This window comes from Triticum urartu, chromosome 7A (assembly GCF_056163025.1).
Source record: "Triticum urartu cultivar PI428250 chromosome 7A, HENAU_Tu73, whole genome shotgun sequence".
NCBI classification, from domain to species: Eukaryota; Viridiplantae; Streptophyta; class Magnoliopsida; order Poales; family Poaceae; genus Triticum; species Triticum urartu.
This window is the reverse complement of record NC_141879.1, coordinates 112,422,413-112,494,501: the sequence shown is the minus strand read 5'-3', so window position 1 is coordinate 112,494,501 and position 72,089 is coordinate 112,422,413. Positions and strand designations below refer to the sequence as shown.

General features: G+C 45.3%; 3 protein-coding genes and 2 pseudogenes across 4 annotated transcripts; 2 read left to right on the top strand and 3 right to left on the bottom strand.

Moving 5' to 3' along the window:
• Nucleotides 1–29,608: 29,608 nt before the first annotated feature.
• On the top strand, nt 29,609–30,303 carry LOC147958390 (uncharacterized). The gene is made up of 2 exons (XM_087532113.1): nt 29,609–30,221; nt 30,299–30,303. The coding sequence occupies exons 1-2, from the start codon at nt 29,702–29,704 to the stop codon at nt 30,301–30,303; spliced, it is 525 nt and encodes a 174-aa protein (XP_087388239.1). The 5' UTR covers nt 29,609–29,701.
• Nucleotides 30,304–32,389: 2,086 nt separating this feature from the next.
• Nucleotides 32,390–35,829, bottom strand: LOC147958389 (exonuclease V-like protein). 2 transcript variants are annotated; one of them, XM_087535964.1, is made up of 7 exons: nt 35,519–35,826; nt 35,296–35,400; nt 34,607–34,728; nt 34,291–34,440; nt 33,316–33,469; nt 33,009–33,085; nt 32,390–32,856 (listed from the first exon to the last, which is right to left on the bottom strand). In XM_087535964.1, the coding sequence occupies exons 1-7, from the start codon at nt 35,765–35,767 to the stop codon at nt 32,649–32,651; spliced, it is 1,065 nt and encodes a 354-aa protein (XP_087392090.1). In that variant the 5' UTR covers nt 35,768–35,826; the 3' UTR covers nt 32,390–32,648. The 2 variants fall into 2 exon arrangements, with proteins under 2 accessions (XP_087392090.1, XP_087392091.1); XM_087535965.1 differs by having other exon boundaries at nt 32,724–32,856; nt 33,000–33,085; nt 35,519–35,829.
• Nucleotides 35,830–38,220: 2,391 nt separating this feature from the next.
• LOC147958388 (subtilisin-like protease SBT4.3) lies at nt 38,221–40,919 on the bottom strand. The gene is made up of 7 exons (XM_087535963.1): nt 40,798–40,919; nt 40,215–40,719; nt 40,060–40,121; nt 39,368–39,589; nt 39,180–39,291; nt 38,873–39,071; nt 38,221–38,768 (listed from the first exon to the last, which is right to left on the bottom strand). Exons 1-7 carry the CDS (start codon nt 40,902–40,904, stop codon nt 38,221–38,223), a joined length of 1,755 nt encoding a protein of 584 aa, XP_087392089.1. The 5' UTR covers nt 40,905–40,919.
• Nucleotides 40,920–42,791: 1,872 nt separating this feature from the next.
• LOC147958387 (uncharacterized) lies at nt 42,792–47,599 on the bottom strand (annotated as a pseudogene).
• A 938-nt stretch (nt 47,600–48,537) lies between these two features.
• Nucleotides 48,538–50,063, top strand: LOC147958386 (uncharacterized; annotated as a pseudogene).
• Nucleotides 50,064–72,089: the final 22,026 nt, after the last annotated feature.

Sequence of the window (72,089 nt, the reverse complement as noted above, 5' to 3'; positions counted from 1 at the left end):
CATGCATCTCATATCATGTCATCATGTGCATTTCATTTGCATACATGTTCGTCTCATGCATCCGAGCATTATCCCCGTTGTCCGTTTTGCAATCAGGCGCTCCTATGTCATCCGGTGCCCCTTTCTACCTCTTTTTGTGTGCGGGTGTTAAACGTTTTTGGATTGGACCGAGACTTGTCATGCGGCCTTGGTTTACTACCATTAGACCGCCTGTCAAGTTTCGTGCCATTTGGACTTCGTTTGATACTCCAACGGTTAACTGAGGGACCAAAAAGGCCTCGTGTGTGTTGCAGCCCAACACCTCTCCAAAGTGGCCCAAAACCCACCTAAACCTCTTCTATCATCTAGAGCGTTCGATCACGATTGCGTGGCCGAAAACCGCACCTCATTTGAACTCTCCTAACTCCCTCTACCTATACATATGTGATCCCCTCCGAAATTCGCGGTCTAACCCTAGCCTTCCTCTTCCTCGAGCCGTCGGACATGTCCGTCCGCGCCGGACGCGTCCGCCGGCCAATCCCGCTTCGCCACGTCAGCCGAGCCGCCGGCACGCCCAATCCCGTAGCGCCACTTGTCTTCCGCTGTCTCCCACCATCGCGCGGCCCGCGGGGCCCAGATTCGGCCCGCACGGGCCCGGTCGCCGTCGCCGCCCGCGGGTCGTTGTGCACCGCCCGCTCCACCGCGGCTCCACGCGCCGCCCGCCTCCTCGCGCAGCCGCGCACCTCGCCGGACCCGGCCGCGTCGGCGTCTCCCTCGCCAGGCTGGGCCGCGCCGCTGCCCGCCGGCCACCACCACCGCCTCGGTTTCACCGCCGCCGCCTAGCTTCACCGCCGCCGTGCGCCGCCTCGACTTCCGCGCTGCGCCACCGGAGCCGCCTCAACGCCTCCCCGCTCCTCTCCGGCCATCTCCCCCAACTCCGGCACCCCCAAGCGTCTCCGGCGAGCACTGTTCCGGCCGCCTCGGTTCGCGTGCCGCGAGGAACCCTAGATCTGGATCCAAATCTCGGTTGACTTTTTCCCCTCTCCAGTTATTTTTTTTGCATATTTCAATGCATCATAACTTCCTCATCGTTTCTCCGATTCGGGCGTGTAGCATATCAAAATGTTCATCTCGACGAGTGCATCATTTTCATTTGAGCTCATCTTGATGCCCCAAATGCAGTTGGAAGAGGGCTATGTGAGGAATATTTCAGATCTGTTTCAGCAAATGGCCTTTTGTCATTTTTGCCATGATTAATGTGTGCATGCTATGATCCTAAGCTCTACATGTGTTTTGTAGAATGCCATGTTATCTTTACAGTGGTGCTTGCCATGTATTTTTGTGATCTTCGTGGTGACTAGCACAAGCATGCAAAGTAGCTTACTCAATGATGTTGTTTTCAGGGACTTAGAATTTCACTAAGTCCTTGTCTTGTTATTGTTTTTATGTCATATGTTCATGTTGTTTACTAGTGATCCGTGCCTCTTTTGAGTATGATCAGTAAGGATGTTTTGTAGATATTGTGGTGCTCTATCCATCCATGTCTTTGTTTGCATTTATGGAGCACCCTAGCTTGAGTCAATCGAGCTCTACTTTTGCTGTAAAATGTTCCTAGCAGATTGTTAACATGTTTTGCAATTTTGCCAAGCTTGTTGTTGTTGATCCGTGCATTCTATGATGTTGTTCTTGCCATGTCTAGCTTCTATGCCATGTCTTCTTGATTGGTGTATGCTTAGTTTGTCATGCAATGCCTCGTAGTGAGTGCATCGAGCTCGTAAAACATGCCTACTTGTTATCTGTTTTGCATGCTCCAGTTTTTCACTAAGTCTGAATCTGTTTATGTTTTTGCTATGTTCACATGCTTGTAATTGTATTTTCTGATCCCTTTTAGCTCATGGTCACTAAGGGACTTTTGTTATGTGCTTAGAGTAGTTTCATGCCATGATTTGCTTTGCCATGATATATTCCTATAGCATGTAGTTATCGTGCTCTAAACATTGCTTCCTGATGATAAATTCCTGCCATGCTGTTTATTTCACTAAGTCTGAAACCTGGTATCATTTGCATTTTTGCCATGCTTGTTTGAACATGTTAATGAGTGATTTAGCCGTATCTCAGTGTCCATCTTTTGTCAAGCATCATGAGTGGATCCCTGCCATGTATTTTGTTGTCATGTTGGAGTGCTGTAGCATGTTGTTCTTGATGCATTTAGATGGTCTCGTGCTGATTATCGCATACCGGTGCCATATTTGTTTTGCTTTCCATTTCCAAACCGCGCATCCGATTCCGGTGATCTTTATATTGATTTAGACCGAAATCAACTCCTCTTTCCAGTGGCACTCTTGGATTTCCATGTTGAGGCCAGGTTCAATCATTCCTTTCCAAATCATGCATATGCACCGCATACCGCATCCCGCATATCATGCCATGTTCATGTGTTGGTTGTTTACTATGTTGTGTGCTTCTTTCCGGTGTTGCTTCTTCGGGTTGGTTCCGATAACGTCGCGTTTATGAGGACCCGTTCATCTATGTCCGTTTGTCTTCTTCATGGACTCGTTCTTCTTCCTTGCGGGATTTCAGGCAAGATGACCATACCCTCGAAATCACTTCTATCTTTGCTTGCTAGATGCTCGCTCTTTTGCTATGCCTATGCTGCGATACCTACCACATGCTTTATCATGCCTCCCATATTGCCATGTCAAGCCTCTAACCCACCTTGTCCTAGCAAACCATTGTTTGGCTATGTCACCGCTTTGCTCAGCCCCTCTTATAGCGTTGTTAGTTGCAGGTGAAGATTGGAGGTTGTTCCTTGTTGGAACATGGATATTTTGTTGGGATATCACAATACCTCTTATTTAATTAATGCATCTATATACTTGGTAAAGGGTGGAAGGCTCGGCTTATGCCTGGTGTTTTGTTCCACTCTTGCCGCCTTAGTTTCCGTCATATCGGTGTTATGTTCCCGGATTTTGCGTTCCTTACACGGTTGGGTTATAATGGGAACCCCTTGACAGTTCGCCTTGAATAAAACTCCTCCAGCAATGGCCAACCTTGGTTTTACCATTCGCCACCTAGCCTCTTTTTCCCTTGGGAGTCGCGCTCCTGAGGGTCATCATTATTTTAACCCCCCCCCCCGGGCCAGTGCTCCTCTGAGTGTTTGTCCAAACTAGAGCCCTGTGCAGTGCCCCCTCAGGGAAACTCGAGGTTTGGTTTTAGTTGTATGGAGCACTCATCTGAGTGTGCCCTGAGAACGAGATGTGTGCAGCTCCTATCGGGATTTGTTGGCACATTCGGGCGGTGTTGCTGGACTTGTTTTACCATTGTCGAGGATGTCTTGTAACAGGGATGCCGAGTCTGATCGGATTGTCTTGGGAGAAGGAATATCCTTCGTTGACCGTGAGAGCTTCTGATGGGCTAAGTTGGGACACCCCTGCAGGGATTTGAACTTTCGAAAGTCATGCCCGTGGTTATGGGCAGATGGGAATTTGTTAATGTCCGGTTGTAGAAAACCTGAAGTTGATCTTAATTAAAATACATCAACCGTGTGTGTAACCGTGATGGTCTCTTTATGGCGTAGTCCGGGAAGTGAACACGGTGTTGGAGTAATGCTTGATGTAGGTTGTGCTAGGATCACTTCTTGATCATAGTTGTTCGAACGTGCTTTTGCCTTCTCTTCTCGCTCCTATTTGCGTGTGTTAGCCACCAAATATGCTAGTCGCTTGCTGCAGCTCCACCTCATACCTTGTACCCTTCCTATAAGCTTAAATAGTCTTGATCGCGAGGGTGTGAGATTGTTGAGTCCCCGTGACTCACAGATACTTCCAAAACCAGCTTGCAGGTGCCGATGATATCGTGCAGGTGACGCAACCGAGCTCAAGGCGGAGCTCGATGAAGATCGTGTTCTTTATGTTGTTCCGTTTCCAGTTGATCAGTAGTGGAGCCCAGTTGGGACGATCAGGGATCTGTGTAGCATCTGGGGTAGTCCCTCTTTTATTTTGGTTCCATAGTCGGACCTTGATTGTATCTGGATCATGTAATGCTTTATTCATGTATTGTGTGAAGTGGCGATTGTAAGCCAACTATGTATCTTTTCCCTTATTGTATTACATGGGCTGTTTGCAAAGATTACCTCACTTGCGACATTGCATTCAATGCGGTTATGCCTCTAAGTCGTGCTTCAACACGTGGGAGATATAGCCGCATCGAGGGCGTTACATTACGTTTGTTCCTGAGGACATGGGAGAAGTCTTGCTATAAGTAGTCATGTGAATCTGGTATTCGTTCGATATTTTGATGAGATGTATGTTGTCATCCCTCTAGTGGTGTTATGTGAACGTTGACTACATGACACTTCACCATTGTTTGGGCCTAGAGGGAGGCATTGGGAAGTAATAAGTAGATGATGGGTTGCTAGAGTTACAGAAGCTTAAACCTTAGTTTATGCGTTGCTTCATAAGGGGCTAATTTGGATCCATATGTTTCATGCTATGGTTAGGTTTACCTTAATACTTCTGTTGTAGTTGCGGATGCTTGAAATGGGGGTTAATCATAAGTGGGATGCTTGTCCAAGGAAGGACAGTACCCAAGCACCGGTCCACCCACATATCAAATTATCAAAGTGTTGGAAATATGCCCTAGAGGCAATAATAAAAGCATTATTATTATATTTCCTTGTTCATGATAATTGTCTTTATTCATGCTATAATTGTGTTATCCGGAAATCGTAATACATGTGTGAATAACAGACACCAACATGTCCCTAGTAAGCCTCTAGTTGACTAGCTCGTCGATCAACAGATAGTCATGGTTTCCTGACTATGGACATTGGATGTCATTGATAACGAGATCACATCATTAGGAGAATGATGTGATGGACAAGACCCAATCCTAAACATAGCACAAGATCGTATAGTTCGTTTGCTAGAGTTTTTCCAATGTCAAGTATCTTTTCCTTTGACCATGAGATCGTGTAACTCCCGGATGCCATAGGAGTGTTTTGGGTGTACCAAACGTCACAACATAACTGGGTGACTATAAAGGTGCACTACGGGTATCTCCGAAAGTGTCTGTTGGGTTGACATGGATCAAGACTGGGATTTGTCACTCCGTATGACGGAGAGGTATCACTGGGCCCACTCGGTAATGCATCATCATAATGAGCTCAAAGTGACCAAGTGTCTGGTCACGGGATCATGCATTACGGTACGAGTAAAGTGACTTGCCGGTAACGAGATTGAACGAGGTATTGGGATACCGACGATCGAATCTCGGGCAAGTAACATATCGATTGACAAAGGGAATTGCATACGGGGTTAATTGAATCCTCGACATTGTGGAGCATGTGGGAGCCAACATGGGTATCCAGATCCCGCTGTTGGTTATTGACCGGAGAGTCGTCTCGGTCATGTCTGCTTGTCTCCCGAACCCGTAGGGTCTACACACTTAAGGTTCGGTGATGCTAGGGTTATGAAGATATGTATATGCAGTAACCCGAATGTTGTTCGGAGTCCCGGATGTCAGGAGGAGTTCCGGAATGGTCCGGAGGTAAAGAATTATATATAGGAAGTGTTGTTTCGGCCATCGGGACAAGTTTCGGGGTCACCGGTATTGTACCGGGACCACCGGAAGGGTCCCGGGGGTCCACCGGGTGGGGCCACCTATCCCGGGGGGCCCCATGGGCTGAAGTGGGAGGGGACCCAGCCCAAAGTGGGCTGGGGCGCCACCCCCCCAAGGGCCCATGCGCCTAGGGTTGGGGGAAACCCTAAAGGGGGCGCCCCTTGCTTGGGGGGCAAGCCCCCCACCCTTGGCCGCCGCCCTACTAGGGCCGGCGCCCCCCCTTGGCACCCCTATATATAGTGAGGGAGAGGAGGGAATTCATACCTCAGCCCCTGGCGCCTCCCTCTCTCCCCGTTACGTCTCTCTCTCGTAGTATAGGCGAAGCCCTGCTACTGTGACGCCCTGCATCCACCACCACGCCGTCGTGCTGCTGGATCTTCATCAACCTCTCCTTCCCCTTGCTGGATCAAGAAGGAGGAGACGTCTCCCGTCCCATACGTGTGTTGAACGCGGAGGTGCCGTCGGTTCGGCGCTTGGTCATCGGTGATTTGGATCACGTCGTGTTCGACTACATCATCACCGTTCTTTGAACGCTTCCGCACGCGATCTACAAAGGTATGTAGATGCATCCGATGACTCGTTGCTAGATGAACTCCTAGATGGATCTTGGTGAAACGAGTAGGAAAATTTTTGTTTTCTGCAACGTTCCCCAATAGTGGTATCAGAGCCAGGTTTATGCGTAGTTCTTCTTGCGCGAGTAGAACACAATTTGTTGTGGGCGTAGATTTGTCAACTTTCTTGCCGCTACTAGTCTTATCTTGCTTCAGCGGCATTGTGGGATGAAGCGGCCCGGACCAACCTTACACGTACGCTTACGTGAGACCGGTTCCACCGACTAACATGCACTAGTTGCATAAGGTGGCTGGCAGGTGTCTGTCTCTCCCACTTTAGTTGGAGCGGATTCGATGAACAGGGTCCTTATGAAGGGTAAATAGAAGTTGACAAATCACGTTGTGGCTTTAACGTAGGTAAGAAGACGTTCTTGCTAGAACCCTAATTCAGCCACGTAAAACTTGCAACAACAATTAGAGGACGTCTAACTTGTTTTTGCAGCAAGTGGTTTGTGATATGATATGGCCAAAGTTGTGATGAATGATGAATGATCTATATGTGATGTATGAGATGTTCATGCTATTGTAATAGGAATCACGACTTGCATGTCGATGAGTATGACAACCGGCAGGAGCCATAGGAGTTGTCTTTATTCTTTTATATGACCTGCGTGTCATTGAGAAACGCCATGTAAATTACTTTACTTTATTGCTAAACGCGTTAGCCATAGTAGTAGAAGTAATATTTGGCGAGCAACTTCATGGAGACACGATGATGGAGATCATGATGATGGAAATCATGGTGTCAAGCCGGTGACAAGATGATCATGGAGCCCCAAGATGGAGATCAAAGGAGCTATGTGATATTGGCCATATCATGTCACGTTTATTATTTGATTGCATGTGATGTTTATCATGTTTTTGCATCTTGTTTACTTAGAACGACGGTAGTAAATAAGATGATCCCTCATAACAATTTCAAGAAGTGTTCTCCCCTAACTGTGCACTGTTGCTAAAGTTCGTCGTTTCGAAGCACGCCGTGATGATCGGGTGTGATAGATCCTTATGTTCACATACAACGGGTGTAAGACAGTTTTACACATGCAAAACACTTAGGGTTAACTTGACGAGCCTAGCATGTACAGACATGGCCTCGGAACACAGAAGACCGAAAGTTCGAGCATGAGTCGTATAGAAGATACGATCAACATGAAGATGTTCACCGATGTTGACTAGTCCGTCTCACGTGATGATCGGACACGGTCTAGTTAACTCGGATCATGTAATACTTAGATGACTAGAGGGATGTCTAATCTAAGTGGGAGTTCATTAATAATTTGATTAGATGAACTTAATTATCATGAACTTAGTCTAAAATCTTTGCAATATGTCTTGTAGATCAAATGGCCCACGTAGTCCTCAACTTCAACGCGTTCCTAGAGAAAACCAAGCTGAAAGACGATGGCAGCAACTATACGGACTGGGTCCGGAACCTGAGGATCATCCTCATAGCTGCCAAGAAAGATTATGTCCTACAAGCACCGCTAGGTGAAGCTCCCGTCCCACAGAACCAAGACGTTATGAACGCTTGGCAGACACGTGTTGACGACTACTCCCTCGTTCAGTGCGGCATGCTTTACAGCTTAGAGCCGGGGCTCCAAAAGCGTTTTGAGAGACATGGAGCATATGAGATGTTCGAAGAGCTGAAAATGGTTTTTCAAGCTCATGCCCGGATCGAGAGATATGAAGTCTCCGATAAGTTCTTCAGCTGTAAGATGGAGGAAAATAGTTCTGTCAGTGAGCACATACTCACTATGTCTGGGTTACATAACCGCTTGTCTCAACTGGGATTTAATCTCCCGGATGATGCGGTCATTGACAGAATCCTCCAGTCGCTTCCACCAAGCTACAAGAGCTTTGTGATGAACTTCAACATGCAGGGGATGCAAAAGACCATTCCTGAGTTGTTCTCAATGCTGAAATCAGCGGAGGTAGAAGTCAAGAAGGAACATCAAGTGTTGATGGTCAATAAAACCACTAAGTTCAAGAAAGGCAAGGGTAAAAAGAACTTCAAGAAGGACGGCAAGGAGGTTGTCGCGCCCGGCAAGCAAGCTGCTGGGAAGAAGTCAAAGAATGGACCCAAGCCTGAGACAGAGTGCTTTTATTGCAAAGGGAAGGGTCACTGGAAGCGGAACTGCCCCAAATACTTAGCGGACAAGAAGGCCGGCAACACCAAAGGTATATTTGATATACATGTAATTGATGTGTACCTTACCAGTACTCGTAGTAACTCCTGGGTATTTGATAGCGGTGCTGTTGCTCACATTTGTAACTCACAGCAGGAGCTACGGAATAAGCGGAGACTGGCAAAGGACGAGGTGACGATGCGCGTTGGGAATGGTTCCAAGGTCGATGTGATCACCGTCGGCACGCTACCTCTACATTTACCTACGGGATTAGTTATAAACCTCAATAATTGTTATTTAGTGCCAAGTTTGAGCATGAACATTGTATCAGGATCTCGTTTAATACGAGATGGCTACTCATTTAAATCCGAGAATAATGGTTGTTCTATTTATATGAGAGATATGTTTTATGGTCATGCTCCGATGGTTAATGGTTTGTTTTTGATGAATCTCGAGCGTATAGCTACACATATTCATAGTGTGAGTACCAAAAGATGTAAGGTTGATAATGATAGTCCCACATACTTGTGGCACTGCCGCCTTGGTCACATAGGTGTCAAACGCATGAAGAAGCTCCATGCAGATGGACTTTTAGAGTCTCTTGATTATGAATCATTTGACACGTGCGAACCATGCCTCATGGGTAAAATGACCAAGACTCCGTTCTCAGGAACAATGGAGCGAGCAACCAACTTATTGGAAATCATACATACTGATGTGTGCGGTCCAATGAGTGTTGAGGCTCGCGGTGGCTATCGTTATGTTCTCACCCTCACTGATGACTTGAGTAGATATGGGTATGTCTACTTAATGAAACACAAGTCTGAAACCTTTGAAAAGTTCAAGGAATTTCAGAGTGAGGTTGAGAATCAACGTGACAGGAAAATCAAGTTTCTACGATCAGATCGTGGAGGAGAATACTTGAGTCACGAATTTGGCACACACTTAAGAAAATGTGGAATAGTTTCACAACTCACACCGCCTGGAACACCTCAACATAATGGTGTGTCCGAACGTCGTAATCGCACTCTATTAGATATGGTGCGATCTATGATGTCTCTTACCGATTTACCGTTATCTTTTTGGGGCTATGCTTTAGAGACTGCCGCATTCACTTTAAATAGGGCTCCGTCGAAATCCGTTGAGACGACACCGTATGAATTATGGTTTGGGAAGAAACCTAAGCTGTCGTTTCTAAAAGTTTGGGGATGCGATGCTTATGTCAAGAAACTTCAACCTGAGAAGCTCGAACCCAAGTCGAAAAAATGCGTCTTCATAGGATACCCTAAAGAAACTATTGGGTATACCTTCTACCTAAGATCCGAAGGAAAGATCTTTGTTGCCAAGAACGGACTCTTTCTGGAGAAAGAGTTTCTCTCGAAAGAAGTAAGTGGGAGGAAAGTAGAGCTTGATGAAGTATTACCTCTTGAACCGGCAAATGGCGCAACTCAAGAAAATGTTCCTGAGGTGCCTGCACCGACTAGAGAGGAAGTTAATGATAATGATCAAGATACTTCTGATCAAGCTCCTACTGAGATTCGAAGGTCCACAAGGAAACGTTCCGCACCAGAGTGTTACGGCAACCCTGTCTTGGAAATCATGTTGTTAGACAACGGTGAACCTTCGAACTATGAAGAAGCGATGGCGGGCCCGGATTCCGACAAATGGCTAGAAGCCATGAAATCCGAGATAGGATCCATGTATGAAAACGAAGTATGGACTTTGACTGACTTGCCCGTTGAACGGCGAGCCATAGAAAATAAATGGATCTTTAAGAAGAAGACAGACGCGGATGGTAATGTGACCATCTATAAAGCTCGGCTCGTCGCTAAGGGTTATCGACAAGTTCAAGGGATTGACTACGATGAGACTTTCTCACCGGTAGCGAAGCTAAAGTCCGTCCGAATCATGTTAGCAATTGCTGCGTTTTACGATTATGAGATATGGCAAATGGACGTCAAAACGGCATTCCTTAATGGTTTCCTTAAGGAAGAGTTGTATATGATGCAGCCGGAAGGTTTTGTCGATCCTAAGAATGCTTACAAGGTGTGCAAGCTCCAACGCTCGATTTATGGGCTGGTGCAAGCATCTCGGAGTTGGAACATTCGCTTTGATGAGATGATCAAAGCGTTTGGGTTTACGCAGACTTATGGAGAAGCCTGCGTTTACAAGAAAGTGAGTGGGAGCTCTGTAGCATTTCTCATATTATATTTAGATGACATACTTTTGATGGGAAATGATATAGAACTCTTGGACAGCATTAAGGCCTACTTGAATAAAAAATTTTCAATGAAGGATCTTGGAGAAGCTGCTTATATATTAGGCATCAAGATCTATAGAGATAGATCGAGACGCCTCATAGGTCTTTCACAAAGCACATACCTTGATAAGATATTGAAGAAGTTCAATATGGATCATTCTAAGAAGGGGTTCTTACCTGTGTTACAAGGTGTGAAATTGAGCTCAGCACAATGTCCGACCACGGCAGAAGATATAGAAGAGATGAGTGTCATCCCCTATGCCTCAGCCATAGGTTCTATTATGTATGCCATGCTGTGTACCAGACCTGATGTAAACCTTGCCGTAAGTTTGGTAGGAAGATACCAAAGTAATCCCGGCAAGGAACACTGGACAGCGGTCAAGAATATCCTGAAGTACCTGAAAAGGACTAAGGAAATGTTTCTCGTTTATGGAGGTGACGAAGAGCTCGTCGTAAATGGTTACGTCGATGCTAGCTTCAACACAGATCTGGATGACTCTAAGTCACAAACCGGATACGTGTATATTTTGAATGGTGGGGCAGTAAGCTGGTGCAGTTGCAAGCAAAGCGTCGTGGCGGGATCTACATGTGAAGCGGAGTACATGGCAGCCTCGGAGGCAGCACATGAAGCAATATGGGTGAAGGAGTTCATCACCGACCTAGGAGTCATACCCAATGCGTCGGGGCCGATCAAGCTCTTCTGTGACAACACTGGAGCTATTGCTCTTGCCAAGGAGCCCAGGTTTCACAAGAAGACAAGGCACATCAAGCGTCGCTTCAACTCCATTCGTGAAAATGTTCAAGATGGAGACATAGAGATTTGTAAAGTACATACGGACCTGAATGTAGCAGATCCGTTGACTAAACCTCTCCCTAGAGCAAAACATGATCAACACCAGAATTCCATGGGTGTTCGATTCATCACAATGTAACTAGATTATTGACTCTAGTGCAAGTGGGAGACTGTTGGAAATATGCCCTAGAGGCAATAATAAAAGCATTATTATTATATTTCCTTGTTCATGATAATTGTCTTTATTCATTCTATAATTGTGTTATCCGGAAATCGTAATACATGTGTGAATAACAGACACCAACATGTCCCTAGTAAGCCTCTAGTTGACTAGCTCGTCGATCAACAGATAGTCATGGTTTCCTGACTATGGACATTGGATGTCATTGATAACGAGATCACATCATTAGGAGAATGATGTGATGGACAAGACCCAATCCTAAACATAGCACAAGATCGTATAGTTCGTTTGCTAGAGTTTTTCCAATGTCAAGTATCTTTTCCTTTGACCATGAGATCGTGTAACTCCCGGATGTCGTAGGAGTGCTTTGGGTGTACCAAACGTCACAACGTAACTGGGTGACTATAAAGGTGCACTACGGGTATCTCCGAAAGTGTCTGTTGGGTTGACATGGATCAAGACTGGGATTTGTCACTCCGTATGACGGAGAGGTATCACTGGGCCCACTCGGTAATGCATCATCATAATGAGCTCAAAGTGACCAAGTGTCTGGTCACGGGATCATGCATTACGGTACGAGTAAAGTGACTTGCCGGTAACGAGATTGAACGAGGTATTGGGATACCGACGATCGAATCTCGGGCAAGTAACATATCGATTGACAAAGGGAATTGCATACGGGGTTAATTGAATCCTCGACATCGTGGTTCATCCGATGAGATCATCGTGGAGCATGTGGGAGCCAACATGGGTATCCATATCCCGCTGTTGGTTATTGACCGGAGAGTCGTCTCGGTCATGTCTGCTTGTCTCCCGAACCCGTAGGGTCTACACACTTAAGGTTCGGTGACGCTAGGGTTATGAAGATATGTATATGCAGTAACCCGAATGTTGTTCGGAGTCCCGGATGTCAGGAGGAGTTCCGGAATGGTCCGGAGGTAAAGAATTATATATAGGAAGTGTTGTTTCAGCCATCGGGACAAGTTTTGGGGTCACCGGTATTGTACCGGGACCACCGGAAGGGTCCCGGGGGTCCACCGGGTGGGGCCACCTATCCCGGGGGCCCCGTGGGCTGAAGTGGGAGGGGACCCAGCCCAAAGTTGGCTGGGGCGCTACCCCCCCAAGGGCCCATGCACCTAGGGTTGGGGGAAACCCTAAAGGGGGCGCCCCTTGCTTGGGGGGCAAGCCCCCCACCCTTGGCCGCCGCCCCCTTAGTAGATTCCATCTACTAGGGCCGGCGCCCCCCCTTGGCACCCCTATATATAGTGAGGGAGAGGAGGGACGTCATACCTCAGCCCCTGGCGCCTCCCTCTCTCCCCGTTACGTCTCTCTCTCATAGTATAGGCGAAGCCCTGCTACTGTGACGCCCTGCATCCACCACCACGCCGTCGTGCTGCTGGATCTTCATCAACCTCTCCTTCCCCTTGCTGGATCAAGAAGGAGGAGACGTCTCCCGTCCCGTACGTGTGTTGAACGCGGAGGTGCCGTCGGTTTGGCGCTTGGTCATCGGTGATTTGGATCACGTCGTGTTCGACTACATCATCACCGTTCTTTGAACGCTTCCGCACGCGATCTACAAAGGTATGTAGATGCATCCGATGACTCGTTGCTAGATGCACTCCTAGATGGATCTTGGTGAAACGAGTAGGAAAATTTTTGTTTTCTGCAACGTTCCCCAACACAAAGTACCGAACGCGAATCATATGAACGTGATGAAAACTAGCTTGACGATAATTCCCATGTGTCCTCGGGAGCGCTTTCCTTCATATAAAAGTTTGTCCAGGCTTGTCCTTTGCTACAAAAAGTATTGGGCCATCTTGCCGCACCTTATTTACTTTTATTGCTTGCTACTCGTTACAAATTACCTTATCACAAAACTATCTATTATCGATAATTTCAGTGCTTGCAGAGAATACCTTAATGAAAACTGGTTATCATTTCCTTCTGCTCCTCGTTGGGTTCGACACTCTTACTTATCGAAAAGGCTACGGTAGATCCCCTACACTTGTGGGTCATCACTCAGTCATAGGTTCTATAAAATATGCTATGTTGTGTACCAGACCTATTGTGTACCTCACCATAAGATTGGCAATAGGGTACAATAGTGATCCAGGAGTGGATCACTGGACATTGGTCAAAAATATCCTTAGTGGAATAAGGAAATGTTTCTCGATTATGGAGGTGACAAAGAGTTCGTCGTAAAGAGTTACGTCGATGCAAGCTTTGACACCGATCTGGATGACTCTAAGTCTCGATCTAGATACATATTAAAAGTGGGAGCAATTAGCTAGAGTAGCTCCATGCAAAGCATTGTAGACATAGAAAATTTGCAAAATACATACGGCTCTGAATGTGGCAGGCCCGTTGACTAACTTTCTCTCACAAGCAAAACTGATCACGCTTTGGGTGTTAATCACATAGTGATGTGAACTAGATTATCGGCTCTAGTAAACCCTTTGGGTGTTAGTCACATGGAGATGTGAACTAATCACATGAAGATGTGAACTATTCGTGTTAAATCACATGACGATGTGAACTAGATTATTGACTCTAGTGCAAGTGGGAGACTCAAGGAAATATGCCCTAGAGGCAATAATAAAGTTGTTATTTATATTTCCTTATATCATGATAAATGTTTATTATTCATGCTAGAATTGTATTAACCGGAAACTTAGTACATGTGTGAATACATAGACAAACAGAGTGTCACTAGTTTGCCTCTACTTGACTAGCTCGTTGAATCAATGATGATTATGTTTCCTAACCATATACATGAGTTGTCATTTGATTAACGGGATCGCATCATTAGAGAATGATGTGATTGACTTGAACCAACCATTAGCTTAGCATAATGATCGTTCAGTTTTATTGCTACTGCTTTCTTCATGACTTATACATGTTCCTCTGACTATGAGATTATGCAACTCCCGAATACCGGAGGAAGACCTTGTGTGCTATCAAACGTCACAACGTAACTGGGAGATTATAAAGATGCTCTACATGTGTCTCCAATGGTGTTTGTTGAGTTGGCATAGATCGAGATTAGGATTTGTCACTTCGTCTATCGGAGATGTATCCCTGGGCCCTCTCGGTAATGCACATCACTATAATCCTTGCAAGCAATGTGACTAATGAGTTAGTTGCAGGATGATGCATTAGGGAACGAGTAAAGAGACTTGTCGGTAACAAGATTGAACTAGGTATTGAGATACCGACGATCGAATCTCGGGCAAGTAACATACCGATGACAAAGGGAACACCGTATGTTGTTATGCGGTTTGACCGATAAAGATCTTCGTAGAATATGTAGGAACCAATATGAGCATCTAGGTTCTGCTATTGGTTATCGACCGGAGATGAGTCTCGGTCATGTCTACATAGTTCTCGAACCCATAGGATCCGCATGCTTAACATTCTGTGATGATTTGTATTATGAGTTATGTGATTTGATGACCGAAGTTTGTTCGGAGTCCCGGATGAGATCGGGGACATGACGAGGAGTCCCGAAATGGTCGAGACGTAAAGATTGATATATTGGAAGGCTGTATTCGGACATCGGAAAGGTTACGAGTGATTCGGATATTTTTCGGAGGATCACAGAGTTACGGGAATTCGTATTGGGCCTTAATGGGCCATACGGGAAAGGAGAGAAAGGCCTCAAGGGTGGCCACGCCACTTCCCCATGGACTGGTCCGAATTGGACTAAGCAAAGGGGGCGCCCCCTTCCTTCCTTCTCCTTCTCCCTTCCCTTTTTCCTATTCCATGTGGGAGGTGGAATCCTACTAGAACTAGGGAGTCCTAGTAGGACTCCACACTTTGGGTGCGCCCTATGAGGGCCGGCCTCCTCCTCCCTCCATCTATATACGTGGCTAGGGGGCATCCCATAGACACACAAGTTGACAATTGTCTTAGCCGTGTGCGGTGCCCCCTCCACCATAATCCACCTCGGTCATATCGTTGCAGTGCTTAGGCGAAGCCCTATTCTGGTAGCTTCACCATCACCCTCATCACGCCATCGTGATGACGAAACTCTCCCTCAACACTCAGCTGGATCTAGAGTTCGCGGGACGTCACCGAGTTGAACGTGTGCAGATCGCGAAGGTGTCGTACCTTTGGTGCTAGGATCGGTTGGATCGTGAAGACGTTCGACTACATCAACTGCTTTGTCATAACGCTTCCGCTTACGGTCTATGAGGGTATGTGGACAACACTCTTCCCCTCTCGTTGCTATGCATCACCATGATAGATCTTGCGTGTGCGTAGGATTTTTTTGAAATTACTGCATTCCCCAACAAAACTGTGGTTTACCAAGAAACCTAAGTTGTCATTTTTTAAAGTTTGGGGTGGTGATGCTTATGTGAAGAAGTTTCAGGCTGATAAGCTCAAACCCAAATCGGAGAAGTGCGTCTTCATAGGAAACCCAAAAGAAACTGTTGGGTACACCTTCTATCACAGATCCGAAGGCAAGATCTTTGTTGCTAAAAATGGATCCTTTCTAGAGAAGGAGTTTCTCTCGAAAGAAGTGAGTGGGAGGAAAGTAGACCTTGATGAGGTAATTGTACCTTCTCTCGAATTGGAAAGTAGCTCATCACTGAAATCAGTTCCAGTGATGCCAACACCAATTAGTGAGGAAGTTAATGATGATGATCATGAAACTTCAGATCAAGTTACTACCGAACCTCGTAGGTCAATCAGAGTACGTTCCGCACCAGAGTGGTACGGTAATCCTAGTCTGGAAGTCATGTTAATAGACCATGACAAACCTACGAACTATGAGGAAGCGATGATGAGCCCAAATTCTGCGAAATGACTTAAGGCCATGAAATCTGAGATGGGATCCAAGTATGAGAACAAAGTATGGACTTTGATTGACTTGCCCGTTGATCGGTGAACCATTCAGAATAAATGGATCTTCAAGAGGAAGACGGACGCTGATAGTAGTGTTACTATCTACAAAGCTCGAATTGTCGCAAAAGGTTTTCGACAAGTTCAAGGTGTTGACTACGATGAGATTTTCTCACTCGTATCGATGCTTAAAAGTCTGTCCAAATCATGTTAGCAAATTGCCGCATTTTATGAAATCTGGCAAATGGATATAAAAACTACATTCCTTAATGGATTTATTAAAGAAAAGTTGTATATGATGCAGCTACAAGGTTTTGTCAATCCTAAAGGTGCTAACAAAGTGTGAAAGCTCCACCGATCCATCTATGGACTAGTGCAAGCATCTCGGAGTTGGAATATATGCTTTGATGAGTTGATCAAAGCATATAGTTTTATACAGACTTTTGGAGAAGCCTGTATTTACAAGAAAGTGAGTGGAGCTCTATAGCATTTCTGATATTATATGTGGATGACATATTGTTGATCAGAAATGATACTAAATTTCTAGATAGCATAAAAGGATACTTGAATAAGAATTTTTCAATGAAAGACCTCGGTGAAGCTGCTTACATATTGGGCATCAAGATCTTTAGAGATAGATCAAGACGCTTGATAAATTTTTCAATAAGTACATACCTTGACATGTTTTTGAAGTAGTTCAAAATGGAACAGTCAAAGAAGGAGTTTTGCTTGTGTTGCAAGGTGTGAAGTTGAGTAAAGACTCAAAACCCGGCCACGACAGAAAATAGAAAGAGAATGAAAAGTGATTCCCTATGCCTCAGTCATAGGTTCTATAAAGTATGCTATGATGTGTACCAGACCTATTCTATACCTTAGCATGATTTTGGCAATGGAGTAAAATAGTGATCTAGGAGTAGATCACTGGACAACAGTCAAAATTATCCTCAAAGGACTAAGGAAATATTTCTCGGTTATGGAGGTGATAAAAGAGTTCGTCGTAAAGAGTTACGTCGATGCAATATTTTCACACCGATCTAGATGACTCTAAGTCTTGATCTAGATACATATTGAAAGTGGGAGCAATTAGCTAGAGTAGCTCCGTGTAGAGTATTGTAGACATAGAAATTTGCAAAATACATATGGATCTGAATGTTGCAGACCCGTAGACTAAACTTCTCTCACAAGAAAAACAAGATCACTCTTTGGGTGTTAATCACATAGAGTTGTGAACTAGATTATTGACTCTAGTAAACCCTTTGGGTATTATTCACATGAAGATGTGAACTAATCACATAAAGATGTGAACTATTGGTGTGAAATCACATGACGATGTGAACTAGATTATTGACTCTAGTGCAAGTGGGAGACTGAAGGAAATATGCCCTAGAGGCAATAATAAAGTTGTTATTTATATTTCCTTATATCATGATAAATTTTTATTATTCATGTTAGAATTGTATTAACCGGAAACTTAGTACATGTGTGAATACAAAGACAAACAGAGTGTCCCTAGTATGCCTCTACTTGACTAGCCCGTTAATCAAAGATGGTTAAGTTTCCTAGCCATGGACATGTGTTGTCATTTGATGAACGGGATCACATCATTAGAGAATGATGCGATGGACTAGACCCATCCGTTAGCTTAGCACTATGATCGTTTAGTTTATTGCTATTGTTTTCTTCATGACTTATACATGTTCCTATGACTATGAGATTATGCAACTCCTGAATACCGGAGGAACACTTAGTGTGCTATCAAACGTCACAACATAACTGGGTGATTATAAATATGCTCTACACGTGTCTTCGATGGTGTTTGTTGAGTTGGCATAGATCGAGATTAGGATTTGTCACTCCGATTGTCAGAGAGGTATCTATGGGCCCTCTCGGTAATGCACATCACAATAAGCCTTGCAGGCAATGTAACTAATGAGTTAGTTATGGGATGTAGCATTACAGAACGAGTAAAGAGACTTGCCGGTAACGAGATTGAACTAAGTATTAAGATACCGGCGATCGAATCTCGGGCAAGTAACATACCGATCACAAAGGGAACAATGTATGTTGTTATGCGGTTTGACCAATAAATATCTTTGTAGAATATGTAGGAACCAATATGAGCATCTAGGTTCCGCTATTGGTTATTGACCGGAGATGAGTCTCGGTCATGTCTACATAGTTCTCGAACCCATAGGGTCCGCACGTTTAACGTTCAGTGACGATCTGTATTATGAGTTTATGTGTTTTAATGTACCGAATATAGTTCGAAGTCCCGGATGTGATCACGGACATGACGAGGAGTCTCGAAATGGTCGAGACATAAAGATTGATATATTGGACGGCTATATTCGGACACCGGAAGTGTTCTGGGTGGTTTCAGATAAAACCGGAGTGTCGGAGGGTTACCGGAACCCCCCCCCCCCGGGGGGGGGGACTAATGGGCCTAGATGGGCCTTAGTGGAGAGAGAGGGGCGGCCAGGGCAGGCCGCGCGCCCCCTCCCCCTTGAGTCCGAATTGGACTAGGAGGGGGCGCCCCCCTTTCCTTCCCCTCTCCCACTCCTTCCTTCCCCCTCCTAGTAGGACTAGGAAAGGATGAATCCTACTCCTACTAGGAGGAGGATTCCTCCCCTCCTTGGGTGCACCAAGGGCCGGCCGGCCTCCCCCTTGATCCTTTATATACGGGGGCAGGGGGCACCCTAGAACACACAGGTTGACATTGTTTTAGTCGTGTGTGGTGCCCCCCTCCACCATAATCCACCTCGGTCATATCATTGCAGTGCTTAGGCGAAGCCCTGCACCGGTAGCTTCATCATCACCGTCATCAAGCCGTCGTGCTGACGAAACTCTCCCTCGACACTCAGCTGGATCTAGAGTTCGCGGGACGTCACCGAGCTGAACGTGTGCAAATCGCGGAGGTGTCATACCTTCGGTTCTAGGATCGGTCGGATCGTGAAGATGTACGACTACATCAAGCGTGTTGTCATAACGCTTCCGCTTACAGTCTACGAGGGTACGTGGACAACACTCTTCCCCTCTCATTGCTATGCATCACCTAGATAGATCTTGCGTGTGCGTAGGAATTTTTTCTAAATTACTGTGTTCCCCAACAAAAGTCCAATCAAGCGTCATGATCTATCTCTATAGATCTTGATGCCCAATATGTAAGCAGCTTCACCGAGGTCTTTCATTGAGAAACTCTTATTCAAGTATCCTTTTGTGCTATCCAGAAATTCTATATCATTTCCAATCAACAATATGTCATCCACATATAATATTAGAAATGCTACAAAGCTCCCACACTTTCTTGTAAATACAGGCTTCTCTGAAAGTCTGTATAAAACTATATGCTTTGATCACACTATCAAAGCGTATATTCCAACTCCAAGATGCTTGCACCAGTCCATAAATGGATCGTTGGAGCTTGCACACTTTGTTAGCACCTTTAGGATCGACAAAACCTTTTGGTTGCATGATATACAACTCTTCTTTGAGAAATCCATTAAGGAATGCAGTTTTGACATCCATTTGCCAGATTTCATAATCATAAAATGCAGCAATTGCTAACATGATTCGGACAGACTTAAGCATCGCTACGGGTGAGAAAGTCTCATCATAGTCAACTCCTTGAACTTGTCAAAAACCTTTCGCGACAAGTCGAGCTTTGTAGACAGTAACATTACCATCAGCATCAGTCTTCTCCTTGAAGATCCATTTATTCTCTATGGCTTGTCGATCATCGGGCAAGTCAACCAAAGTCCATACTTTGTTCTCATACATGGATCCTATCTCAGATTTCATGGCCTCAAGCCATTTTACGGAATCTGGGCTCATCATTACTTCCTCATAGTTCGTAGGTTCATCATGGTCTAGTAACATGACTTCCCGAATAGGATTACCGTACCACTCAGGTGCGAAACATGCTCTGGTTGACCTACGAGGTTCGGTAGTAACTCGATCTGAAGTTTCATGATCATTATCATTAGCTTCCTCTCTAGTTGGTGTAGGCATCACTGGAACTGGTTTCTGTGATGAGTTACTTTCCAATTCAAGAGAAGGTACAATTACCTCATCAAGTTCTACTTTCCTCCCACTCACTTCTTTCGAGAGAAACTGCTTCTCTAGAAAGGATCCATTCTTAGCCACAAAGATCTTGCGTTCGCATCTGTGATAGAAGGTGCACCCAACAGTTTCTTTTGGGTATCCTATGAAGCCGCACTTCTCCGATTTGGGTTCGAGCTTATCAGGACGAAGCATTTTCACATAAGCATCGCACTTTAAGAAACGACAGCTTAGGTTTCATGCCAAACTACAGTTCATACGGTGTCGTCTCAACGGATTTAGATGGTGCCCTATTTAAAGTGAATACAGCTGTCTCTAATGCATAACCCCAAAACAATAGTGGTAAATCGGTAAGAGACATCATAGATCGCACCATATCTAATAAAGTACGGTTACGATGTTCAGACACACCATTACGCTGTGGTATTCCAGGTGGCGTGAGTTGTGAAACTATTCCACATTGTTTTAAATGAAGGCCAAACTCGTAACTCAAATATTCGCCTCCGCGATTAGATCGTAGAAACTTTATTTTCTTGTTACGATGATTCTCCACTTCACTCTGAAATTCATTAAACTTTTCAAATGTTTCAGACTTGTGTTTCATTAAGTAGATATACCCATATCTGCTCAAATCATCTATGAAGGTTAGAAAATAACGATACCCGCTGCGAGCCTCAACACTCCTCGGACCGATACATCGGTCTGTATTATTTCCAATAAGTCAGTGGCTCGCTCCATTGTTCTGGAGAACGGAGTCTTAGTCATCTTTCCCATGAGGCATGGTTCGCAAGCATCAAATGATGCATAATCAAGTGATTCCAAAAGTCCATCTGCATGGAGTTTCTTCATGTGCTTTATGCCAATATGACCTAAACTGCAGTGCCACAAATATGTTGCACCATCATTATTAACTTTGCATCTTTTGGCATCAATATTATGAATATGTGTATCACCACAATCGAGATTCAACAAAAATAGACCACTCTTCAAGGGTGCATGACCATAAAAAATATTACTCATATAAATAGAACAACCATTATTCTCTGATTAAATGAATAACTGTCTCACATCAAACAAGATACAGATATATTGTTCATGCTCAACGCTGGCACCAAATAACAATTATTCAGGTCTAAAACTAATCCCGAAGGTAGATGTAGAGGTAGCGTGCCGACGGCGATCACATTGACCTTGGAACCATTCCCGATGCGCATCGTCACCTCGTCTGAGCCAATCTTCGTTTAATCTATAGCCCCTGTTTTGAGTTGAAAATATGAGCAACAGAGCCAGTATCAAATACCCAGACGCTACTACGAGCATTAGTAAGGTACACATCAATAACATGTATATCAAATATACCTTTGTTCACTTTGTCATCCTTCTTATCCGCCAAATACTTGGGGCAGTTCCACTTCTAGTGACCAGTCCCTTTGCAGTAGAAGCACTCAGTTTCAGGCTTGGGTCCAGACATGGGCTTCTTCCCGGGAGTGACAACTTGCTTGCCATTCTTCTTGAAGTTCCCCTTCTTTCCCTTGCCCTTGAAACTAGTGGTCTTGTTAACCATCAACACTTGATGCTCTTTCTTGATTTCTACCTCCGCAGCTTTGAGCATAGCAAAGAGCTCGAGAATTGTCTTATCCTCCCTTGCATATTATAGTTCATCACAAAGCCTTTGTAGCTTGGTGGCGGTGATTGAAGAACTCTGTCAATAACAATATCATTCGGAAGATTAACTCCCAGCTGAGTCAAGTGGTTATACCCGGACATTCTGAGTATGTGTTCACTAACAGAACTATTATCCTCCATCTTGCAGCTATAGAACTTGTTGGATACTTCATATCTCTCAACTCGGGCATTGCTTGAAATATTAACTTCAACTCCTGGAACATCTCATATGGTCCATGACGTTCAAAACGTCTTTGAAGTCCCGATTCTAAGACATAGAGCATGGCACACTGAACTATAGAGTAGTCATCAGACCGCGTCTGCCAGACGTTCAAAGCATCTACATTAGCAGGAGGGGGCTTGTCACCTAGCGGTGCATTAAGGACATAATTCTTCTATGTAGCAATGAGGATAATCCTCAAGTTACGGACCCAGTCCGTGTAGTTGCTACCATCATCTTTCAACTTAGCTTTCTCTAGGAACGCATTAAAATTCAAGGGAACGGTAGCATGGGCCATTGATCTACAACATAGATATGCAAAAACTATCAGGACTAAGTTCATGATAAATTAAGTTCAATTAATCATATTACTAAAGAACTCCCACTTAGATAGACATCCCTCGAGTCATCTAAATGATCACGTGATCCATATCAACTAAACCATGTCCGATCATCACGTGAGATGGAGTAGTTTTCAATGGTGAACATCTCTATGTTGATCATATCTACTATATGATTCACGTTCGACCTTTCGTTCTCCAGTGTTCCGAGGCCATGTTTGTACATGCTAGGCTCGTCAAGTTTAACCCGAGTATTCCGCATGTCAAGTTTAACCCGAGTATTCTCCATGTGCAAAATTGTCTTGCACCCGTTGTATGTGAACGTACAGCTTATCACACTCGATCATCACGTGGTGTCTCGGCACGATGAACTGTTGCAACGGTGCATACTCAGGGAGAACACTTATACCTTGAAATTTAGTGAGGGATCATCTTATAATGCTACCGCCGTACTAAGAAAAATAATATGCATAAAAGATAAACATCACATGCAATCAAAATATGTGACATGATATGGCCATCATCATCCTATGCCTTTGATCTCCATCTCCAAAGCACCATCATGATCTCCATCGTCACCGGCTTGACACTTTGATCTCCATCGTAGCGCCGTGGTCGTCTCGCCAACTATTGCTTCTACAACTACCGCTAACGCATAGTGATAAAGTAAAGCAATTACATGGCGTTTGCATTTCATATAATAAAGCGACAATCATAAGGCTCCTGCTAGTTGCTGATAACTTTTACAAAACATGATCATCTCATACAATAACGTATATCACATCATGTCTTGACCATATGACATCACAACATGCCCTGCAAAAACAAGTTAGACGTCCTCTACTTTGTTGTTGCAAGTTTTACGTGGCTGCTACGGGCTTCTAGCAAGAACCGTTCTTACCTACACATCAAAACCACAATAGTGATTTATCAAGTTTGTTGTTTTAAACTTCAACAAGGACCGGCCGCAGTCAAATTTGGTTCAACTAAAGTTGGAGAAACAGACACCCACCAGCCGCATTTATGCAAAACTAGTTGCATGTCTGTCACTGGAACCGGTCTCATGAACGTATTCATGTAAGGTTGGTCCGGGCCGCTTCATCCAACAATACCGCCGAATCAAAATAAGACATTACTGGTAAGAAGTATGGCGATCACCGCCCACAACTCTTTGTGTTCTACTCGTGCATATCATCTATGCATAGATCTGGCTCTAATACCACTGTTGGGGAACGTAGCATGCAATTTCAAAATTTTCCTACGCTCACGCAAGATCTATCTAGGAGATGCATAGCAACGAGAGGGGAAGAGTGTGTCTATGTACCCTTGTAGACCGAAAGCGGAAGCATTTGACACCGCGGTTCATGTAGTCGAACTTCTTCTTGTTCCGACCAATCAAGCACCGAACGTACGGCACCTCCGAGTTCTGCACACGTTCATCTCGATGACATCCCTCAAACTCTTGATCCAGCAAAGTGTCGAGGGAGAGTTTCGTCAGCACGACGGCGTGGTGACGATGATGGTGAAGTGATCCGCGCTGGGCTTCGCCTAAGCACTACGACAATATGACCAGAGGCGTAAACTGTGGAGGGGGCGCCGCACACGGCTAACAGATGTTTGTGTGTTCTCTAGGCGCCCCCCCTCCCCACATATATATATAGGTTGGAGGGGGAAGAGGCAGCCTAGGGGGCGCCCAAGTAGGCCGAATCCTACTTCGGGTGCCACCCCAATTCGCCCCCCCCTTCCTTGTTTTGGCACTAGGAGAAGGAAGGAAGAGGTGGCGCGCCCCTTCCTTTCCCCCTTGAGAAGGGGAAGGAAAGAGGGGCTAGCCCTCCTCCCTTGCATTCCCTAGGGCTGGCCGGCCTGGTGGAGGGGCGTACCAGCCCCCTGTGGGCTGGTCTGTCCCTCCCTGGGCCCATTAAGCCCATATAGCTTGCCGGGGGTTGCCCGGAACCCCTTCCGGTGACCCGATATGTACACAGTACCCCCGGAACACTTCCCGTGTCCAAATACTATCGTATTATATATGAATCTTTACCTCTCGGCCATTTGGAGACTCCTCGTCATGTCCGTGATCTCATACGGGACTCCGAACAACATCCGGTCACCAAATCACATAACTCATATAATACAAAATCATCATCGAACGTTAAGCGTGCGGACCCTACGGGTTCGAGAACTATGTAGGCATGACCGAGACACCTCTCCGGTCAATAACCAATAGCGGAACCTAGATGCTCATATTGGTTCCCACATATTCTACGAAGATCTTATCGGTCGTACCGTAATGACAACATACATTATTACCTTTGTCATCGGTATGTTACTTGCCCGAGATTCGACCGTCGGTATCTTCATACCTAGTTCAATCTCGTTACCGGCAAGTCTCTTTACTCGTTTCGTAATGCATCATCCTGCAACTAACTCATTAGTCACATTGCTTGCAAGGCTTATCATGATTTGCATTACTGAGAGGGCCCAGAGATACCTCTTCGATACTCGGAGTGACAAATCCTAATCTCGATCTATGCCAACTCAACAAACACCTTCGGAGATACCTGTAGAGCATCTTTATAATCACCCAGTTCTGTTGCGACGTTTGATAGCACACAAGGTATTCCTCCGGTATCCGGGAGTTGCATAATCTCATAGTCGAAGGAATATGTATTTGACATGAAGAAAGCAATAGCAATAGAACTTAACGATCATAATGCTAAGCTAACGGATGGGTCTTGTCCATCACATCATTCTCCTAATGATGTGATCTCGTTCATCAAATGACGACACATGTCTATGGCTAGGACACTTAACCATCTTTGATTAACAAGCTTCTCTAGTAGAGGCTTACTAGGGACACTGTGTTTTGTCTATGTATCCACACATGTATCAAGTTTTCGGTTAATACAATTCTAGCATGAATAATAAACATTTATCGTGATATAAGGAAATATAAATAACAACTTTATTATTACCACTAGGGCATATTTCCTTCAACTAGATGGACAATTACCCATATATAGAGATGCTAAAGGAGTCAAATGAATTGGCTATAGGAATTGCAAGGCTATGATGGTTGGGCCAGATCTATATCAAGTGAACAGTGGTGAGAAATCATATGTTGTGAACTTGAAGAATTGGACATGTGGGTGTAGAAAATGGGATATGAGAGGTGTACCTTGTAACCACGTTGTCTTTGCCATCTATAAGTCAAAACAATAACCTGAAGATTTTGTCCATCAATTCTTCAAGAAGTCATGTACTTAGAAGCTTACAAACCAATGATCTACCATGTTCCTGAACCTGGCCTATGGACAAGAACAGATACAAGAGACATAGACCACATGTGTTCTATAAGAAGAAGGGTAGAAATAAAACTCATAGAAGGAAGGGTCAATTTGAAGTGCCAAAATCCAAGGAGACTTCAAAAATTGTAACCATAACTTGCAGCGACTGTGGGAAGCAAGGGCATAAGTACACAAACTATGATGATCCTTTGAAGCCAGCCCTTGCTTCTAGGAAGAACAAGCACGAAGTCCAAGAATTAATAGATTTTTCCTTTTATTTATCTTTTATATTGCACCGAACAACTAATGCACATCTTTGATCTATTTTTGTTGATGTTTCAAGAAGCAAGATCTTGCCCTCCACCATCTGCTAGAGATCCTAGTCCTAGAGTAACTACTACATCAACAGGTCCAAGAGCTACACCAAAACCTGGTCCAAGAGTTCCTGTTGCATCAACTAGACCAAGAGTTGCAACAATTGATGCTTCCAGAGCTAAATCAACTGCTACTCCATTTGTTGCTTCAAGAGTTGAATCAACTGCATCAAGAGCTTCTTCATCAAGGGATGCAGCTTCAACACAACCATCTGCACCAACTAGGATTGCTAGGTCTTCATTTTCTCCTTCAAGGCTTGCTCATGTTGGTGCATCTGGTTCTTCAAGAGGTGCAGACAGAAGGGTGAGGAAGAGGCGAAACAGGTTTGAGGAATAATTATATGCTAGTGGTAATTAGACAGCTAGTTCTAGTTGTTGTGGTGTTGGCAAGTTAATCCTGCTTTGTTGATCATTTTGCAAAAAACTATGTACTTGTTGTGGTGTTGACAAGTAAGAACTTGTTTGTGGTGTTGTCAAACTGTCGTGAACTTGTTGTGATGTTGGCAAGCTATGGGGAACTTGCTATTGAATTTGATAAGGTGAACTTGCTATGTTTGATATTCAACTAGTTATGGTTGTTTAATATGATGTTGAATATTCTTGTCAACTTCTTGTGCTACTATCAAAATGTTGAATGTTCATGTTTACCAACAGGGTTGATGCCTTTCATTAATGGTTGCCTAGAGGCCCCATTTGGTAACCCTAGCCTCTCAGAAACTGTCGACGAAAGGCACCAACCCTATTGGTTAACCATGGCCTCTATGCAACTGTCAACGAAAGGCATCAACCCTATGGGTTCACCCTAGCCTCACGGCAACCTTCGACGGAAGGCGTCAACCATAGCCTAAATTTTTCAACATTTATCAACATAATTCGATATGAGCACATTGGACCACAATGCATATGATCATCACAATTCAATTCACAACATCATAATTCATTTCACAACATCATATTTTATTTGAACCAACATCATAGTTCTCAACTTACCAAGTATTCCATTATAACTAACCATCATAAACCCAAAGTTCAAATAGGTTCACTAGAGTCTTCACACCATACTTAGTTCAACAAACAACAACCAACCAACCACCATACATAATACCAAGAAATTACATTTACTCATCACAAATTTCTTTGATTTCCCCGATCATACTCTTGTTCACCTCCCCAACTTTCAGCAAATCAACTATGATATACTCTAGCCTTTTCTTCTCTTGCTTCACCTGTTCCAAACCTTGACCTGCTGCAGCCTTCTTCCAATTGCTAACTGGATCATCATTGCTCCGCTTAATCACTTGAAGTGATGTCCTAAGTTCCATATTATCTTTCTCATGCTTAGCCCTCTCTTCCTGGGCTTGAACTACAACATTCTCTACATAAGTATTCTCTATAATCTTCTGGTAATTCTCCCTCATCATATTATTGTGAATTGTTACAAAAAATTGCTTGTTTCCTTTATGTGGTTGTGATGCTTCTTGTGGATTAGCTTCTTCTCTTCTGCTAGCTTGAGTATCACTTATTCTCTAGCTTCAATATCTTTGCCGCTCAGCTCATACATATCCCAAAATTGCCACTGGCCATTCTGGGTCAATCCACTCGACCAGACCACAATTGTCTCCTTCCTATAAGAATAAAAAAATACTAAGCATGGATTAAACCTGACAAAGACATAAACACAATACTACTAATAAAGGATCTGCAACAAGCAAATAGACTTGAACTACTCCAAATGTTCAGTTAACAAAGAAACATAAACATGTATTGTTCATATCAATCTGAACCTAAATCGATAAGAACTAAATAGAGGACATGCATAATCTTCTACTAGCTTGAAGATCAAACAGAGGACCTACACTAACCTCATTAGCGCATCCATAAAATCTAGAGCCAATGTTGATGCCTTGGAATACAACAACCCTCTGCACCGGCGCCTTGTCACTACACGTCGCTCCTCCGGCAACAATGCCGCACCATTCCGGGTCAACAATTATACGTGGGATCTACAATAGTTATGATAGAGTAGATGCTCAAATCCCAAATCAAATCGGTGAAAACAAATCTCAAATCAAAGAAAACCTAACCCTAATTGACACAGAAGAGAGACTCACATAGGATTCGTCCGTGTACGCGCGCGTTGAAGAGGGGGCGACACTGACTCATCGTTGCTAGTTCCACCGTCGTTCCAGGAGATCATGGTTGCGGCGGCCTGCGGCGAGAATGAGTGACGGAAGCGGGGGGCGCAGGCGGCGGCAGAGACCTAAGCGAGAGAGAGGGGAATGGACGAACGAGTTGGGTTCGACTGGCTCGTTAGATTTTCTCCGACGCCGTCTAACAGCGCTTCATGGGCGCCGCCTCGCTCTGGCCACGTGGCACCTGACAGCAGGCCCCAACCGTCAGGTTTCCACTCAGAAGCGGCAAATCGTCCAATTAGCGTTATTTGAAAACTGTCGGCACAATCGTGGCGGTTTTTTGAAAAAAAATAAAAGGTGGTGGTTTTCTGAATTAGGGTCCCAATTATGGTGGGTTTTTTTTTCAATTTACTGTCCATTAATATGAAACCAAATCTAGTTCATCCATTTTAGTTCTGGAATGGATGAATAGAGACCAGCTCCATGAAACTTATATGAAATCTACCCATGGACATGTGTGCTACGAACTATGGAAGCCTAAGGGCCTGTTTGGTTTCAATAAGTCACCCGACTTATAAGTCAGGTGACAACCAAACAGGCATGACTTATAAGTCACTAGTTTTAAGTCACCTTTCCACGCCAATCAACATCATGCAGGTGGTGGGACCCATGCAAAAGGGGTTGACTTATAAGTTTTAAGTTGGGGTGGAGCAACTTATGACTTATAAGTTGGGGTGACTTATAAGTCGGGTCTGTTTAGCAAAATAAATCACTTTTTTCACTTTTCAACTTATAAGTTGGTGACTTATTTGAAACCAAACAGGCCCTAACTGAACAGACGGGAGCTGGAAGTTGTCCGTTCTTTTGCCTACTGCCTAGACCAAGCGTCTGTCTGGCTAGCCAGTGCGAAACCGTACGATCGCGTGCATATTCCTCGACAAATTCTTGTACGAACGAGAAACATAACCGGTGGGAAACCAAAAAAAAATTGAACAGTTTTCCATCCATGGAGAGTTCCTAGGTGACGGTTCAGCATGCATGCATTGATGACAATTGTTTCGGAACTGAGCACGCGTGCTCCATTCCATCAAGGCCCGAGGCAGAATTTATTTTGTAATCGCATCAGAGTATATAAGATGGTGCAAGAAATGGCTTAGATCGATCCTGCTAACCGTCGCTGTGGTTTCTTTCTCCATCAGATAAACTTTTGCGACCATGATGGCGCCGCCGGTTGTTCGGGAGCTGTGGGAGATGGAAGAACTCGTGGAGGAGATCCTCGTCCGCATCCCACCGGAGGAGCCCGCGGTCCTCGTCCGCGCCTCCCTCGCCTGCAAGCCTTGGTGCCGCCTCCTCTCCGGCAATACCTTCCGCAACCGCTACCTCACCTTGCACAAAACACCTCCCATCCTAGGCTTCTTACAAAGCTGGGAAGACCACGTCGAGCGCTTCGTTCCCACCACAAACTTCTGTCCCCAGAATCCCGATCGGCGGGAAAGTTTCGTGATGGACTGCCGCCATGGCCGCGTTCTTCTTGAGTGTGACTGGGACGAGGCGGAGAAGGAAGATGAGGGCGAGGAAGATGATATGGAGGAGGGAGATTTAGATGTGGGGGAGGAGGAAGGCAACTTGAAGATGGTCGTCTGGGACCCGGTGTCGGGAAGCCGAACGAAGTTGCGCGGTCTTGACATGTTCGACCCTGACATCAACGGCACAAGCTATTGGGGCACGGTGCTATGTGCGTTGGATGGCTGCAACCACGCTGCCTGCAACTTGAGCCCATTTTTTGTGGCTTTAACCACCCTCGACATGCAGTATGAGGAAGATGAGATCCAGGAAGGCAATTATACGAGCCAAGTGTGGGCGTCTATATACTCATCAGAGACCCGAGAGTGGACCTCACCTACCTCTATTCACATCGGTGGCGTTGGGAGATTTGGAGCCTATGTCGTCGGAAGGCCTAGTGTCCTGGTAGGACAAGCGGTCCACCTCCTCCTTCGTCGGGATCCAACTGCGTCAGACATTTGTATTCTCAAGTATGACTTGGGTACGGATCGCCTGACAGCCATTGATTTGCCAGGGATGTGTGTGAGCAGTTCGAACCCCCTCCTCATCTCGGCGGGTGACAGTGGGCTTGGGCTCGTCCATCTAGACCAGGACATGATGTGCTTCATATGCTCAGTGGAGGTAAGTGTTGATGGAGTAGCGTCGTGGACCCTACTCAGAGAAATGGACCTCAAGACACTTGTCCCCATTCGTAAACCGATGAAGTTATCTTCACGAAAGTTGGTTGGCTGTGTGGAGGGCACCGGCATCATCATTGTGGTCACGGATCTCGGTGCATTCACAGTTGATCTCAAGTCCTTGAGGTTGAGGAAGTTGTCTAGTAAGCGGTATAAGTTCACATGCACGCGAGATGCATTTGACAACCTCTTTCTCTACACGAGCTTCAACAACCCAACAGGTATGTATATATGTTATATGAGGTGTTTGATTCACCAACATATGTTAGGTATCCGTTAGGGAAATCGTGAAGTTTAACAAATGAATTCTTCTCCTTGTAACTCGTCCTTCAAAACTGTTTGCTTCATCTAGCGGTGGCAGGTGCTGTGGCAGTGGCCGAAACAAAGATCAGCAAGTGAAGCAGGATGCGGTGATGTGGCAGTTTGAATATTGGGCAAACCGGTGAAGCATGGAAGTTCAGTTCAATAATATTTTGGTGTTGGTTTTCATTTTGAGTCTTGTCCTATGTTTGATATTTGAGCCTTAGCTGTGGACTGTGGTGCCACGTGAAGCGTCAGTTGTAAGTTGGTTACCCAGCATTTGTGTGGGCTTATCACAATGAACTTTCAGTAATCAGGGCAAGATATGCTCATGAAGTTGTCCAGGTCTTGTACTCTTGTTCCTTGAGTTATTTTGTTTAAGCTGAGACTGCTTCCTGCAACTTCCTTTGCTGGGCAGAATGTTTCCTGTTGTGTTATTATCAAATATCAGGTGTGAGCCCTATTATCTTTTAAGCTGAGACTGCTTTCTGCAACTTCCTTTGCTGGGCAGAATGGTTTATATCAGACGTATGGAGTAGCTACTGGGAACAAGTAGTGTGTATGTACTGATGCAAGCTTAATTTTGCTGGAATATAAGCTATTTTACATGCGCGTTTTGATTTTTTACTTCTGAAACCAAAATGCAGTTACAGTTAAGCTACTACTGTAACCAGGTATCCTCCCTGAAAGTTTGGCTACCTTGCACTGAACCTTCAGCTTTGAATAAATCTGGGCAAATGCCTTTTATACAAAAGAAAGTCAAACTACTTGTCGTAATGTAGAAGTTTCAATAATATTGTAGCCAAGAGATGAACCGGAGAGTATTTGCAAAAAAAAAGGACACGAAGAGGAAAGTACTTGGCAAGAAAAACTGCAGCATTTTCGGCCATGCTCCTGAGGCCTCACCCATACATGAGCCTGCGCCACTTCACCTGATGAGTGACATATATTTTCCAAAATATATTATGGCCATCTGATGTAAAAATATAGTAACAGAATACATATATGACCAAGCGCCAGAGTAGGTGGATAAAAGGGCCATTCGATTTCGGAAAAATAATGTTTGTTCAATTCCAGTCAGAAATATACTAAAAGTCATCACAATGATTAGCGATTAATGGTATGAGAGTGGAATGCAGATGGAAAACATAAAACTTGAAAAGACATGTAAATTTTACATTTTGACTTATATTTCTCATACATGAAAAAAGATAATAGGGTTCACACCTGATATAAATTAACAAATGATGACTGACCAAGACGAAGATATTACACATATTGTTAGAGAATTATTCAGTGCTATAGCCACCACACCACTTGAGATGGTTGGTGCCAAGCAACTCACTACATAAAAAAGGCTCCAGGAGGTGAATTTCTTCATTGGGATACAAACAACATGAATGATATTCACTTGCCAATCAGCAAAATCCACGTTACAATGCTACAGATGGTGAAATTTTACTTCGGACTAAATTTTAGCTATGGAAAGAAGAAAAGAACAGATGAAGCCACTTCCAGTGTTATGGTTCATCAAATTGGTTGGTTCCTCAGCCTAATGTCAGAGAAAAATTCCCTAAGCTCTACTGACCCAAAAGAGAGCCGTCCATTTGCAACCTTGAACGTCAACACCTTGAGGTGGAAGGCATCTTCGGGCAACTCGGCGCGAATTTGCAGAATTTACATTTCCACCCCTCCTCTTCAGTCACATATTTAGCTTCTCGTGCCCCCCGCCAGAAGTTAAGGGCTTCTTGGATTTGACCCTTGAACCACTGAGCGTCATAAGAAAACTGGTATTCTTCTAGCAGGGAATGATCTTCCTGCAGTTCATATCTGCAATATATAGGAAACGGAAGTAGGATATAAGTTTTTCATTTGCCGAGACATTCAAACAAACTGGAGGTATTAACAGTGAACCCCTTTTCAGATACTAGGTGTTCAGTAATCACTACAGGTCAGTAATGTTCAGGCTGCACCTTATTTACCTCAAGCTTAGCTGTTCTTGAGATCGTGACAGCGTATGACAGGTAATCTTATAGTATTTCATCACATCCCCGAAAGTCTGCATACAGAAACCTTTTCACAACTCAAGAAGACACTAGAACGTAAGTTCCACACACTGGCATGAATACCCACAGTGGCAGTCAAACAGCGACTCTAGCAACCACTTGTTGAATGCAGTATATACTAAGAAAATGAGATGAAATTATTTTCCAAAAAAATGGTTATTCATATCTCTATAAAATGTTTGAACAGCAGCAGAAATGAAAGTTTAAAGTTGAGACACAGAACCTGTGCATTGAAACCAATTGAGCTAATGTACCGCTTGACATCATCTGATAACAAGAAGTCGGGGTTCAAGTCAAAATAGCTGAAGAAATTCTCTGCTGGGAATTTCTCAGAAATCAAACTGTCCCACAGGTACTTATAACACATCAGCTGAAGCCTGTGACAAATATTACCATATATCATACAACTTTCGCAGCTATTAGCTTGCTATCATCATAGTGCATGAGAAATAAAACAAGTTGTACGAAGCTCAACATCATAATAAATCTGGAATGTTTCCAAACACTAATGCTCACCAATTTCAGCAATAGTTTTGTATTAGTAGCATAAGATGCATCTTTTAAACAGAATGCATGTGGGACAAATTATCCTAATGACTGCACTTTCTTAATACAGCTAGTTCAGATGGAGTTCAGATGAAATTTAAGTATCATTCCACTATATAACTGAAAGATAAATCCTGACGTAGGAAGGAGATACCATAACTTGATACAACTAGTTCAGATGGAGTTCAGATGAAATTTAAGTATCATTCCACTATATAACTGAAAGATAAATCCTGGAGTAGGAAGGAGATACCATAACTTGATCCTTAGGTAGCTCCACATATCTAGGTACTCCCTCTGTCCAAAAAAGCTTGTCCCAAGCTTGTCTCTCAAATGGATGTATCTAGCACCAAGTTAGTGCTAGATACATCCATTTGAGGGACACGCTTTTCTAGACAGAGGAAGTAGTAGTTAAATTTGCTTCGAAAATTCTGAAGTTTTGTCTTGCAGAAAATCAACGTTTTTCCTATCTAAAAAGGGTTACGATTAACCAATAGGCACTCTCAACAGACCAATGGACATAACCCAACATCACACAATTTCAGACCAAGGCAGAAGTTCACTTGCTTGTTACGTGCCAATGCCACAGCATGTGATGATTTGCCAGCCTCCCCATTTTTAATGGTTAGTAAAGCAATGATAAAGGGAAAACCTTCCATTTCTTTTTTGTGCTTCCGAGGGAATTGTTGCTTTGAAACGTGTCTTTGTATCCACCAGAATTGGATGGAAGGAAATTCCATCCACAGGCATTCGGAGTTCATCAATAATTCCTACCATCCATGAACCTTCAACAACCCCAATCCTGCAGGGACAATGGGACATAATTTACAACAAAATTAACAAGAAAGAGTGCTCCCACAGCTTAAAAAGCTTCACTCTATCCATTCCAGACTTCCTCCCAGAAACCAATATTACACAAGCATTTTCACTGATACAGAGCTGCAAGTTTAAAGCATATTATCACATACACTGGAAGTTCCCGTGTCATGCCGTTGAACAATAATTGGTTTGATCCAACGATAAAGTTCATGAATTTGACTGCCCACGATTCTTCTGCAGATCTAACGGCAATATCGACTCTCTCAATAACCTGTTCCAAAATGAAATAAATGAGTCCATTTCTTTTTTTCGTCTTTTGAAGATTTAAATCGATTTCATTCTCCAACCTCCCCTTGAGATATTACTAATATTTTATGCAAGCTTTGATTAGGATATGCATACAATTAGGATATGACTTGCAGTGTGCAGTGGTGATGACTTATGCCATCACATATCAAGTTTTGTAAGAAGCCAAGAAACACATTAGTTGATTCAGTATCCACGAGTCATGTTATCTATCATGAAGAATATCCTAAAGATGTGGAAAATATGATTCTTAGGACAAGTCGAGCGGAACTCAATGCCCAATGACAAGATCAAATCAGTCTTATTCTAGAACCTGGAGTGATTTGTTAATAAAATCCCTGCATTCTTAAACTGAAGTGGTTTGTCAGTAAAAACATTGTATTCTAATGTCATGCTGAAAACACATAGAGATACTGCACTGCTACCCATGGAAACTGGCATTATCATTCCGTGTTGGGTTTCATTCTAGTAGTTTCCAAGACAGGAACCATCTCTTGAAATGACAGAAAAAAAAAAAAACAGCAGAGCTGACCTCTTGCTCGAGCTGGGCGTGGCGGTCAGAGCCGGCCTTCATGGCCTCGGTCCTCTCCGGCTTGCCGTGCTCCAGCACGAACTCCATCTGCTTATCGCACCACTCCTGACACACAAGAACAAGCCCACGAAATGAATGAGGGGAGGGGGATCACTCAATGGGTACACATCAGACACGAACGGCGACACGGCACATTTGCGGCGAAGAGTCGAGGGAGGCTCACCGTGGCGGTGATGTCGGTGACGGCGAGGGCACGGCCCTCCCGGAACCGGGACAGCAGCGACCTCCGCGGCGGCGGCGCGGAGTCCTCGATGTCGCCGGCGGGCGGGAAGGCCGCGCAGGAGAGCGTGGCGGCGCCGCGGACGGTGGCGGCGGAGAGGAGGGGACGCGCTGCGGCGGCGGCGGCGAGCGCGGCCTCAATGATGGCCATCTCCTCGTCGCTGACGATCTCCACCTCGAGCTCAGGGCGCATTGCGGCCCGAAGGAAGGAAGGGGAGAGAGGCCGGATGCGGAGCGCGGGTTTCTGGTCCGCTCACACGCGACTGGGCTTACTGACAGAGTGTCCCTACAACACCGTGTGGGGACACCCTGTCAGAATGCCGAGCTAGATCAAACGCTTCACTTGAACTAGATTACGTGCCGCAAAGTTACAAAATACTCCCTTCATCCGGAAATACTTGTCATTAAAATGGATAAAGAGGATGTATTCAGACGTATAGTATTTTCGGATGAAGAGAGTATTTGTCTTTTTAGAGATTTCAACAAGTGACTACATACAGAGTAAATGAGTGAATCTACACTCTAAAATATGTCTATATACATTCGTATGTATTAGTTTATTTGAAATCTCTCAAAAAACAAATATTTAGAAACGGAGAGTAAATAAATACTTCCTCCGCCCCATAATAGGGTCGAAAAACGTCTTATGTTATGGGACGGGAGAAGTACATGCTGCTGTTTTGGAAGTAAATAACAGAGCATCTACAGCCGAAACACTTATATTGCCCCCATGCGTTTGCTCGGGAAATGGCGACCTAGCCACACACATTCCTCATATCGATCCTTATACGTTCAGACTAACCGGCACCCCCTTATATGTAGCCTATATCTGGCGGACATTAGAAGGTCCGAACACGATCGAACATGTCTACCACGTCAGATACAGTCCAAACTGACCCACCCCAACCCTACAAATATCCCCATGCTATCTACATCCAGACTAGACTCTAGCCACATGCCAGTACACTCCACTTCAAGTCTGTGCCGCTTTGCCCTCTCCCAGCTCCTTTCTTACGATCTATGGCCTCCTTCAGCATGGCGGACAACGGATCCGACTCTGAGATGTCCGACTCCAACAACTAGGACCTCGTCCCATGCGGGGACGAAGAGAAGCAGCAAAGGAGGATGACACGCGCCCTTGCAAAGAAGCAAAACCAAGAGGTGTGTGCCATGGCTGGACCCCCCCCCCCTCCCCCCACACACACAAAAAAAGAGGAAAGGGAGGAGGACGGTGATGGATCGAACAACTCCGGTAGTGAGCAGATTCGGCTCGATCCATTTTGCGTCTTCGACCACTACTTCCGCGACAAAGACGATGTCAAGAGCAAAGGGCAGCCGTGGGTGAACTCCATAGCTCTAGTATTCAGAACATATCAATTTTTGATAGTCTAACGGCATGTATGATGAAGTGGGAAAATGTCAATTTTATGTAGTTCGATGGTATGTATGATGAAGTAGTTGTATGCCATATGTGTGATTGAAATATATCACGTAGGTTTATTTTACGTTGCGTGACACTGTATAGATTTGAGGCTAAGAAGGAACCTCGTTGTGGACGTGGGTATTTAAAGGGTGACGAGACACTATCAAGGTTTTGGATCCCAAGCGAGCCTTTTTTCTCGAGGGGCACCGAAATTCACGGTTCCCATGGTAACCACGAAATACCGGAAAAAATTCGGACGGAATTCAAAATCAAATTTTGAATTCAAATATTTCAAAGTTGATATAGATAAACTTTTAACTCTGATATCACAGTCTTTCTCCTAGCGGAGTGGCTGAACACACACACCCACCGATGCCGCTTGGTCAGAGATTTCGAGTTCGACTTCTGCGGCTTCAGAATTTTTCAATTCTGTTAGTTTTTTACTTTCGCATTCTAAAAAAGAAAGAAAAAGTGTGGAAGGTAAGACTTGAACCCGCGACCTGAAGCTCCACAAAGCAAGCCTTTGCCACTATGCCAATGTGAGCACTGTTACTACATGAGAGATGCCGCTTATTTAACAGCAGAGTGATCGTTAATTCAAATTTCAAAAAAACTCAAATTTTTTTGCTTGGTATGAGTGTTTTCCGTGGGGTAGCGGTAAACGCGGTAACCGCTCGGGATCGCGAAATTTCGAGCGGTACCCAAAACAATGGACACTATCCACCCGCGGATGTTTAGAAGGACGGATTAGCTAGGTCTGAGATGCTCTTCCATATGTTTACATAGACATGTAAGTCACTGAAACATGGAAATGGAAATGATTTATGTCGCCTCGCAGAGGTTTAATATACATAGTTGGATAACCCTCTCCTGTTTTTGTATCCGTGGACGTGTCCGTAGACGGATAACGAGTCTAATTTATTTCGGGAGACGACGATGAAGATCCACATCCAAAATACCCTCACAAATCTCAAATGCACAAACGGTGGATGTTTTATCGTTAAATACTGGCACTGGTAGGTTTACCACTTTCACCCAAACACACGAGAGCATAGATAGTGTAATGACAATTACATTGACCCCGTGAGAAATATATGAGACCAGTCCATTGCTTGTGCAGGAACTGAATCTGAATTATTCTTAAGCCCACATGTATTTGTACTGAAGCTAAATTTATCCAAAGAAATGAATTATTCCTTTCACTCTGCGACCCAAATATCCAATTAAACATCCACAGTATGGACAATCACCGGACTTCTCACATGGCGATCCCCGTCTGACCACACGACGGCCGCCGACACGAACTCGTCCGCCCCACCCAACACGCCGGAGACCGTCACGGTGAACGACAGCCTCTGACGGAGCTGGCTGAACACCAGTCTCCTCGGCGAAACTGCGATGCGGACGAGCTCAGGCCGCGAGCTGACGACCTTGGCAACGTACACCGACCCGGGCACGCCGACGTTGGTGACGGTGCGCGGGAAGTGCGAGCTGAAGTTCTTCCCCGGAGCGGCGCGGACCGCCATGGTCGGGTAGTTGAGGTCGGCCGCGGACCCTCTCCGGCCGCCGCGGCAGGGCTCGGCGCCGTCGGAGTCGGTGACGAGCCGGAGCTGCGTGGAGTTGTACCCCTGGGCGCACAGCATGCGCACGTAGTCGCCCTCCCGCGCGTCGTACACGAGGCCCGGGTCCCGCGCCCGCACCGGGTTGAGCTGCCCCGCGCCGTAGGTGAGCTCGCCGCCGCCGCGGTTGCGTGACGAGTTCATCGGAGTCGCTGCACCCAAACGCCGCCGTCGCACAAGTGATTATGATGCGGATGGAGTCATGGAGACCATGAGAGAGCGGGTTAAGTAAATAACTAGTTAAGAACAAGATTACCTGTGGTGATGAGAGCCGACATGATCATCGCCGGCGACCAGTCGGGGTGGAAGGACTTGACGTAGGCCGCGGCGCCGGTCGCGTGCGGGCACGCCATGGACGTTCCCGAGTCGATGCTGTACGCCACGCTCCTCCCGGACACCGGCGACAGCGGTGACCACGCCGCCAGGATGTCGATCCCCGGCGCGGACAGGTCAGGCTGCAGTGCAACGACCATACAAATGCATGAGCCCCAGATCTGGCCATCCTTCTCAACTGTAATTAATCCGTTTATTTACTGTGCATGCATGACTGATGATCTGACAACCTTCAAGATCGAAGGGGTGATCATGTTTGGGCCTGGAGAAGAGAAACTGGCCACGATGGGGGCCTGAGAATCGAAGGCCGACTCGCTGGCGAGGATGGTGCCCACAGGATTTCTGAAGAACACAGCATGAGATCTCACCATTTCAGCCCTGCAAAATGCATTTCTGTCTTCTGGGCTGACGAACATACCGTGTTCTGTTGAAGTAGGCCATGATTCTAGTGAACTGGTGCTGGGAAACCATGACGGCGGGGAGGGGCAGCGAAAACGCGATGTCGGGCCGGTCGGTGACGATGACCGCGCCGGCAGCGCCTACGATTGCCGGCCCGCTGCCGTTGCCAGAAAAGGCGCAGAGCAGGATCTTCCCCTTGTATAACCGTCCGGCCACGGCCAGTGATTCTGCTTCACAAGAACTGCATCACGGACGAAATGTTAAACCAGTATAATATAGTACAAAACTACAAATAAATCCGATAATTGTACAAATGATAAGAGTGTTTCTGTAGCTAAGGAGTAAATTGCCGAAAACCAGTCGTTTGAAGGTTAGGTTCATGAAAAACACTATGTTACATTTTTGTTGCAGAAAACGCCATGTCTTTAGTAATGATTTTAAAAAACCACTGATCAGCGGATCAATCTCTGTTAAGTTGGTTTATGACAGGTGGGACCCATTTTTTTGTTGGGACGGCTGACAGTGCAATGTAGGCAAAAACCGAGTCCAACCTGTCATAAACCAACTTAACAATCCGATCTGCACATCAGTGATTTTTCCTAAACCATTACTTATGTTTTCTGTAACAAAAATGTAATGTAGTGTTTTTCGCAAATCTAGCCTTCAAATTGGTAGTTTTCTGCAATTTTCTCGTAGCTAAGGCTGTATTACCCATTAATTGGAAGAACAAATGGAGCATCCTTCAGCTCGGGGAAGTTGTTAATGGAGGCTCCCTGTGTCACAAGAAGATATGGTAAAAAGTCCACCTCGCGCAAGATGATTTCTGAATTTCAGTGGATAGATCAGCTGCTGTACCTCTCACTTACCACGATGGTCTTGCCGTTTCCGAGCACCAGCCTGTCGACGAGCCGGCGGTCGGTGCTGCTGGCGGCGACGGACAGAATCCACGGCGCGACGTTGGTGACACGCCCGTTCTCCAACCCGGAGTTCCCCGCCGCGGCCGACGTGAGCACCCCGCCCTTCATGGCGTGGAACGAGCCGATCGCGGCCGCGTCCTCGAAGTACTGGGCCGGCAGGACGCCCCCGATGGAGAAGGAGATCAGGTCGACGCCGTCGGCCACGGCGTCGTCGAACGCCGCCAGCATGTCCGCGTCGCTGCAGCCGTCGTCCGAGCAAACCTTGTAGATGGCGAGCCTGGCGCCCGGCACGGCGCCCCGGGCCGTGCCCGCGGCCAGGCCGCCGAGGCTGACGTTCCCCACCGCCCGGCCGGCCACCGTCGACGCCGTGTGGGTGCCGTGGCCGTGGGTGTCCACCGGCGACAGCGTGGCGGTGGACGATCCGTGGTTGTACGCGCGAGCGCCGATGATCTTGCTGCGACACGTCGACGGCACACGGTCAACTAGGAGCTAGCACGCCGGCGTGCATGGCATGCAAGAAGAAACGGCGTACTTGTTGCAGGTGAAGTTAAGGCAGGCGCCCTTCCATCTGCTGGGCGGCGGCCCGAAGCCCTCGTCGGAGAAGGAGGGGGAGTCCGGCCACACGCCGGTGTCGAGCATGCCGATGATGACGTCTCCCTCGAGCTCCAGGCTTCGCTTTGCTGCCTTAGGGAAGCCTAGGAAGTCCCATGATCGTGTCGTGAGAAGCTGGTGCGTCCTGCTTGGAAAGATTGACACGACACCCTCCATGCCTAGCAGGTAAAAGCCATGGAGTGCATTCAGCAGCAACATAAGCTTAGCCCTTAATTACTTTCGGACATACGCCTAATTAACATCATAGTGTGCGCGTCATCATTGAGGTTGTACAATGCAGTATTCATCTTACTCTCTCCTTCCGCAAACACATGCATTAAAATCTGATTCTGAAATTGAAACCTCCATAGCTTTTGCATAGGAAGTCCATTTTTTTTATTCCGATTAAACATTTGGGTTCCTGGTGACGATAGTTGAACATCTTTTGTTTGATAAATAACAATTTTTGAAGCTTGACAAAACTTGGTTAAACATGGTAAACAGTGGCGCTTGTTGTGGTTTTTCTATGTATCCAAAAAGTTTGTAGATAACACTAGATTCTATCTAGTTTCTTCAACTGTTTTACTATCACTAGTAGAAAACAGGGCTTTGGTCACAGCTTAATATACACATTAATTCCGGTTGCAATGCGAACCGGGACTAATGTGAGCATTAGTCCCGGTTCGAGCGGCCAAAGGCATTAGTTCTGGTTCAAATGAGACCTTTAGTTCCGGCTTCGTGTCTCAAACCGGGACTAAAGATTAGACCTTTAGTCCCGGTTTGACACACGAATCGGGACTAAAGGGTGGGATGCCCGTTTGTCCCGGTTCGTGTCTCAAACCGGGATTAAAGGGGTTCATGTCTCAAATTCTACCCCCCCCCCACCCCCGTGTATCGCCATTTCATTTTGAAAAAAAATGATAGAAACTTAAAAAAAAAATCCTTCGAGATGTAGTTATATTACTGCATCTACTAGTTAGGAAAATTAAAAAATTTAAATTTGGACATGTCTTTGCAAAAAAAAGTTATAAAAAGGTAAAACGGCTATAACTTTTGCATACGATGTCGGAAAAACGTATAATATATCAAAATGTTCAGCAAGAAAATCCGCATCCGATTTTGACCGTCATAAGCCGTTTTGCAAATTTTTAGAATCCTCAAATTCTAAAAGGAAAAAAAGTTATGCTCAAATTTCAGTTTTTTTTATTTTTTGTTAAATCTGGTCAAACTACTTATTCAAGAAGTATTAGTGTTACTAAATAATTATTCAAGAATATTAGTGTTACTAAATAATTATTTCAGATTTTTTTTGAATTTTGGTCAAGTCTGGTTAAATTGTGGTCAAATTGCGGTCAAACAATGGTCAAACTACTTTTTCAAGAAATATTAGTGTTACTAAATAATTATTGTTTTTTAAATAATAGTTTCAAACTCAAACAGTGAAACATGTGACTTCATGCTCAAGCTAAACTCCTGAGGGTTAATAGGATTGACATCTTTTACGGAAAAGGGTTTCCCCCCGCTTTATATTATAAAGCACGAACCACAACAACAAAGCATCCAATACAAACGCACACCACACACCCAAGGCAAGATACATGAATGCCGGGCACCGACACACAACCACAACGACTACAAAGCACCTAAAAGATGAGCAAAACGAAACCGCTAAGAGCCGACGGAGAACACCACCACGAGGAGCGATCGGCCGGGAGGATGTGTAACGGACATGCCGGACCGAGGACTCCAAGACGGTGCCTCCAGGAAGGGTACGGCCATGAACGTCGCCACCGCCTGATCCGAGGATCGAGTCTTCACCCGGAGTAAGATGGAAGGGGAAGAAGCACCACGACGGAGCCTGCAAGGAGGACACGACGTCCACGGACGCCGTCACCGTCGACCAGACACACTGGGTAGGTGATGAGCCCCGGTGCTTCAACACTTCCGCCGCCCCGGTTTGACAACACCCGCAGCCACGCCGCCCAAGCGGCCATGGTTGCCTGCCCGCATCCGAGCCGCGCAGCCCGCCCATGACCAATGCACGACTCCCGCCGCCAGGGCCGCCGCTCCGCCATGAGACCACCCCGAAGCCACCAAAGGCCACGACTTTGCCCGGATCCACGACCCCAACCACCTCCAGAACCGCCGCCGGCCAAGCTGCCTCGAGGAGGGCCGCAACCACATCGATCGGGGGAAGGGGAAGGTGGAGAAGTGGCCCATGGCCACGACCGACACCCATGTCGGCTCCAACTTCCCCCCGAAACCGAGTTCCGCCCCTGTTTCGAAGGGCCGGAGCATCAGGAGGCATCGGCTGTCACGAGAAGCCGGAGAGGGAGGGTTGCGGAGCCGTCTCCGCCGCCACCTGAAGACGCCACCGGGGGATCCACCGAGCCGAGCGCCGCCACCCAGCCGCGAGGGTCCGACTGGGTGGGGGCAGCCCACCACCACCGCTGCCGCGCCGCCCCCCCCCCCCACCAGAACACCACGGCGAGAGGGCCGCCCGCGACCTGCGGCGCCGGATGCAACGCAGAAGCGCTGCCGGGGGCACCGCCGCCGACGCCACCACCGGCCCGCACCACCACCATGCTGCCCGCCGCCCGTCGAACGCCACCATCGCCGGCCTGCTTCGGGGCACCGCCGCGCCCGGCATCGAGCACCACGCCCAGCCGCTAGATCTGGCCCGCGCCAAACCCTGCGAGCGGGGGACGAAGGAGCCCCTCCCCCCCCCCCCCCCCCGGCTGCCGGCGATGGCCGAGCTTCGCCCGGCCGCGCCCCTTGGCGACGGCGAAGGCAGAGGATGGAGGAGGAGGGGGTGCGGCGGCCGGGATCGGGAACCCTCCCCGACGCCTCGCGGGTGGCGGCGGGGGAGGGAGGGGAGGGAGCAATGGTAGAATAGGATTGACATCTTACTATTGTTAGGAAAACAACAAGTGTAGACATGGAAACGAGAGGGAATAGAACCCAGAAGTTAAGCGTGCTCAGGCTGGAGTAGTGAGAGGATGGATGACCGGCCGGGAAGTTAGATGATTTGAAATGATGAGGGGTGATTAGAGATTGAATTGTAAAATAATTTAGAAATTTGAAAATCAGGAATTAAAAAAAATAAAAAATCCGTAAAATTTCCTTTAGTCTCGGTTGGTGTTACCAACCGGGATTAAATGTGGAGCTCCAGACAGTGGCCACGTGGAGAGCCTTGTTACGAACCAGGACTAAAGGCCCTTTGAAAGTAGGACAAATGGGTCTTTTTCTACTAATGTATGTTCCAACATAATTTTGTACGCTTTAGACTTGTTTGTAAATTTACGTACTGTGACTTCTTTTAACCAAGATTCATTACGTGCAAATTGTACAAGATGTTCCATGATGTGCCATAGTGTTCCATAACGTTTCAATCACTAGTTTTACATTGGGTACCTTGGTGTATCATATTGTTACATTGTGTGCCAATGGGCATCAAGCTGATGCATATGGAACTTGGTAAAACTTGGCAGAAATTGAATATGACGAATTTGTAAGTATCCTTTGTTCTTATCAAGTTTTATTAGTTTTTTGTGTTCTAGAATGCATTACTTTGTTTTACCGTGTTTCACCATGTTTGGGAATTCAAATTTTAAAACCTATCAAATATATTCAAGAGTGATCTTGTTTCAAAGTCGTCATTGCAAGGAGCACAGATATGCAAATGAAACATAAATTAGACTTTCAGTTCAAAAGATATAATAGATTCACAATTGGAAATCAAATGAAAAAGTACGGGAGAGTGGAACTAGCATGATGAGATGGGCGGAGCATGCAATCTCTGGCAAAAACACGCATGCATGGGATGAAGGCGGTTGATGGGATGATAAATCACAAAGTGGCATTTCTACCGGTAATGACCAATACTAAACATACTTGGGAGGCAAGCACGCATGCACAGGAATCTCTAACAGGATCGATGGCACGGGATATCCTGTCAATGGTAGAATTGCTTTTCCCGAAAATTGGAGCGGCCTATTTGAACTCAACCGCATTTTTAGTGTGCCAATGGTTGAACCTGTGAACCATTATATCAAGACCCAATGGAAGTAAAGAAATTTGGAGAAACCCTAAAGGAGCTGATTTACCATTCTATCAAAGGTTTTTATCCAAGGTCATTAAATGGCTTAACTTTGCTGTCCTCGCCTTCATTCCCAAGGCCCATATGCCGCGAAAACATTAGCCAATTTCTGCCAGTCATTTTTATTAATGTTGGCTTTAAATTCTTTTCCAATGGATATGTGATCCACCTTTCTCTAGTAGCTCATTAACCATTTGTACAACTTAGACTGTGCAGGGCTGTAATATTTTGGGCACAGTTCTTATTCTCCCTGTGATCGTTGCACAACCTTTTCTGTTGAGGGAGCAAGATGATCATCCTAAAATTAGTTTCTAAAAATCATATGACAAAGTTCACTAGTCTTTCCTGAGAGTGTTCTTCCTAGGAAGGATTTTGATCAAGGCTAGGTCCATAGAATTATGCAACTTATTTATGGGGGACAAACTACAATGTCTATTGATGGAAGTCGATCCTTTTTCATGTAATGTTCATGGCCTTTGTTAGGGACACCCATCTCTCTTTTCTCTTGGCAATGTGATAACAAGGCAAAACCTTATTGCAGAGTTGCCACAACAACTAACTACCGGAACTGACCTTGTTATGTGGCCTGGTTTGTCTACGACAACTTATACCACCAAGTCCATGTATGCTCATGTTTGTCAAGACCGCTTGATCACTTTTCAAAGCTGTTTAGAGGACACATATACCTCTTAGAAATCAAGATTTTCCTATGGCAACAGATTTGGTGACGCTAAGCTTGACATCTGGCGAACATGTGAATGCTAATGTTGTGTGCTCTTTTTGCTGGGCAATGAACATATTGATCATATTTTGTGTTGTAGGTCCTAGCCCAATCCATGTAAGTTTGAGTGCGGCCATGGTTGAACGAACCCACAGACATTCCCCAATTCTTAGCCCTTATTTCTAATATGACTAGACAAAGGGAACACATAGTTTAGATTGCTTTTAGTGCCCACACCTAGGTTCTTTGGACTACTAGGAAGAAATTTACTATTGAAGCTCTGTTCCCTAACCATCTGGTTGTCTTTCTTTTCAAAATGGATGCCTTGCTTCAGCAGTGGAATCCACTTAGCGTTGCTAGAGACCATGATGCATTCACTGGCATGGCCATCAAGATTGAATAATTGCTTGTTGTTCTTCGACCTGCAACAGCGCCCATACATGCCCCTAGAAGCAAGGCATGTTTTGTTGGGTCATGTTGTTATTCCTATCTTGGATCTACTTAACCTATTTGCTTTTAGGTTCCTTGTGATCTTGCTATGTTTAGTTGTGCTCTGCCATTGTGGTTTGACAATATAAAGTCGGGCAATGCCTTTTTTGTATAGAAAACAAAGACTAATCTAATGAAGCTATGGCAAGTTTCATTGGGTTCACCTTGACGAAGAGCTTTTATAGCAGCTCGGTCCTGCTAGCATCGGTACGTCGACTAGCTTCCTCTACTTGCTCCCTATTTCTCCTAATCCCTCCTCCATGGCCTATAAAATCTCTCTTTTCACCACCTATCATGTCAACCTCTATGTCTATCTAGTGGCTCCCCCACTTCCGGATTCACCTTATGCTCCCTTGGATGAATTCTAGATATGTCTAATTCGGAAGAATTTCGGACGTGTCAAGATTCACCTTATGTCTATCTATTGCCAACCTGTAAGAGCTATCTCCCTCAGGTTGAGTTTTTCAATTATAGTACTACCTTCGTCTAGGTGGATAAGTCATTCGCATAGTTCTAGGTCATCGATTTGAAGAACTAAATATGTGTTATATGTCATGAAAAGTATATCACTATATTTTTTACACGCATGTAGTTTCTAAATATATATTTTTTGTCACATATAGTACATATTTAGATAGTTAAATCGTCGACCTAGAACTACGCGAATGACTTATTCACCAAGACGGAGGGAGTATTAAACATGAATTGCCACCCGCAAAAAAAAACATGAATGATCATCCGCCATCAAAGTTATCGTTATTCTTTTCTTCCCGCCTATGAATAATGCTAAAATCCCCCATACCAAAATAGGCAAAGTCATGTGTCCACAAATGCGGACTAATTCTGCAAAGAGAGACATAAGGTGGTGAAATTCTTCTGAATTAGATGCCACAGTGACTTGGTGAGCGTACGTACTAGAGAGCTTTTCTTTCTCCTCTTTTGTGAGTCTTGCTGCAAATCCATTCAGGGTCCTCTGGTAGCTGTAGATGATCCTCTCGTGAGCGGAGCTGCAATCCATATGCACAGAACACAAACTCGGTTTACTTCCTTTTGTGTCATTGGTGTAGTTGAGAAATGGGTTTTGTGACGTGTAAGTTGACCAAGAGTTTGGAAATAAGGATTTATCCTGACCTGTGATCTAGGTCGAGGGCCCGGCTCAGAAGCTCGCGGTGGGCAACGGAGAAGCCGCCGGCCGTCTTCTCCCCTGCCGGTGGATGCCCCATGTACACGATGTATACCTGCACACGCACCACATAATTCCATGTTCTTACGTGTGATTTGCCTGAAGAAAACTAATGCGCGTGATCCGACCTGTCTCTCGTCGTCGTCGCCCCCATCGCCGTTGCCGCTAACGTGATCGGTAGCATGCAGGCCGGTCACCAGGAGGAAGAGGACGGCAACGATGGCAGCCTTGATCGCGGCAGCGCCGGCCATCGTACGCGTGTGCGTTTGGCGCCGTACTTTGGATAGCGCCGGGAGCGTAGTATTTGTACGTATAGCGCGTAGGCATGGCAGCTTCGGATTCGTCGACGGCAAGCGCTTGCCGTCGAGGCGGATTATGCTGCTACGTGGTCAGTGATCACCGTATAGTCTCGCTTGCACCGGAGGGTTTCTTGGTGTCTTCTGGCGAATAAATGCTAAGACGGTAAGTTGGTCCTTGGTGCGTACGCCCGGATGTTGTACCAGACCATGAGGTTAAATTTGCGGTGTCTTGTTGCCAAGCGGCATATTATCTATATCTATATAGCAATATAAAGAGACCTAAAGGGGCAGATTCAATTAATCTCGGTCATTAAATCATGTCAATCCAACGACCTAGACTGTTTCAATGTCGAGCGCTAAATAAGTTTAGCGTGCAGTTAGTTTCATGTCAAATATAGTGCTAAACACATAATAACACGTAAATAATATCCTACTTAATATTCGCATGCACTTGATATACTTTCAAATTAACGTGCATTGCACGTACACATTAACTGGTTTTAATAAACGAATGAAACGTTTTTAGGATAGAAATGGATCAGGCCCGAAAGAAGCAGAGAAGAACATACAATAAACTGAAATCCCAGCCCTTGTTCTTACCAAAAATGGTATCTACTCTGTTAAATCAAATTATAGATTCCTGGTTGAAAACAGGGTTAAATGTCCACATTGTTGGAGAAGGACACGGCGGTAGACCAGCCGACTTGGAGTATAGCCCAAGCAATACATGTTGTACCCTAATTGTAACTCATATGTTGTATATATATATATATATATGGAGGCAGGGGCGTGCGGTTTAGCACCCCAGATCATTGTTTACATGGTATCAGACACCGGGCCACGATCTTCCTAAACCCTAGCCTCCCCGATCCAACTCTCGATCCCTTCCCATGGCTTCAGCCGCCGAACTCCAGAAACTCGAAGCCGAGCTCAAGGAACGCGAGTCCCTTCTCCGATCTCGGCAAGAAGAGCTTGACCGGCGCCTCGCCGAGTCAGGCAAAGCCCCAGCCACCACCCCAAACCCCTCCTCATATGTCGCTTCCCTCAAACCTAATGTCGCCATAACCCTAGACCTCCATGAATCCAACTACATCAAATGGCGCGAGCTGGTTCTCGTTGCCCTCGGTCGCTATGGCCTCACCCACCATGTCACCGGCGACGGCGTGGCCACACCATCCGACACTTCGCCCACCTCTGATTGGGCACGTGACGACTTCACTGTCCTTTCATGGATCTATGACTCGATCTCCCCCGAGCTCTTCGGCATCATCATGGCACCTGGGTCTACGGCGCAGCAGATCTGGGACTCCATCGCCAACCTCTTCCACGACAACAAGAAAAGCCGCGCCCTTGCTCTGGATGCGGAATTTCGCAACACACCTCAAGGTGACATGTCCGTCCACGACTACTGCGCCAAGCTCAAGTCTCTTGCCGACGCTCTGGGCGACGTTGGTGAGACAGTTTCCGATGAGACGCTCGTCCTGACGGTGCTTCGCGGCCTCAATGAGCAGTACAACCATCTTCGCTCCTTCCTGCCATATCAGGTCCCATTCCCCTCCTTCCTGCAGACTCGTTCAACACTCGTTCTTGAGGAAACCCAGAAGAAGACCGACGCGAAGCATGCGTCCACCACGGCGCTCTGGGCCAGTGGCAATAGCATCCTCCCTCATGGCGGCACATCGGCATCACCACCTCCACCGCCCGCTGACCGTGGCTCCAACTCCAACACCGCCACCATGCCCTCCTTCAACACTGGCCGTGGTGTTGGCTACGGCGGCTGTCGTGAACGCGGCGGTGGCCGTGGTCGAGGACGCGACAACAACAATCCCTGTATGTTCAATCCTTGGACTGGTCTCCCAACTCGGGCCGGCCAACAGCAGCAGCAGTCCTCACCACCACCATGGCAGCCACGTTGGCACGCTCCTGGTGTCCTGGGTCCCCGTCCTGGCGCTACCCCCTTCCACGCATACACGGCATATGGGCACCCGCAGCTTCCTCCTGGCGCGTCCCCCAGCTCCACCGGCACACCTCATCAGCATCTGGACCATGCTTTGCTAACTGCTCTCCAGAACCTGTAGCTCCACGGAAATCAAGAATGGGTCATGGACACTGGCGCCTCATCTCACATGGCATCCAACTATGGTACACTCTCCTCCATTACTCCCACTTCCTCACATAAAATAACAGTCGGCAACGGTGCATCTCTCCCTGCTACTCACATCGGTTCATCCATCCTTTTCTCCTCCTCCTCTAACCCCTTTTATCTTTATAATATTCTCGTTGTTCCCCGCATTATCAAAAATCGTATATCTCTTCGTCAATTCACCATGGATAACCTTTGTTCTATCGAGTTTGATCCATTCGGTTTTTCTGTGAAGGATCTCCTCACCAAGACCGTACTTCTTCGATGCAATAGCTCCGGCGCCCTCTACACACTCTGCAGTCCACCCCAAGCTCAAGCCCTCCTCGCTGCCACCACCACCGACCTTTGGCATCGCCGTCTTGGACATCCTGGCCATCATACCATGTCCCGTCTTCAGCAACGTCAACACATACCACCCAATAAATCGTCGTCAACACTTTGCCATGCTTGTCAATTAGGCCGTCATGTAGATTACCATTTTACTCTTTGATGTCATCTAGTATTAAACCTTTTCAACTATTACACTGTGATTTATGGACATCTCCGATTCCTAGTCCTTCGGGTTTTTGCTACTATCTTATTATTGTTGATGATTATATGCATTACTTTTGGAGTTTTCCTTTACGCAAAAAATCCGATGTATATGCTACCTTCCTCGCCTTCCATGCCTATGCTCAAACTCAGTTTAATCACAGTATCCTTTCTACCCAGTGTGACAATGGCCAAGAATTTAACAACACCAAACTTGATCTTTTTTGCTCCACCAATGGCATCCTTCTCCGTTTTTCTTGCCCATATACCTCCCAACAAAACGGCAAAGCCGAGCGTGCCATCCGTACCACCAATAATGTCATTCGCACACTTCTCTTTCAAGCCTCCATGCCATCATCGTTCTGGGCTGAAGCTCTTTCCACCGCAATTTTTCTTCTCAACATCCGACCTACCTCAGCCACTTCCTTCTCTACACCCTTCGAAAACCTATATGGCACCACTCCTCCCTACGACACTCTTCGCGTTTTCGGCTGCCTATGCTACCCAAACACCATTGCCACCTCCCCCAACAAACTATCTCCTCGCTCTACTAAATGTGTCTTCCTTGGTTACCCTCCTCGCCACAAAGGATATAGATGCCTAGACCTTGCTACCCGACATGTTATTATCTCTCGACATGTCATCTTTGACGAGAACACCTTCCCTTATGCCTCGACCCCTCCTACACCTACGTCTACACCTCCTGAATCTGACTTGTTTGATCATGTCCTTCCTGCTCCTCTACAACACGCATCCCAATCTGCCCGGACAGATCATCACCACCAAACTAGCCCGCCACCCTTCCCTGCACCCTCTCCTACACCACACCATCACACCAGTCCGCTCCCCTCCCCTGCACCCTCTCCTGAACCACACCATCCACCCAGTCCGCCACCATCCCCTGAACCGGCTGACCAACACCACCACCCAAGCCCGCCACCCTCCCCTGCACCACAACCCACACCACCACCTCCTCCTACACACCGAACTCGGTCAGTAATCGGTCATCTTCCCGGCCGACCCAACAAACTTAACCTCTCAGCTATAGCCTCTTCCCCCCTTCCTCACAATTATCTTATCGCCCTTCGTGACCCTAATTGGCGCCATGCCATGCAGGAAGAATTTGATGCCCTAACTCTCAACTATACCTGGACCCTTGTCCCGCCCCCTCCTGGTACCAACATAGTTAGTGGCAAATGGATTTTCCGCCACAAATTAAATTCTGATGGCTCTCTCTCTCTCGCCACAAAGCTCGTTGGGTTGTCCGAGGTTTCTCACAACAACCTGGCATCGACTTTGATGAGACCTTTAGTCCTGTTGTGAAACCTGCCACCATCCGTATCGTTCTATCTCTATCTCTAACTAACAACTGGCCTATTCACCAACTCGATGTCAAAAACGCTTTTCTTCATGGTAACCTAGAGGAGGTGGTCTACAGCCAACAACCTCCTGGATTCATTGATCCTCAACGACCTACTCATGTTTGTCGTCTCCTTAAATCTCTCTATGGTCTTAAACAAGCCCCTCGCGCTTGGTTCCAACATTTTTCTTCGCATGCATGTTCACTTGGCTTCGTTCAATCTAAGTCTGATGCTTCCCTCTTTATTCTTCGTCGTGGTTCAGATATGGCTTATCTTCTTCTATATGTCGATGATATTATTCTCACAGCCTCCTCTCCAACCTTTCTTACCACCATCACTACTGCTCTTAGTCATGAATTTTCCATGAAGGATCTCGGCCCTCTTCATCATTTCCTTGGTATCTCTGTCACCCGTACACCTACTAGTCTTCATCTTTCTCAAAAACAATATATCTTGGATGTTCTTTCCCGAGCCGGCATGTATGACTGTCATCCTGTTTCCACTCCCATTGACACCCAGTCCAAGCTTTCTGCCGCTGCAGGCTCTCCTTTTTCTGATCCTTCCTTATATCGCAGCCTTGCCGGCGCCCTTCAGTATGTCACCTTAACTAGACCTGAGATTGCCTATGCGGTTCAACAGATTTGTCTTCATATGCATGACCCACGTGACTCTCACTTCTCTCTTATCAAACGTGCCCTTCGTTACCTTAAAGGCACTCTTGCTCAAGGTCTTGTTCTCCACCGATCCTCCTCACATTCCTTAGTGGCCTATTCGGATGCCGATTGGGCTGGTTGCTCAGACACCAGACGTTCTACTTCCGGGTTTTGTGTGTATCTTGGAGACAATCTTATCAGTTGGTCCTCTCGCCGTCAAACCACTGTGTCCCGCTCTAGTGCTGAAGCTGAATACCGTGTTGTGGCTACATGTGTTGCTGAAACTTGTTGGGTTCGACAACTACTCCAGGAACTCCATAACCCTATTCATACAACCACTATTGTCTATTTTGACAATGTGAGCACTGTTTACATGACCGCCAACCCAGTGCATCACCGTCGTACTAAACATATCGAGCTGGATATTCACTTTGTCCATGAGAAAGTTGCTCTTGGTGCTGTGCGAGTCCTCCATGTTCCTTCATCATTGCAGTTTGCTGATATATTCACCAAAGGGCTGCCGACTCTCGTGTTCCGAGAATTCAGGTCCAGTCTTCACGTCGATCCTCTCCCTGGTTCACACTGCGGGCACGTGTTGGAGAAGGACACGGCGGTAGACCAGCCGACTTGGAGTATACCCCAAGCAATACATGTTGTACCCTAATTGTAACTCATATGTTGTATATATATATATGCGGTTTAGCACCCCAGATCATTGTTTACACACATAACCTAATTAAGCATACTTGTCATATCAGCATTCGCTTCGTACACCTTCCCTCGTTGTGACCCTAGGGCACTCAGCTAGGGTTTCACGTGCCTCTTACCGGCGCCGGTGCCGGTCCGTCTCATCTCCTCTGGTCCTCGGACCATGGAGGTGTAACATCCCAAATTTTCAATTTGGAATGTTATACATTAGATCATCATTGCATATCATATTTTATTTGCTTTTGGTTTCGATCCTAGAAATCCTAAGCAACTCAAGGACCCACGAAGAGAGTTGGGGATTTCGTTATTTTCATATTTGAGTTTTCTCAAATTTTGAGAATAGGATCATTTGATTTTATTTATTTTATCATCAATAATTTCTATTACAAAATTATGAGAGAGGGAATAAAATGACTTTCCCAAAATAAAGAAATATTGAGGATTTAATAAAAAAATCAAATAAGATTTTATTCCGGAGTTTTTTAATATTTTATTTGGAATTTAGGAAAAATGTGCGTTTATCAAAATTGCATTTTGGCCTAAATAAATGTTCACTTTTTCCGGCTTAATTTTAGAAGTCGGGAAAAATTTATTTCGAGATTTTTGGAGTCCGTTTAGTATTTCTTTTTATTTTTTCTTCTGCGTGTAATTATTTAAAAAAAACGCGCACCGACCTAACCGGGCCGTGTCCGCCTGGGACTCTGGCCCGGCAGGCTTTATAAGCCGGGGCAGCCCAGCCCCGAGCCAAACCCTAGCCCGCGCCCCTCGAACCCCGCGCCCCGCCGCCGCCGCCGCCAGCGCTGCAGCCCGCCGCCCGCCGCCGCCTCGCTGAAGCCGCCGCCCATCGCCTCGCCGATCCGTCGCCCGAGGTCGCCTCGATTTCCATGCCCCGGTTTTTTCTCAAAAAAAACCAATCGGTTTTCCGTCGGTTTTCGTCGGTTTTTTAGGTTCTGTTTTTTTATTAAATCGGTTTTATTTCCGGTTTAGTCTAAATAATGAGCGTTCGCTCGTTCGTTCGTTTTAACGAACGTATTCGTCGTTTAGATCCGGTTAACGAACGTTCGTTCGTTAATCCGTTCGTCGTTTTTCTTTTTCTCGGATTTTCCGCGATTATTTTCTGATCGCGATTTCTGATCTGATTTTCGTTTTAGTATAACTTTTCGCTCGTTTATCGGAATCAGGCGATTCAAGCGCCTGGAGTTTCGTCTCGAAACCCTCTATCCGTTTAACCAACTTAAACAAGTTTTTGCCACTGTAAAAATTTCCTTAGATCCAGATTAGTAGAACGAAGTTGTTTTCTTTCGCCATTTGACTTTCGTTGCTTCGTTCGATTTGATTCTTTTTGCAAACCGGAGTTCTTAAGTTGAACTTTCTGGTTAGTTCTCTTATTTGACTTTTACCTGTGCATTAGATGAGTACTTATTGTATGCTTGTTTGTTTGTCTGCGATAGAATACCCGGAGTGCGCCGCGTGTTACTTCGAATCTCTAGGTTTCGCGGATCATCAGCAAGGCAAGTAACACTTTGACCATATCTCCTACTACTTAGTTTTATTGCATTAGATCAATCCTCAAACATTGCATGATTAGGATCTAATTAAATTTTGTGATGGGAAGTAGTTGAGGTAGTACCTATTACCAGTTTATTATCAAACATTTGGGAGTTACTTCTACGTTTGCTTATTATGCCATGCTATGCTAGTAGACGTGGATTGGGTGAGTGATATCCATGACAGATGTGAGATTGTTAATTAATAGTTTATCTAAGGTGGCAACTTAAACACATATCTGGATGGATTGAGGTACCTGGGTATTCCAGGATTTGCCTGTTTTCTTTTGGACCGCCACCCAGGCTCAAAGGGATCATGAGATTATTCATGCTAGAAACTTCCGTGTGCAGCCACAAGCTATTATGGGCTCTAGCATAGTTGACTAAGTTGTGCGAACTCTTACAGTGGTAGACTAGCAGATGTAGGGGATGTAGGTGGTACGGTCTACCCGATCGTAAGGTGCTAGCGCTTCTGAAAGACTATGTCTCGGTCATCCGTCTTCTCAAACACCATGTAGTGCGAGAAACCAAACGGAGGCGATCGAGTCTTGTGGGGAAAAGTGCAAACCTCTGCAGAGTGTATAAACTAATCATGATTAGCCGTGTCCCCGGTTATGGGCATCTTGAGTATCTAGTACTTGGATTATCATGTGAATCTCAACATGTTACTCTAAATTAATTTTGCTGGGTTTTGTTTGATGATGTTTAATTGGGATTGAGAATGCTGTCAACCATTCTCAATGTTTAACAACCACCATGATAGCTAAATAAATTTATTCCTTTGTAGTAGGGAAAAATTGGCTTTACGCAAAACTATAACCATAGAGCTTTCCACCAGCCAAAGATGCATATAGAATAGCTGTTTCATTCCTTTACTCTCTATGTGTTATATTGCCAGCATATTCCATGTGCTGACCCGTTTTCGGGCTACAACGTTAATGTTGCAGACCTTTCAGACGACGATTAAGGAGTTTTAGGTCGTGATTCTATACTCAGTGATGCCGTTGGAGTTGATGGACTCACTTATCTTCCAAGCCTTCCGCTGTTATCGTTATTAGATGGCCTTAAGCCATATTTATTGTAATAAGTTCTCTTTTGAGACACTCGATGAAATAAGTGTGTGATTGCTACTCTGTTATAAATCCTTCAAGTATTGTGTGGTGTCAGCATTACTGATCCAGGGATGACACCGAAGCACAGAGATCAGACTGTTTGAGGTCTGGTCGCTACAGAGATGGTATCAGAGCACACGCTGACTGTAGGACACGACCACTAATCTAAAGACCTAGATCACTATTCACTCTCTTCTCTTCTGACCTCTCATCTTTTCTACTCTTTAGGATGGCGGACGCAAGGAACAAGTTCATGCAACCGGATGAAGATACACCCTTTGGACGTCACTTGAAGGAAGTCACTAGATACCTAAACATAGGAGTACCAAGCTTCACCGGAACCTACAACGCCACTTTACCTGAAGAAGAGCGCTGGATGATTCAAGTTCAAGTTCCAGGAAGGACGTTCATGCCAGTCACTGAGCCCATAGAGTTTTCTTTTGATGCACTAACTTGGAGTCTAGGAAAGAGCATGGCAGCTCACATCGCCATGGGACGCATTGGAGAAGTCTACCGCAATGATCTCAAGGATACTATCTACCAGATTTGTGGACGCCGAGATGAGCACTGGAATATGATCAGCACCAGGAAGGATAGATCAGTTGCAGCTTTTATCCAGGAGTTAAATCAGCACATTCGTCGACAGGAGAACCAGATGTGCGCCGACATGATAGACCTGAAGAAGGCAAGGACAAGAATCAAGGAACTGGAGGAAGAACTCAAGGCTACACGTGAAGATTATGAAGAAGAAATTGAAGTATTAGTGGACAAGAATTCCGACCTAACAATGAAGATCGAGATATTTATGGGAGGCCCTACACCAGTAGATGAAGACAAAGAACCCAAGGAGATTCTCCCAGAAGACTACATCATCATCGATGACACCGACTCGGATCCAGATGATAGCGATGATGACTATGTTGATGAAGCCAGAGCAGATATCATGGAGTCTGCAACCGAAGAATATTTCTAGTAGACCACCTCATCAGTAGTAGTAGTCCACCATGTAAATATTATAGTCCGAGCACTTTTGCGATAGTTAGCTCGATTGTATGCCCTTGTTTGATTGAATGAATGAAGTGAATTGTTTTCTTTTGCCTCATGTGCATATGGGTAGTGTTTTCTCTTTAGACCCCCTCTATTCTTAAATCTCATCTTTTCTAAACCCTAAGATGCCACCGAGACGTGACCCCGGATTTACCTTTCCACCGGAGCTCACTCAGTTGATCCAGCAGCAGAACACATTGATGCAGTTGCTAGTCCAGAATCAAAATCAGGGGAACAACAACAACAACCCACCACCACCACCACCTGTTGATCATTTAGCCCGTTTTCTTAGGCTGAATCCGCCGGTGTTTTCCAGTAGCACCGAGCCGGTAGTAGCAGATGATTGGCTCCGCAAGATAGCTAGAGAGTTGACCACCGTAGGATGCATGGATGCGGAGAAGGTGAAGTTTGCCGCACATCAGCTTGAAGGACCCGCAGCATCATGGTGGGAGAATTTCACAGCCACTTTTCCTGTCGACACTGTCACATGGGACCAGTTTCAGCAGGCTTTTCAAACTGCCCATGTTTCAGCAGGAGCTATGGCCATGAAGAAGCGAGAGTTTCGCAACTTGCGCCAAGGAGGACGGACAGTTGGCCAGTATGTGGAGGATTTTAGTAAATTAGCACGTTATGCCCCAGATGACGTTGCTACGGATGCAGCTAAGCAGGAGAAGTTTCTGGAAGGACTGAATGATGAGTTGAGCATGCAGTTGATGGTAGCAACCTTCAACAACTACCAGGAGTTGGTAGATCGTGCTCTTATGATTGAAGGGAAGCAGCAGCAAATTGAAAATCGCAAGAGGAAGTATGCACAAGGAAAGTACAATTCAGGAGCTCAGCAGAAGCCACGATTTACCCCTAGACCGGGAGGACATTTTCAGCATACCCGTGGAGGAGGTAGCTCGCACAATCACAATGGCCCCAGGAATGGTAATGGTAATGGAGGAAGCAACGGCCAGAACCGCACCAACCCATCAACCCCAGCCAAGAAAGACCTGAGCCAAGTCACTTGCTTTAAGTGTTCGAAGACCGGACATTATGCCAATGAATGTCCTGAATTACAAAATGGAAATAGAAGTGGAAGCTCTGGGAAGAAGCCGAACCCTTTCAACAGGGGATAGGTGAACCACATTAGCGTGGAGGAGGTTGAAGCTCAGCCTGATGCAGTAATAGGTAAGTTTTTGGTTAAGTCATTTACTGCACTCGTTCTTTTTGATACTGGTGCATCGCATTCATACATATCCAGGGGATTTGTGGATAAGTATAAACTGTCAACCCAAGCCCTTAGGTCACCCATGTTAGTAACCTCGCCTGGAGCAGAATATATGGCTAGTCTATGGTGTGATCGGTTACCATTAAGGATTGGTAACTATGTTTTTTTCCTCAGACCTAATAGTATTGGAATTCCAAGGATTGGATGTGATATTAGGCATGGATTGGTTATCAAAGTATGAAGGGAATATTGAATGTGCTAGTAAGTCAATTTTGCTTACCACCCTAGAAGGGAGAAGGATCAAGTATGTATCCCGACATGTGCCAAAGAGGACTCAAGTAAATTGCTTAACAGGAATTGTGCAGGAGGAAGTACCAGTGGTAAAGGAATTCCCTGATGTATTTCCAGAGGAGTTGCCAGGCATGCCACCGGATAGAGACATTGAGTTTTTGATTGAGCTATTGCCAGGCACAGGGCCAATATCGAAGAGACCATACAGGATGCCTGCAAAGGATTTGGTGGAAATTAAGAAGCAAATTAAGGAGTTACAGGATAAAGGTTATATTCGCCCAAGTTCTTCACCTTGGGGATCGCCAGTACTTCTGGTGGAGAAGAAGGATGGATCGTTAAGGATGGTAGTCGATTATCGAGGATTGAATGAAGTAACAATCAAGAACAAGTACCCACTACCGATGATCAATGATCTGTTTGATCGATTGCAAGGAGCTAAGGTATTTTCCAAGATCGATCTGCGATCAGGATACCACCAGTTGAAGATTCGGGAACAGGATATACCCAAGACGGCTTTTACCACCAGGTATGGGCTGTACGAGTATACCGTTATGTCATTTGGTCTGACTAACGCACCTGCCTATTTTATGAACATGATGAACAAAGTGTTTATGGAGTTTTTGGATAAGTTCATCGTAGTGTTCATTGATGATATCCTGGTTTACTCAAAGAATGAAGAGGAGCATAAGGAACATTTGTGTTTGGTTCTTGGAAAGCTCAGGTAACATCTACTATATGCCAAGTTTAGCAAATGTGAGTTTTGGTTGAAGGAAGTAGGATTCCTCGGACACGTTATATCCGGAGAAGGAATAGCAGTTGACCCCACAAAGGTTATCACTGTGACCAATTGGGAAGCACCAACAACAGTTGGAGAGATCCGGAGTTTTCTTGGACTCGCAGGATACTACTGGAGATTTATTGAGAATTTCTCAAAGATTGCGAAGCCTATGATGGAGTTGTTGAAGAAGGATACCAAGTTCATATGGACGGAGGAATGTGAGGCTAGTTTCCAGGAGTTGAAGAAATGTCTGGTTACTTCACCAGTGTTGATTTTGCCAGACCAGACCAAGGATTATGAGGTGTATTGCGACGCTTCACGTCGAGGACTTGGAGCGGTGCTTATGCAGGAAGGGAGAGTTGTTTCATATGCCTCACGACAGCTTAAGCCTCATGAGTTGAATTATGCTACGCATGATTTGGAGTTAGCAGCCGTAGTGCATGCACTGAAGACTTGGAGACATTTTCTGATTGGAAACCATTGCGAGGTGTATACGGATCATAAGAGTTTGAAGTATATTTTCACACAGAAGGAGTTGAATCTCAGACAAAGGAGATGGTTGGAGCTCATCAAGGATTATGATATGAAATTGCATTATCACCCTGGAAAGGCTAATGTAGTAGCCGACGCATTAAGCCGTAAGAGTCATGTCAACACCCTAATGACGGAAGAATTACCAAGGGAGTTAGTCGAAAATCTTCGAGAATTATGTTTAGAAATAGTCCCAAGAGGCTATGTAGCAGCATTGGAGATTCAGTCTACATTGATGGATAAAATCAGAGAAGCCCAAAGGACTGACAAGGAGATTGCTTCTATTAAGGAGAAACTTAGCAAGGGAAAGGCTAAGGGATTTTGTGAGGACGAGCACGATACCTTATGGTTTGAAGACCGTGTTTACGTGCCCAATGACCCGGAGATCAGAAAGTTAATACTGCAAGAGTCGCATGATTCACCATATTCGATTCACTCAGGAAATACCAAGATGTATTTGGATTTGAAGGATATTTTCTGGTGGACCGGAATGAAGAAGGATATTGCGGAGTACGTAGCAGTTTGTGATGTATGTCAGAGAGTGAAGGCAGAGCATCAGAAGCCAGCAGGATTGCTACAACCATTGCCGATACCCGAATGGAAGTGGGATAAGCTAGGCATGGATTTTATCACAGGATTGCCCAGAATACGTTCAGGCTATGACTCGATTTGGGTTGTAGTCGATCGTTTGACAAAGGTAGCTCATTTCATTCCAGTGAAGACTACCTATACCAGTGCAAAGTTGGCAAAGATATACATGACCAGGATCGTATGTCTGCATGGAGTTCCAAGGAGTATCGTATCAGATAGAGGAACCCAGTTTACCTCAAAGTTCTGGAAGCAGTTGCACGAAACCTTGGGAACCAGGCTAGAATTCAGTACAGCTTTTCATCCACAGATAGATGGACAGACCAAGAGAGTCAATCAGATTTTGGAGGATATGCTGAGAGCTTGTGCGCTAGATTACGGATCTAGTTGGGACGACAATTTGCCATATGCAGAGTTCTCTTACAACAACAGTTATCAATCCAGTTTAAAGATGGCCCCTTTCGAAGCCTTGTACGGAAAAAGGTGCAGGACACCGTTGTCATGGGATGAAGTTGGAGACCGCCAGTTGTTTGGACCTGACTTGATTAAGGAGTCTGAACAGAAGGTGAAATTGATTCGCGATAGGCTCAAGATAGCCCAGTCCAGAAAGAAGAGTTATGCATATTCTAAGCGCAAGGAGACAGTTTACGAAGTTGGAGATAGAGCTTATCTTCGAGTATCACCACTTCGGGGAACAAAGCGTTTTGGAGTTAAGGGAAAGTTAGCACCATGATTTGTAGGACCATACCGAGTATTGGAACGTATGGGAGAAGTGGCCTACAAGTTGGAATTGTCCGAAGGATTGTCCGGAGTTCATGATGTGTTCCATGTTTCTCAGTTGAAGAAGTGCCACGCGGAGATGGCTGACATACGTTGAGGGATACAGTGCCATTGGAAGCAATCCAGTTGGATAATAATTTGACCTATGAGGATAAACCAATTAAGATTCTCGAGTTTGCCACCCGAGTCACTCGCAACAAGGTTATCAAGTTCTGTAAAGTTCAGTGGAGCCACCACACGGAGGACGAAGCCACCTGGGAGCGAGAGGAAGATTTGCTCAAGGACCACCCTTACCTATTTTCTAGCCAACCCGAATCTCGAGGGCGAGATTCATCTTAAGGGGGGTAGGTTTGTAACATCCCAAATTTTAAATTTGGAATGTTATACATTAGATCATCATTGCATATCATATTTTATTTGCTTTTGGTTTCGATCCTAGAAATCCTAAGCAACTCAAGGACCCACGGAGAGAGTTGGGGATTTCGTTATTTTCATATTTGAGTTTTCTCAAATTTTGAGAATAGGATCATTTGATTTTATTTATTTTATCATCAATAATTTCTATTACAAAATTATGAGAGAGGGAATAAAATGACTTTCTCAAAATAAAGAAATATTGAGAATTTAATAAAAAAATCAAATAAGATTTTATTCTGGAGTTTTTCGATATTTTATTTGGAATTTAGGAAAAATGTGCATTTTTCAAAATTGCATTTAGTCCCAAATAAATGTTCACTTTTTCCGGCTTGATTTTAGAAGTCGGGGAAAATTTATTTCGGGATTTTTGGAGTCCGTTTAGCATTTCTTTTTATTTTTTCTTCTGCGCGTAATTATTTTAAAAAGAACGTGCACCGACCTAACCGGGCCGTGTCCGCCTGGGACTCTAGCCCGGCAGGCTTTATAAGCCGGGGCAGCCCAGCCCCGAGCCAAACCCTAGCCCGCGCCCCTCGAACCCCGCGCCCCGCCGCCGCCGCCTGCCGCCTCGCCGGAGCCGCCGCCCGCCGCCTCGCCGATCCGCCGCCCGAGGTCGCCTTGATTTCCGCGCCCCGGTTTCTTCTCAAAAAAACCAATCGGTTTTCCGTCGGTTTTCGTCGGGTTTTTTAGGTTCCGTTTTTTTATTAAATCGGTTTTATTTCCGGTTTAGTCTAAATAACAAGCGTTCGCTCGTTCATTCGTTTTAACGAACGTATTCATCATTTAGATCCAGTTAACGAACGTTCGTTCGTTAATCCGTTCGTCGTTTTCCTTTTTCTCGGATTTTCCGCGATTATTTTCTGATCGCGATTTCTGATCTGATTTTCGTTTTAGTATAACTTTTCGCTCGTTTATCGGAATCAGGCGATTCAAGTGCCTGGAGTTTCGTCTCGAAACCCTGTATCCGTTTAACCAACTTAAACAAGTTTTTGCCATTGTAAAAATTGCCTTAGATCCAGATTAGTAGAACGAAGTTGTTTTGTTTCGCCGTGTGACTTTCGTTGCTTCGTTCGATTTGATTCTTTTTGCAAACCGGAGTTCTTAAGTTGAACTTTCTGGTTAGTTCTTTTTTTGAATTTTACCTATGCATTAGATGAGTACTTATTGTATGCTTGTTTTTTTGTCTATGATAGAATACCCGGAGTGCGCCGCCTGTTACTTCGAATCTCTAGGTTTCGCGGATCATCAGCAAGGCAAGTAACACTTTGACCATATCTCCTACTACCCAGTTTTATTGCATTAGATCAATACTCAAACATTGCATGATTAGGATCTAATTAAATTTTGTGATGGGAAGTAGTTGAGGTAGTACCTATTACCAGTTTATTATCAAACCTTTGGGAGTTACTTCTACGTTTGCTTATTATGCCATGCTATGCTAGTAGACGTGGATTGGGTGAGTGATATCCATGACAGCTGTGAGATTGTTAATTAATGGTTTATCTAAGGTGGCAACTTAAACACACATCTGGGTGGATGGAGGTACCTGGGTATTCCAGGATTTGCCTGTTTTCTTTTGGACCGCCACCCAGGCTCAAAGGGATCATGAGATTATTCATGCTAGAAACTTCCGTGTGCAGCCACAAGCTATTATGGGCTCTAGCATAGTTGACTAAGTCGTGCGAACTCTTACAGTGGTAGACTAGCAGATGTAGGGGATGTAGGTGGTACGGTCTACCCGATCGTAAGGTGCTAGCGCTTCTGAAAGACTTTGTCTCGATCATCCGTCTTCTCAAACACCATGTAGTGCGAGAACCCAAATGGAGGCGATCGAGTCTTGTGGGGAAAAGTGCAAACCTCTGCAGAGTGTATAAACTAATCATGATTAGCCGTGTCCCCGGTTATGGACATCTTGAGTATCTAGTACTTGGATTATCATGTGAATCTCAACATGTTACTCTAAATTAATTTTGTTGGGTTTTGTTTGATGATGTTTAATTGGGATTGAGAATGCTGTCAACCATTCTCAATGTTTAACAACCACCATGATAGCTAAATAAATTTATTCCTTTGCAGTAGGGAAAAATTGGCTTTACGCAAAACTATAACCATAGAGCTTTTCACCAGCCAAAGATGCATATAGAATAGCTGTTTCATTCCTTTACTCTCTATGTGTTACATTGCCAGCATATTCCATGTGCTGACCCGTTTTCGGGCTACAACGTTAATGTTGCAGACCTTTCAGACGACGATTAAGGAGTTTTAGGTCGTGATTCTATACTCAGTGATGCCGTTGGAGTTGATGGACTCACTTATCTTCCAAGCCTTCCGTTGTTATCGTTATTAGATGGCCTTAAGCCATATTTATTGTAATAAGTTCTCTTTTGAGACACTCGATGAAATAAGTGTGTGATTGCTACTCTGTTATAAATTCTTCAAGTACTGTGTGGTGTCAGCATTACTGATCCAGGGATGACACCGGAGCACAGAGATCAGACTGTTTGAGGTCTGGTCGCTACAGGAGGTGTGGTGGATCCCGACCCTTGCTGGCAGGAGGCCTCAGATTTTAGGTGCGTGTTTAATTTTATTAGGATTTGTCTCATGATCAGGAAGACAAGGCGCAGACGGCTTCCTGTAGATGGAATAAGGTTCTCCCCGCTTAGCCCCCGTCCCAGCAGTGTTTCTAGCGTTATTGGAGGGCGTTTGGAGGTGCGTCACCGATGGATCTCGTGGGATCCGGTCGGCGTTGATCTTCAGAGGGTCCTCTTGGATCTGGTCTTTGTTTGTCAGTATCTATGTGTCTGCAGGTTAGTTCCTTCCGATCTATGCTTCTCTTCATCGGTGGCGGTTGTTGTTCTGGTGCGCAGGTTCTATGGGAACTTAGCACGAGTGTTGGTGTTAAAACCGACAGATCTCGGGTAAAGGGTGTTGGGGAACGTAGCAGAAATTCAAAATTTTCTACGCATCACCAAGATCAATCTATGGAGTAATCTAGCAACGAGGGGAAGGAGAGTGCATCTACATACCCTTGTAGATCGCTAAGCGGAAGCGTTCAAGTGAACGGGGTTGATGGAGTCATACTCGTCGTGATCCAAATCACCGATGATCCTAGTGCCGAACGGACGGCACCTCCGTGTTCAACACACGTACAGCCCGGTGACGTCTCCTATGCCTTGATCCAGCAAGAGGAGAAGGAGAGGTTGGGGAAGACTCCATCTAGCAGCAGCACGATGGCGTGGTGGTGGTGGAGGAGCGTGGTACTCCAGCAGGGCTTCGCCAAGCACCGCAAGAGACGAGGAGGGAGAGGGGTAGGGCTGCGCCAAGAAGGAGATGTTCTTGTGTGTATGGCAGCCCAAAACCCCACTATATATAGGGGAAAGGGAGGGGCTGTGCCCCCACCTAGGTTTCCACCCCTAGGGGTGGCGGCCAGCCCTAGATCCCATCTAGGGGGGCGGCCAAGGGGGGGGAGAGGGGGGCGCACCACTAGGTGGGCCTTAGGCCCATCTGAGCCTAGGGTTTCCCCCTTTTCCCTTCTCTCTTCGCCTTGGGCCCTGGTGGGGGGGCGCACCAGCCCACCTGGGGCTGGTCCCCTCTCACACTTGGCCCACGCAGCCCTCTGGGGCAGGTAGCCCCACCTGGTGGACCCCCGGACCCTCCCGGTGGTCCCGGTACGTTACCGATAGCACCCGAAACTTTTCCGGTGACCAAAACAGGACTTCCCATATATAAATCTTTACCTCCGGAACATTTCGGAACTCCTCGTGATGTCCGGGATCTCATCCAGGACTCCGAACAACATTCGGTAACCACGTATATCTATTCCCTATAACCCTAGCGTCATCGAACCTTAAGTGTGTAGACCCTACGGGTTCGGGAACCATGCAGACATGACCAAGACACCTCTCCGGCCAATAACCAATAGCGGGATATGGATACCCATGTTGGCTCCCACATGTTCCACGATGATCTCATCGGATGAACCACGATGTCGAGGATTCAATCAATCCCGTATTCAATTCCCTTTGTCTAGCGGTACGATACTTGCCCGAGATTCGCTCATCGGTATCCCGATACCTTGTTCAATCTCGTTACCGGCAAGTCTCTTTACTCGTTCCGTAACACATCATCCCGTGATCAACTCCTTGATCACATTGTGCACATTATGATGATGTCCTACCGAGTGGGCCCAGAGATACCTCTCCGTTACACGGAGTGACAAATCCCAGTCTCGATTCGTGCCAACCCAACAGACACTTTCGGAGATACCTGTAGTGAACCTTTATAGCCACCCAGTTACGTTGTGATGTTTGGCACACCCAAAGCACTCCTACGGTATCCGGGAGTTGCACAATCTCATGGTCTAAGGAAATGATACTTGACATTAGAAAAGCTTTAGCATACGAACTACACGATCTTTGTGCTAGGCTTAGGATTGGGTCTTGTCCATCACATCATTCTCCTAATGATGTGATCCCATTATCAACGACATCCAATGTCCATGGTCAGGAAACCGTAACCATCTATTGATCAACGAGCTAGTCAACTAGAGGCTGACTAGGGACATGGTGTTGTCTATGTATCCACACATGTATCTGAGTTTCCTATCAATACAATTCTAGCATGGATAATAAACGATTATCATGAACAATGAAATATAATAATAATAACTAATTTATTATTGCCTCTAGGGCATATTTCCAACAGTCTCCCACTTGCACTAGAGTCAATAATCTAGTTCACATCGCCATGTGATTAACACTCACAGGTCACATCGCCATGAGACCAACATCCAAGAGTCTACTAGACTCAATGATCTAGTTCACATCACTATGTGATAAACACTCAAAGAGTTCTGGGTTTGATCATGTTATGCTTGTGAGAGAGGTTGTAGTCAATGGGTCTTGCCATATTCAAATCCCTATGTATTTCGCAAAACTTTATATCGTAGATGCTGCTACCACGTTCCACTTGGAGCTATTACAAATTGTTGCTCCATTATACGTATCTGGTATCTCTACTCAGAGCTATCCGGATAGGTGTTAAGCTTGCATCGACGTAACTCTTTATGTCGAACTCTTTATCACCTCCATAACCGAGAAACATTTCCTTATTCCTCTAAGGATAATTTTGACCGCTATCTGGTGATCTACTCCTAGATCACCTTTGTACCCTCTTGCCAGACATGTGGCAAGGCACACATCAGGTGCGGTACTCAGCATGGCATACCGTATAGAGCCTATGACAAAAGCATAGGGGACAACCTTCGTCCTTCCTCTTTCTTCTGCCGTGGTCAATCTTTGAGTCTTACTCAACTTCACACCTTACAACTCAGGTAAGAACCCCTTCTTTGACTGATCTATTTTGAACTCCTTCAAAAACATGTCAAGGTGTGCGTTCTTTGAAAGTATCATCAGGCGTCTTGATCTATCTCTATAGATCTTGATGCCCAATATGTAAGCAGCTTTATCCAGGTCTTCCTTTGAAAATCACTCTTCAAACAACCGTTTATGCTTTCCAGAAATTCTACATCATTTCGGATCAACAATATGTCATCCACATATACTTATCAGAAATGTTGTAGTGCTCCCACTCACTTTCTTGTAAATACAAGTTCCTAGCAAACATTGTATAAACCTAAAAGCTTTGATCACTCCATCAAAGCATATATTCCGATTCCGAGATGCTTGCTCTAGTCCATAGAAGGATTGCTGGAGCCAGCATACCTTTTAGCATCCTTAGGATCGACAAAACCTTACATACAACGTTTCTTACGAAAACTGGTAAGAAAACTTGTTTTGACATCCATCTGTAAGATTTCATAATCGAAAAATACAGCTAATGCTATCATGATTCCGACGGACTTAAGCATCACTACGGGTGAGAAATTCTCCTCGTAGTCAACTCCTTGAACTTGTGAAAAGACTCTTTCCCACAAGTCGAGCTTCATAGACGGTAACATTACCGCCCACGTCCATCTTCTTCTTAAAGATCCATTTATTCTCAATGGCTTGCCGATTCATCGGCCAAGTCCACCAAAGTCCATACTTTGTTCTGATACATGGATCCTATCTCGGATTTCATGGCTTCTAACCATTTGTCGGAATACGGGCCCACCATCGCTTCTCCATAGCTCGTAGGTTCATTGTTGTGTAACAACATGATATCTAAGACAGGATTACCGTACCACTTAGGAGTAGTACATATCCTTGTCGACCTACGAGGTTCGATAGCAACTTGATCCGAAGCTTCATGATCACTATCATTAACTTCCTATTCAACAGACGTAGGTGCCATAGAAAACATCTTTCTGTGTTGCATCATTCTCTGGTTGAAATAAAGGTTCGACAACCTCATCAAGTTCTATCTTCCTCCCACTCAATTCTTTCGAGAGAAACTCCTTCTCGAGAAAGGACCCGTTCTTAGCGACAAACAATTTGCCCTCAGATCTGAGATAGAAGGTATACCCAACTGTCACCTTTGGGTATCCTATGAAGATGTGTTTGTCCGCATTGGGTTCGAGCTTCTCTGGCTGAAGCCTTAAGCATCGCAGCCCCAAACATTAAGAAACGACAACTTTGGTTTCTTGCCAACCAATGTTCATACGATGTCCTCTCAACGGACTTAGATGGTGTCCTATCTAAAGTGAATGCAGATGTCTCTAACGCATAACCTCAAAATGAAAATGGTAGATCGGTAAGAGACATCATAGATCGCACCATATCTCATAAGGTTCGATTACGACGTCCGGACACACCATTACTCTGTGGTGTTCCAGGTGGCTTCAACTGTGAAACAATTCCACAATGTCTTAAGTGATTGCCAAACTCATAACTCAGAAAATCCCCTTTTGATCAGATTGTAGGAACATGATCTTTTGTTATGATGATTCTTAACTTCACTCTGAAATCACTTGAACTTTTCAGACGTTTCAAACTTGTGCTTCATTAAGTAAATATACATATATCTACTCAAATCGTCAGTGAAGATGAGAAAATAGTGATATCCACCGCACGCTTCAATTCTCATTGGATCACACGCATCAGCATGTATGATTTCCAACAAGTCACTTGCCCGTTTCATTGTACCTGAAAACGGGGTCTTAGTCATCCTGCCCATGAGGCATGGCTTGCATGTGTCAAGTGATTCAAAATCAAGTGACTCCAAACATCCATTGACATGGAGTTTCTTCATGCATCTTACGCCAATATGACCTAAGCGGCAATGCCACGAGAAAGTGGTACTATTATTATTAACTCTACATCTTTTGGCGTGAACATGTGTATTACCACGACCGAGATTCAATGAACCATTCACATAGGGTGCATGACCATGAAAGGTATTATTCATGTAAACAGAATAACCATTATTCTCTAATTTAAATGAATAACTGTATTGCAATGAACATGATCTAATCATATTCATGCTCAACGTAGACACCTGATAACATTTATCTAGGTTCAATACTAATCCCGAAGGCAGATGGAGCGTGCGATGGTGATCTCATCAACTTTGGAAACACTTCCAACACACACCGTCACCTCGCCCATAGCCAGTCTCCGTTTAGTCCGTAGCTTTTGCTTCAAGTCACCAATAATAGTAACTAAACCGGTATCCAATACCCAGGTGCTACCAGGAGTACTAGTGAGGTACACATTAATAACACGTATATAATTTGTTGAAGTTTGTCAGCCTTCTTATCTACCATGCATTTAGGGTAATTCCGCTACTAGTGACCGTCCCCTTTACAATAGAAGCACTTAGTCTCGGGTTTGGGTTCAACCTTGGGTTCCTTTACTGGAGCGGCAACTTGTTTGCCATCCATGAAGTTTCCCTTTTAGCCCTTGCCCTTCTTGAAACCAGTGGTCTTGTTAAACCATCAACACTTGATGCTCCTTCTTGATTTCTACCTTTTGCGGTCTTAAGCACCGCGAACAGCTCCGGGATCAACTCCATCCCTTGCATGTCATAGTTCATCATGAAGATCTAGTAGCTTAGTGATAGTGGCTAGAGAACTCTATCAATCATTGTCTTATCTGGAAGTTTTAGCTCCCACTTGATTCAAGTGATTGTAGCACCCAGACATTCTGAGCACATGCTCACTAGCTGAGCTATTCTCCTCCATCTTGTTGGCTAAAGAACTTGTCAGAGGTCTCATACCTCTCAACACGGGCATGAGCCTGAAATCCCAATTTCAGCTCTTGGAACATCTCATATGTTCTATGGCATTCAAAACGTCATTGGAATCCCGATTCTAAGCCGTAAAGTATGATGCACTAAACTATCAGGTAGTCATCATAATGTGTCTGTCAGGTGTTCACAACATCCACAGACGACGTTGTAGGGGTTTGCACATCGAGTGGTGCATCAAAGACGTAAGCCTTCTGTGTAGCAGTGAGGACACTCCTCGAACTACGAACCTAGTCCGCATCATTGCTTACAATATCTTTCAACTTAATCTTTCTCTAGGAACGTATTGAAACAGGGAGCTACAACGTGAGCTATTCATCTACAACATATTTGCAAAGACAATTTAGACTATGTTCATGATAATTGAGTTCATTTAATGAACTCCCACTCAGATAGACATCCCTCTAGTCATCTAAGTGAAACATGATCCGAGTCAACTAGGCCGTGTCCGATCATCACGTGAGACGGACTAGTCAACATCGGTGAACATCTCATGTTGATCGTATCTTCTATACGACTCATGTTCGACCTTTCGGTCTTCTGTGTTCCGAGGCCATGTCTGTACATGCTAGGCTCGTCAAGTCAGCATAAGTGTTTCACATGTGTCCCGAGGCCATGTCTGTACATGCTAGGCTCGTCAACACCCGTTGTATTCGAACGTTAGAATCTATCACACCCGATCATCACGTGGTGCTTCGAAACAACGAACCTTCGCAACGGTGCACAGTTAGGGGGAACACTTTTCTTGAAATTTTAGTGAGGGATCATCTTATTTAAGCTACCGTCGTTCTATGCAAATAAGATGTAAAACATGATAAACATCACATGCAATCAAATAGTGACATGATATGGCCAATATCATTTTGCTCCTTTTGATCTCCATCTTCGGGGCTCCATGATCATCGTTGTCACCGGCATGACAATATGATATCCATCATCGTGTCTTCTTGAAGTTGTCTCGTCATCTATTACTTCTACTACTATGGATAACGTTTAGCAATAAAGTAAAGTAATTACATGACGTTATGTTGACACGCAAGTCATAAATAAATAAAGACAACTCCTAAGGCTCCTGCCGGTTGTCATAGTCATCGACATGCAAGTCGTGATTCCTATTACAAGAACATGATCAATCTCATACATCACATATATCATTCATCACATCCTTTTGGCCATATCACATCACAAGGCATATGCTGCAAAAACAAGTTAGACGTCCTCTAATTGTTGTTGCAAGTTTTTACGTGGCTGCTATAGGTTTCTAGCAAGAACGTTTCTTACCTACATGGAAAACACAACATGATATGCCAATTGCTATTTACCCTTCATAAGGACCCTTTTCATCGAATCCGATCCGACTAAAGTGGGAGAGACAGACACCCGCTAGCCACCTTATGCAACTAGTGCATGTCAGTCGGTGGAACCAGTCTCACGTAAGAGTACGTGTAAGGTCGGTCCGGGCCACTTCATCCCACGATGCCGCCGAATCAAGATAAGACTAGTAACGGCAAGTAAATTGACAATATCGATGCCCACAACAACTTGTGTTCTACTCATGCATAGAAACTACGCATAGACCTAGCTCATGATGCCACTGTTGGGGAACGTAGCAGAAATTCAAAATTTTCTACGCATCACCAAGATCAATCTATGGAGTAATCTAGCAACGAGGGGAAGGAGAGTGCTGTTGGAAATATGCCCTAGAGGCAATAATAAATTGATTATTATTATATTTCCTTGTTCATGATAATCGTTTATTATCCATGCTAGAATTGTATTGATAGGAAACTCAGATACATGTGTGGATACATAGACAACACCATGTCCCTAGTAAGCCTCTAGTTGACTAGCTCGTTGATCAATAGATGGTTACGGTTTCCTAACCATGGACATTGGATGTCGTTGATAACGGGATCACATCATTAGGAGAATGATGTGATGGACAAGACCCAATCCTAAGCATAGCACTAGATCGTGTAGTTCGTATGCTAAAGCTTTTCTAATGTCAAGTATCATTTCCTTAGGCCATGAGATTGTGCAACTCCCGGATACCGTAGGAGTGCTTTGGGTGTACCAAACGTCACAACGTAACTGGGTGACTATAAAGGTGCACTACGGCTATCTCCGAAAGTGTCTGTTGGGTTGGCACGAATCGAGACTGGGATTTGTCACTCCGTGTAAACGGAGAGGTATCTCTGGGCCCACTCGGTAGAACATCATCATAATGTGCACAATGTGATCAAGGAGTTGATCACGGGATGATGTGTTACGGAACGAGTAAAGAGACTTGCCGGTAACGAGATTGAACAAGGTATCAGGATACCGACGATCGAATCTCGGGCAAGTATCGTACCGCTAGACAAAGGGAATTGTATACGGGATTGATTAAGTCCTTGACATCGTGGTTCATCCGATGAGATCATCGTGGAACATGTGGGAGCCAACATGGGTATCCAGATCCTGCTGTTGGTTATTGACCGGAGAACGTCTCGGTCATGTCTGCATGTCTCCCGAACCCGTGGGGTCTACACACTTAAGGTTCGATGACGCTAGGGTTA

What these genes read in the sequence shown, in the direction of transcription:
- LOC147958389 (XM_087535964.1), bottom strand. Translation starts at nt 35,767, where the DNA reads ATGCGCCCTGAGCTCGAGGTGGAGATCGTCAGCGACGAGGAGATGGCC. An exon ending in ATGACACGGGAACTTCCAGT is followed by an intron (nt 34,441 to 34,606) that starts GTATGTGATAAT and finishes TTGTCCCTGCAG; the next exon opens with GATTGGGGTTGTTGAAGGTT. An exon ending in CAAGAACAGCTAAGCTTGAG is followed by an intron (nt 32,857 to 33,008) that starts GTAAATAAGGTG and finishes TATATATTGCAG; the next exon opens with ATATGAACTGCAGGAAGATC.
- LOC147958390 (XM_087532113.1), top strand. Translation starts at nt 29,702, where the DNA reads ATGATGGCGCCGCCGGTTGTTCGGGAGCTGTGGGAGATGGAAGAACTC.
- LOC147958388 (XM_087535963.1), bottom strand. Translation starts at nt 40,904, where the DNA reads ATGCTCGACACCGGCGTGTGGCCGGACTCCCCCTCCTTCTCCGACGAG. An exon ending in TTTGTTCTTCCAATTAATGG is followed by an intron (nt 39,590 to 40,059) that starts GTAATACAGCCT and finishes TCCGTGATGCAG; the next exon opens with TTCTTGTGAAGCAGAATCAC. An exon ending in TCACCCCTTCGATCTTGAAG is followed by an intron (nt 39,072 to 39,179) that starts GTTGTCAGATCA and finishes GTTGCACTGCAG; the next exon opens with CCTGACCTGTCCGCGCCGGG.